This window comes from Primulina eburnea, chromosome 17 (genome assembly GCF_022965805.1).
Source record: "Primulina eburnea isolate SZY01 chromosome 17, ASM2296580v1, whole genome shotgun sequence".
Lineage (NCBI taxonomy): Eukaryota > Viridiplantae > Streptophyta > Magnoliopsida > Lamiales > Gesneriaceae > Primulina > Primulina eburnea.
In genome coordinates, this window is record NC_133117.1 from 1590358 (window position 1) to 1650570 (window position 60213).

General features: G+C 34.1%; 11 protein-coding genes and 1 non-coding gene across 22 annotated transcripts; 6 read left to right on the forward strand and 6 right to left on the reverse strand.

The window, feature by feature from the left end:
* The first annotated feature begins 1023 nt into the window (after positions 1-1023).
* Positions 1024-2665, forward strand: LOC140818273 (zeatin O-glucosyltransferase-like). Its single transcript, XM_073178193.1, has one exon. It carries the CDS (start codon positions 1052-1054, stop codon positions 2459-2461), a length of 1410 nt encoding a protein of 469 aa, XP_073034294.1. The 5' UTR covers positions 1024-1051; the 3' UTR covers positions 2462-2665.
* A 1563-nt stretch (positions 2666-4228) lies between these two features.
* On the reverse strand, positions 4229-7204 carry LOC140818407 (uncharacterized). 3 transcript variants are annotated; one of them, XM_073178344.1, is made up of 5 exons: positions 7025-7204; positions 6188-6230; positions 6005-6096; positions 5808-5923; positions 4229-4518 (listed from the first exon to the last, which is right to left on the reverse strand). In XM_073178344.1, exons 1-4 carry the CDS (start codon positions 7091-7093, stop codon positions 5813-5815), a joined length of 315 nt encoding a protein of 104 aa, XP_073034445.1. In that variant the 5' UTR covers positions 7094-7204; the 3' UTR covers positions 4229-4518; positions 5808-5812. The 3 variants fall into 3 exon arrangements, with proteins under 3 accessions (XP_073034445.1, XP_073034446.1, XP_073034444.1); XM_073178345.1 differs by lacking the exon at positions 4229-4518 and adding an exon at positions 4583-4780; XM_073178343.1 differs by lacking the exon at positions 4229-4518 and having other exon boundaries at positions 5686-5923; positions 7025-7203.
* Positions 7205-16677: 9473 nt separating this feature from the next.
* LOC140818651 (glucan endo-1,3-beta-glucosidase, basic isoform-like) lies at positions 16678-18007 on the reverse strand. The gene is made up of 2 exons (XM_073178689.1): positions 17882-18007; positions 16678-17801 (listed from the first exon to the last, which is right to left on the reverse strand). The coding sequence occupies exons 1-2, from the start codon at positions 17949-17951 to the stop codon at positions 16855-16857; spliced, it is 1017 nt and encodes a 338-aa protein (XP_073034790.1). The 5' UTR covers positions 17952-18007; the 3' UTR covers positions 16678-16854.
* A 5654-nt stretch (positions 18008-23661) lies between these two features.
* Positions 23662-26562, forward strand: LOC140818770 (uncharacterized). The gene is made up of 3 exons (XM_073178817.1): positions 23662-23840; positions 24112-24197; positions 25287-26562. The coding sequence occupies exons 2-3, from the start codon at positions 24131-24133 to the stop codon at positions 25859-25861; spliced, it is 642 nt and encodes a 213-aa protein (XP_073034918.1). The 5' UTR covers positions 23662-23840; positions 24112-24130; the 3' UTR covers positions 25862-26562.
* Positions 26563-29686: 3124 nt separating this feature from the next.
* On the forward strand, positions 29687-32347 carry LOC140818612 (zinc finger CCCH domain-containing protein 39-like). Of its 6 annotated transcripts, none has more exons than XM_073178635.1 (4): positions 29772-29801; positions 29966-30054; positions 30575-31326; positions 31909-32347. In XM_073178635.1, exons 3-4 carry the CDS (start codon positions 30633-30635, stop codon positions 32145-32147), a joined length of 933 nt encoding a protein of 310 aa, XP_073034736.1. In that variant the 5' UTR covers positions 29772-29801; positions 29966-30054; positions 30575-30632; the 3' UTR covers positions 32148-32347. The 6 variants fall into 6 exon arrangements, with proteins under 6 accessions (XP_073034734.1, XP_073034732.1, XP_073034733.1 ...); XM_073178634.1 differs by having other exon boundaries at positions 29786-29801; positions 29966-30060; XM_073178633.1 differs by lacking the exon at positions 29966-30054 and having other exon boundaries at positions 29687-29801.
* Positions 32348-34227: 1880 nt separating this feature from the next.
* Positions 34228-35444, forward strand: LOC140818613 (protein GAST1-like). 2 transcript variants are annotated; one of them, XM_073178637.1, is made up of 5 exons: positions 34228-34443; positions 34527-34592; positions 34706-34739; positions 35084-35313; positions 35350-35444. In XM_073178637.1, the coding sequence occupies exons 1-4, from the start codon at positions 34372-34374 to the stop codon at positions 35263-35265; spliced, it is 354 nt and encodes a 117-aa protein (XP_073034738.1). In that variant the 5' UTR covers positions 34228-34371; the 3' UTR covers positions 35266-35313; positions 35350-35444. The 2 variants fall into 2 exon arrangements, with proteins under 2 accessions (XP_073034738.1, XP_073034737.1); XM_073178636.1 differs by having other exon boundaries at positions 35084-35444.
* A 590-nt stretch (positions 35445-36034) lies between these two features.
* Positions 36035-39731, forward strand: LOC140818698 (pentatricopeptide repeat-containing protein At4g19191, mitochondrial-like). The gene is given in 3 exon segments (XM_073178743.1): positions 36035-36050; positions 37274-38836; positions 38839-39731. Coding segments are annotated over 3 exon segments (2250 nt in total). The 3' UTR covers positions 39510-39731.
* Positions 36891-37090, reverse strand: LOC140818924 (small nucleolar RNA U3). The gene has a single exon (XR_012115152.1). It is a non-coding gene; the product is annotated as a small nucleolar RNA U3 (small nucleolar RNA).
* A 121-nt stretch (positions 39732-39852) lies between the features above and the next one.
* Positions 39853-44783, reverse strand: LOC140818287 (L-galactono-1,4-lactone dehydrogenase, mitochondrial-like). 3 transcript variants are annotated; one of them, XM_073178210.1, is made up of 6 exons: positions 44053-44783; positions 43231-43481; positions 41968-42147; positions 41338-41752; positions 40781-40921; positions 39853-40477 (listed from the first exon to the last, which is right to left on the reverse strand). In XM_073178210.1, the coding sequence occupies exons 1-6, from the start codon at positions 44695-44697 to the stop codon at positions 40316-40318; spliced, it is 1794 nt and encodes a 597-aa protein (XP_073034311.1). In that variant the 5' UTR covers positions 44698-44783; the 3' UTR covers positions 39853-40315. The 3 variants fall into 3 exon arrangements, with proteins under 3 accessions (XP_073034311.1, XP_073034310.1, XP_073034312.1); XM_073178209.1 differs by having other exon boundaries at positions 41962-42147; XM_073178211.1 differs by lacking the exon at positions 41968-42147.
* A 1727-nt stretch (positions 44784-46510) lies between these two features.
* On the forward strand, positions 46511-48418 carry LOC140818414 (lycopene beta cyclase, chloroplastic/chromoplastic-like). The gene has a single exon (XM_073178355.1). It carries the CDS (start codon positions 46737-46739, stop codon positions 48249-48251), a length of 1515 nt encoding a protein of 504 aa, XP_073034456.1. The 5' UTR covers positions 46511-46736; the 3' UTR covers positions 48252-48418.
* Positions 48419-53000: 4582 nt separating this feature from the next.
* LOC140818753 (DNA-directed RNA polymerase V subunit 5A) lies at positions 53001-55393 on the reverse strand. Its single transcript, XM_073178802.1, has 4 exons — positions 55098-55393; positions 54340-54516; positions 53818-53931; positions 53001-53393 (listed from the first exon to the last, which is right to left on the reverse strand). Exons 1-4 carry the CDS (start codon positions 55344-55346, stop codon positions 53268-53270), a joined length of 666 nt encoding a protein of 221 aa, XP_073034903.1. The 5' UTR covers positions 55347-55393; the 3' UTR covers positions 53001-53267.
* Positions 55394-56523: 1130 nt separating this feature from the next.
* On the reverse strand, positions 56524-58102 carry LOC140818286 (uncharacterized protein At5g39865-like). Its single transcript, XM_073178208.1, has one exon. It carries the CDS (start codon positions 57808-57810, stop codon positions 56674-56676), a length of 1137 nt encoding a protein of 378 aa, XP_073034309.1. The 5' UTR covers positions 57811-58102; the 3' UTR covers positions 56524-56673.
* Between the last annotated feature and the right edge of the window lie 2111 nt (positions 58103-60213).

Sequence of the window (60213 nt, forward strand, 5' to 3'; positions counted from 1 at the left end):
TAGCATAAAAAGTAATACTTTTCCATGGATGATCCAAATAAGTGATCCGTCTCACAAATACGACCCGTGAGACCGTCTCACACAAGTTTTTGCCATTACTTATTTACACATTTAGTAATACAAAGTCGAATGAATTTCAAATGACATCATTATTGTGCGAACTTGAAATTCATCATAATTAACATGAAGTATTATATAAACAAGAGTGTTATGATTTGAAATTTATGGTCTTACTAGTTACTTCTTTAAATAATAAAAATATATTTGAAATCCATAAATCCAAGTATAAATTTATAATAATTATGGTGGATTTCAAATACACTCAATATAAATTTCATTTAAAATTCATTTATCGAATGAACGTTACAGGAAATTACATTCGCATGCCAATATTGTGTTATGCAATACATACTAGATTCTTATCTATTATAAAGCATTGTTTATTTAAAAAACATGTTAAAAGACAACAATTTTCATTAAAACTGTTGTTAAAAAATATATGACAACGATGTGCATTGTTGAAAGCCCTATTTCTTGTAGTGAGTGAATTATGCATGAAATTTTTTTGATTTTTGTAATTCATATATGTCTTTTACTATTTTAATAATTAAGTTATTAAATTTCAGTTTTAACATGTTATCTTTATATACATCTTTACGTCTCTTTTCATTTTCATGTATTGAATAGAACTTTTCAAAAATGTGTATTTTTCGCCTATATATATATATAAAGATGAATACATAATCTCAGATGAATACAAAAATATGTAATAAAGAGATATTTTCATTGAATAGCACTTTTCATGTAAAGATGTATTCACTGAATAGCAATTTTCTCTATAAAAATCTAATTGTTGGTAATATAATAATATTGACGGAATAATATGTACTTGTCGCCTATATATATATGTATGTATGTATATATATGTATGTATGTATATATATGTATATATGTATATATATGTATATATATGTATATATGTAATCTATTTCAAAAAAAAAAATGTATATATGTAATCGACACTTCAGCACTACTCATTGCATCACCTCTCATGGATTCGAAGGGCGGCTCGAGCGATGCAGAAGTGGTGGTTCTCATGGTTCCCTTCCCCTCCCAAGGCCATCTCAACCAGCTCCTCCACCTCTCCTGCCTCATCTCAGCCCAGGGAGTGGCGGTGCACTACGTCAGCACGGCCACACACAGCCGCCAGGCACGGCGACGCGTGCAGGGATGGGACCATGTGACCATTTCAAACATAGTCTTCCATGAATACACATCACTTTCTTTCCAATCCCCGCCACCTGATCCCCACGCACCAATCAAATTTCCCTCACACCTCCAGCCCCTGTTCGAGGCTTCTTTGCTTCTTCGGAAACCTGTCGAAGAGCTTTTACGCAAACTTTCAGCAACAAGTCGACGCGTTGTGATTATTCATGACTCCATGATGGGATCCGTGATTCAAGATTTTGTCAACCTTCCGAATGCTGAGTCCTACACCTTTCACAGTGTTTCAGCTTTTTCCATCTTTTTCTTCTTGTGGGAGAAAAAGGGAAGACCCTTTTCGATAGATTCAGAAATCCTGGAAATTTTGCCATCTCTGGAAGGTTGTTTCACTACTGAATTCGTAAGATTCATGGGGAAACAACACCAATACAAGAAATTTAATTCAGGCGAGATTTACAACACTTCCAGGGTTATTGAAAATCACTTTTTTGAATTATTAACTAAATCTGAAATCAGTAAAAAGAGACAGTGGGCTCTAGGGCCATTTAATCCAGTAATAATCAATGCAGCAGAATCAAATTCTCGCCACAAATGCTTAAAATGGCTCGACATGCAGGCCCCAAGATCAGCTATCTTTGTTTCTTTCGGTACAACCATTTCATTGTCAAATGAAGAGATCAGAGAACTCGCTATAGGATTAGAGAAAAGCGAGGTGAAATTCTTGTGGGTTCTGAGAGATGCAGATCGAGGAGATGTTTTTACAGGTACTGGAGAAGAGGACAAAAGACCAACTGAGCAGTTGCCAAAAGGGTTTGAAGAGAGAAATCAAGAAAATGGAATCATTGTGAGAGACTGGGCCCCGCAACTGGAGATCTTGGGACACTTCGCGACTGGTGGATTTTTGAGTCACTGTGGCTGGAATTCTTGCATGGAAAGCATTTCAATGGGGGTTCCGATCGCCGCATGGCCCGTGCACTCGGATCAACCGAGAAATGCGGTTTTAATCACCAAAATCCTTAAAATTGGCGTAACTGTGAAAGAGTGGGGGCCTGGAAATGAGTCGGTGAGATCTTGTGAAGTGGAGAGAGCTTTAAGGAAAATGATGGTTTCTGAAGAAGGAGAAGAGGTGAGGAAGAGAGCGGAGGAGTTTGGTGGCGCCGTCAGGAGTTCCGTCACACAAGGCGGCGCGGCCCAGCTGGAGTTTGAGTCATTCATTTCTCATATTAACAGATATTGATTACATGTATTAATTTAGTTTTTATCCATTTCTATTTTTATATTTAAATTTGAGTTTATTTAAATTTTATTGTCTAATTAAAAACTCAAATTTTACAATTAGAGAGAGACAAAAATTGGTGTGAAACGGTCTCACGAGTCGTATTTGTGAGACGGATCTCTTATTTGAGTCATCCATGAAATAATATTACTTTTTATGCTAAGAGTATTACTTTTTATTGTGAATATTGGTAGGGTTGACCCGTTTAACATATTAAGATCCGTGAGACGGTATCACATTAGATTTATTTTTAGAGAGAATTAGAAGATACTGAAAACTGTGGGGAAATTTTTGAAAAAATACATATATACAAGTGAATTATCTATTTCTTAGTATTTATGGTTAAATATTATGCTTATTTCAAGTGAAGAACAATAGAAATCATCAACTTCTTAGAGGAATATCTTATTTTTCCAAATTACTCCTTCTAATTATTTATTTTTTTATTTTTCAAATAACATTTATTTCGATTTATTTCAAACTAAAATTTCTCATATTCTCAAATGAACTTGATTAATTAAATTGTCAAAGGTAATATATATAAATTTTATTTATTTGACAAAAATAACATTTCAATTTACAGTTTCATCGTACTTTCATAGGCAAAACCAAACTGACCCAATCGCTCTACCGACAAAATTACGAGTACTGTATCTGGGAATCTGGGACATGCCGGTTTATTTATTGCAATGCAATTTCTTTTAATGATATATAATAGAAAAGTGAATATCATGTGAGACCGTCACACGAATCTTAATCTGTGAGAGGAGTCAACCATACTCATATTCACGATAAAAAATAGTATTCTTAGCATAAAAAATAATAATTTTTCATGGATGGCCCAAATAAGATATCCGTCTCACAAATATGATCCGTGAGACCATCTCACATAAGTATTACCATAATAGAATATACACACACATATATATATATATAATTTAAATACAAAATAGAATGAATTTCATACGATATTTAATTTAAAATGAATAAAAATAACATTCATAATTATGCCCGAAAAAAATAACATCCTCATTTAATAAGTATTAAATAAAAATCGTTGGAACAGGTCATTTATTTAACGAATATGATATATTGAAAACGAATAGAAAAAATAATAATAAACACATATAAAAACTAAACTATTTATTTAAAATGAATAAAAAAAATAACATTCTTAATTATGCCCGACAATCCCACATTCCTTAATATAGCAATGTCCTTTCCATGCGTGGGTACAATCAATTTTCACCATCGAAAATCTAACTATGTAAAGTTTAATAATTATTGCAATATATTTCAAAAGCCATTTTTAGATTGTTTAATTTATTTCGCATACGAGGTATGGCCTAATTCATTAATAAATTTCCATTATATTGAAAAAAAGTATTTAAACATATTTCAAGATTACATAATTATTCCACTTTAAAAAATAGATATATTTTAGAATTTAATATTCATAAATCAATCACGTGCTATCGAGTGTGGGCTCAAACTTTATGCCATAGCGAGTTTATCCGGAGTGATGATGTATTTGCTTTTTTAGAGAAAAAATAAAATGATTAAATTTACATGTATAACATTAAATTTATCACATAATTTTTAGTAAATAATATACAAATTTAATTTTTTTATAGTAAAATAAATAATACAAAAAGAATAAAAATGAATATGGGAAGCAGGAGAAGTTTCAATCAAGGGACAATTTATTATTATATTCATTAGTTGTGTGGGCACTGATGCTCCCAACCACGTTTATTTTACCTGTTCCATATTTATGGTGCATTGAATAAAATGGGTCAAGATATCACATGAAAAAGGAATCCACAAAGTTTCCCACTGAGAAATCTTTACAACCTCGAAAACGTTTTTAATGTTGGAGTAACACCAATTTTCCAGGAATTTATCGTGTGTGTGTGTCGATTGCTTTGGCAGCAAATCACCGAAAGAGAAAAATGTTCACGATTAGAGGCTCACAGTCGAGTTCAGATCCAAAAACACGTCGATATCTTGCGCTGCAACTGGTAAAAAAATGCAAGGGAGTGGAAATTATATGATGGGTCGAGTTCGTTACATTGGATAAAGATGAAGGATGTCTCTAAACACTTGACAAACGTTGTAGTAAAAAATGCAAGGGAGTGAAAACTGTATGATGCAATTGATCTCCGAACAAACTTAATATGGCCAAAGGTCATGACAGGCTACAAAACCAAGGGTCGTCCTAGGTCGAATCCCTGAGTGTGATCCGGACTCAAGAGTTGTGAACTGACAATGTGCACCCATCTATATGTAAAATGAGTTCAGTGTAACAAATCACAAAAACGAGACTATGGCATACATCCATTACTGGTCACTAAATATATATAGCTCTTAAGAAGGACCTAAACATATCTCAAATTTGAGTATTCTGATAAATCAAACTGTTGCATCCATGGAATCAAGATGAATTCACGGGTCAAACATAAAGAAAGGAAGGGGGCGCGGGCGTTGTGGTACTTCTTGAGCCTGTCTTCGTGGGACAAAAGAATGGACACTTCTATTTTCAATACAATAATATTAAGTTCAAAGATTTATCAGCATACAAGCATCAAAATGTAGCACTCTACGAACGAAGTACAAGTCGGTCTCCTTTTTAGTGCAAAATATTTCAAAAACAAAAATAACAATTGAATATAAGTAGCACGGACAAGGGATTTCATCGTCAGTGAGCATTCACTGATTCAGACAACAAGATGATGCATCATTAACAAGATTCCTGCTACTTATACAGCCAAAACCAATTTGTATAGTTGGGGTACTACTACTCATAAATCATAAGAAAGTGAGATTGATAAAGAGCATTTATCATGTGTCATTTTCTTGAAATATAAGTAAAAGTCTCCGATATAGAATATCACGTAGAGAAGTTTGATACATGGAATCAAATATAAAAAAAAACTAGTATGCATTTTTGGCAGAAAATATGGAAAGTTGAGTTATAGGGATGAGATGGTCTGCTAGGTTGATGGCCTCAAAAGAAAAAAAGCTCTCAAAATCAACATATTAGGAGGTACTCCAGTGGTTTACTTTACGGACTTGTTAATTTTTGGAGAGGGTTGGGTTTCGTTCTATAAATTTTCATCCTATTTTTACCCGGAAAACAGGTTGAACAGAATAAAGATTATAGGACCAAGCAACTAATTTTATATAAAAAGTTTATGGCTCATGATAACGTGTGAGTAAAATGTTTAATACCATACACTAGTTCAAATGTTGTGCTTCAAAATAGATGAGCAAACACTATCAAAACAATATTGTCATAGACATTTACCATGCTCACTTTAAAGCCAATTTGCTATCAGCATCTTCCAATGCTCGAACAAGATGGATGATTCGATATCGCAACTTTTCATTTTCTGCCCTTAGCTGCATCACCACTTGCATAGTCTGATACAGAAAAATTCAACCTCAGATATTGATTTCCAAGATTCTAAAATTAAAGAAAAAATAAGACATGAAGAAACATGCCTCTTGTTTCTCCACAACATGCTCAGGTTTTGAATCTCCTGGCTTTGACTGAAGTTCATCCACTGACTTGAGCAGTTCCTTCTCTCCAGAGTCTATAGAGCACCATGTTTGAAAGGTGAGGAAGAATTAGAAACCTTGTATCCGAGCATAATCGGAAAAAATAACATACATTTTGAAACAGACCTTTATTTCCAGCAAGAGCAGCTTCAAGTCTCGCCAACCGTTCCTTAATTACAAAAAAAAAAAAAAAAAAAGGAAAAGAGAGGTATTAAATTTTTATGGTGGTGAACAATAATGAACTCCCAGATAATTATCATCTCCTGGACGGTTTCCACTTCAACATTTGAAAAAAATTATGAATCCCTATTGACATATTTGGTTATAATCACACATGCTCATTGAAACCGTAATTCATAATAATGATAGCTTGCAGCTTTTGAACCTAGAGCAATGGTAATCACTAATCATGCTTCAGCTTAAGGTCAGCTATATACGTTTGTATGTTCAAATGAAAGGATCCAGATGGTCTCCAAGAATACAAATTTGGACATCTTTAAAAACAATTTTTTTTAATTCTATACTTTATGGACGTATGCTATTATTAGATCATAATCACAAATTTTAATACGGTAATCGTTCTCCATTAATCAAATTGAGTACTTCTCACCGAAGTATCCTCAATTTCAATATTCCACCAAAGTAATCAAATTTTCTTGTCAAAAAAATTCAAATTCAGGACATTTGAGCTGCACCTTGGAGAGATTAAATCTTGTTATACAGAAAGACGAACAATGCTAATTAAATTACATTTGATATTTGAATATTTTTCCATGGGCCACCATTCTCGTCCCCCAACTCGTCAAACATAAAAGCTAAATGACATACATACTACACAAAGAAAAAGCAGAAAAAATCAGTACATCTTTGAAATTAATTGAAGCACTTAGAATTAATTAGATGGCAGAAAACAAAAAGGGAACCAAATAATTATTATCTGAGAGAGTTCGATAGATGTAAAACCTCTGCTTCGGAAGCTCTCTGATAAAAGGGTTTCAGCGTAGCTTCGAGATCGTTCGATTCCGCCGCCATCTATGCTTCCAGCGACCCAATGCTTCCAGTCCCGCCGAGCCGCACAAAAATGGGAGTGTAGGATCTCGACAAGTGCTGCTGCCAACTGATATCGCACAACTAACTTGAAAATCGCGTAAGACTATTTTGCGATTTTATATTTGCAATAATTAATACTCTAATCGAGCCCATATGTGATTATTATTATTATTAATTGGGTTAAATAGTATTTAATCGGTATTTAAATTATCGAACACATTTTCATATATTTTAAAACTGAATTCGAGCACAATATGGAGTTCTAGTACATTTATTCAATTTGTAAAAGACGTTAAAAATTGTTGAGCTTATTCATGCTCATATCTCGGCGAATAAAGTTGTTCACGATATTGCTCATTTTGCTTTTTCTTACTCCTCATCTTTTGTTTGGGTGAATGGTGGATTCTCGTTATGGTTGGGTAGGCTTGTAATAGATGATTTTAATCAATAAAATTATGAGTTATTACCGTAAAAAAAAAAGACGTTAAATTTTAAAGAAGCTGGAAATTTGTAGCCGAAGTTCAGACATATGCTTGATTCTATCCACTCGAATCCCTGTAATGGAAACTATCCTTGCCAACAATTAAGAATAGGCAATCACATCCGAAATTCAAAGAATATCAGGCGGTGAAATCCCGACAACTCACCTTCTTGAGTAGAGTCCAGAGAATGCCCTCCATGCACGGGGGAAAAGCGAGCGAACCCAAATAGCTGAAGTACTTTCTGCCACCAAACTTGATCCCCATGGATCAAAAACCCCCAAGCTCAGCCCTTCCACGGTAACAGATTTAAAGTTTTTAACAAACTATAGGAGATATCATTAGTACAAATGTGTGCATTCTGTCGGTAGAGACATGCAATAAATGCTAGGTACATTATTGACTAAATAATCAAAGAACAATTTGAATACGTTTGTTAGGCAGCTGATTTTCAGACGAAGGATTCACTTTGTAATGGTGCATCTATAAATAGATGCATCATTCTGCATTTCATTGCATCCCATTCTCAATCCCTTCTTCGAGTTTTCATCTTATAAGCATTTGAGTGCTTAGTTCTATAATATTTGTGAGGTGTTTGTTCTTCTGTATTAAGAGAGTGTGTGTTCTCTTTGGAAACACAGTGAGTGAGTTGTACACCACAAAATATTATAGTGGAAATTCTTTTCATCTTGCCCGTGGTTTTTACCCTAATAATTTTTAGGGTTTTCCACGTAAATCTCGGTGTCCAGTTTATTCTTTATTTTCGGCTTTTATTATCTCAAATTCCGCACGTGGGACCAACAAGTGGTATCTGAGCCTTGGTTTAAAATTTCCTAAAATTCTGAGTATGCTCTGTGGTTGCAGCTTAGACTGATCTTCCACATCAGAAAAGATTTTTTGAGATTTTTTATTTAAGGCGGGATTATTTTGTCTGGTCTACTAAAATTGTTGTAGACATAATGGCGGGAAGGTACGAGATAGCAAAGTTCAACGGAAGCAATTTTATGCTGTGGAAAATAAAGATACAAGCAGTTTTAAAAAAGGAGAATTGCTTGGCGGCTATTGGAGACAGACCGGTGGAGATTACAGATGATGGAAAGTGGAACGAGATGAATGACAACGCTGTTGCCAATTTACACTTGGCTATAGCAGAAGAATTTTTGTCAAGTATCTCTGAGATAAAAACAGCCAAAGTTATCTGGGATACTCTGACAAAGATGTACGAGGTCAAGTCGCTACACAACATGATTTTTCTAAAGAGAAGGCTTTATACTCTTCGGATGGCGGAATCTTCATCAATGACCGACCATATCAATACACTAAATACTCTATTTGCCCAACTCACTTCCATGGGGCATAAAATAGGAGAAAATGAACGTGCGGAGCTTCTACTTCAAAGTCTACCAGATTCATACGATCAACTTATCATCAACATTACCAACAATATTCTTATGGGCTTTCTAAGATTCGACGATGTCCTAACTGCGGTTCTCGGAGAAGAAAGTCGGCGCAAGAATAAGGAAGACAGGTTGGTAACTTCGAAGCAGGCAGAGGCTTTGCCGATGATAAGAGTAAGATTCATGGACCGTGACTCCAGTGGGAGCCAAAGACGAGGTAGATCAAAGTCAGAAGTAAGAAGAAAAATATTTACTGCTTCAAATGTGGCGGTAAAGGGCACTTCAAGAGAGAGTGTACGAGTATCGATAAAATTTCTCAAGGAAATGTGGCCAGTACTTCAGGCAGTGGTGAAATATTATTCAGCGAAGCAGCAACTGTTGCAGAAGGCATGCATAAATTTTGTGACACATGGATTATGGATTCAGGAGCGACGTGGCACATGACGTCTCGGAGAGAATGGTTTGACCATTATAAACCAGTCTCAGGAGGATCTGTATTCATGGGAAATGATCATGCCTTGGAAATCGCTGGGGTCGGTACTGTCAAAATTAAAATGTTTGATGGCACCATTCACACCATACAGGAGGTACGACATGTGAAAGGACTGACAAAAAATCTTTTGTCCTTGGGACAATTGGATGACATCGGGTGCAAAACTCGGATCGAGAACGGGATCATGAAAATTGTGAAGGGCACGCTTGTGGTTATGAAGGCGGAAAAGGTTGCTGCAAATCTGTATATACTTTTGGGGGAAACACACAAAGAGGCGGAACTAGCTGTTGCATCAATTGGTTCTGGAGAAGAATTAACAGTGTTATGGCATAGAAAGCTCGGGTATATGTTAGAACGGGGGTTGAAAATTCTCTCAGGACGGAAGCTGCTGCCGGGACTTACAAAAGTGTCACTACCCTTTTGTGAGCACTGTGTTACCAGTAAACAACACAGATTAAAGTTTGGCACTTCTACTGCCAGGAGCAAAAGCATATTGGAGCTGATTCATTCGGATGTTTGGCAAGCACCGGTTGTATCCCTAGGAGGAGCGAGATACTTTGTCTCGTTCATTGATGATTTCTCTAGGAGATGTTGGGTGTATCCAATCAAGAAGAAATCAGATGTTTTTCAAGTCTTCAAAGATTTCAAAGCGCGGGTTGAACTTGATTCTGAAAAGAAAATCAAGTGTCTGAGGACTGACAACGGAGGAGAATATACCAGTGACGAGTTTGATGCATATTGTCAATATGAGGGCATCAAGAGACAGTTCACGACGGCTTACACACCTCAACAGAATGGAGTGGCGGAGCGGATGAACAAGACCTTGTTGGACAGAACAAGAGCTATGTTGAGGACTGCGGGTCTAGAAAAATGATTTTGGGCGGAAGCAGTCAAAACCGTTTGTTATATTATCAATCGTTCTCCTTCAGTGGCGATTGATCTGAAGACTCCGATGGAGATGTGGACTGGGAAGCCGACAGATTATTCTCATTTGCATACATTTGGAAGTCCGGTGTACGTTCTGTACAATGAGCAAGAAAGATCGAAGTTGGATTCAAAATCCAGAAAATGTATCTTCTTGGGTTATGCTGATGGAGTAAATGGGTTTCGCTTGTGGGATCCTACTGTTCACAAGCTTGTCATCAGCAGGGATGTTATCTTCGAGGAAGATAAAGTAAAGGGAGACAAAGGCACACTGAATTCAAAAACTACTATATTTCAGGTGGAGAATAAGACAGACGAAGGTCAAGTTTCTTGTGAAGCAGTACCAGAGCACGAAGAACAAGAACATGTTGAGTCTGAGGTTTCCAATGTGAGGCAGTCAACTCGAGACAGAAGACCACCAGGTTGGCTTTCAGATTATGTCACTGAAAGCAACATTGCATATTGTCTATTATCAGAGGATGGTGAGCCATTGAGTTTCCACGAGGCTACTCAAAGCTCGGATGTATCCTTGTGGAAGATAGCAATGCAAGAAGAGTTGGAGGCATTAGACAGAAATAAAACTTGGGATCTTGTTACACTACCACGAGGAAGGAAAGCCATTGGAAACAGATGGGTCTATAAGATCAAGCGTGATGGCAATAACCAAGTGGAGCGGTATCGTGCTAGATTGGTGGTAAAAGGATATGCTCAGAAAGAAGGCATTGACTTCAATGAGATATTTTCTCCTGTGGTTCGGCTTACAACAGTCAGAGTAATATTGGCATTATGTGCGGTGTTTGACCTACATCTAGAACAGCTAGATGTGAAAACGGCGTTTCTTCATGGAGATCTTGAAGAAGAAATCTATATGCTCCAGCCAGAAGGTTTTGCGGAAAAAGGCAAAGAGAACTTGGTTTGCAGGTTGAACAAATCTCTGTACGGTCTCAAACAGGCGCCGAGGTGTTGGTACAAGAGATTTGATTCCTATATCATGAGCCTTGGATACAACAGACTGAGTGCAGACCCTTGTACATATTTCAAGAGGTCTGGTGATGATTATATCATTTTGCTGTTGTATGTGGATGACATGTTGGTAGCAGGCCCCAACAAATATCAGGTCCAAGGATTGAAGGCACAGTTGGCTAGGGAATTTGATATGAAGGACTTAGGACCAGCAAACAAGATTCTAGGGATGCAAGTTCACCGAGATAGAAGTAACAGAAAGATTTGGCTTTCACAGAGAAATTGTTTGAAGAAAGTCTTGCAACGCTTCAACATGCAAGATAGTAAGCCAATATCGACCCATCTTCCTGTTAACTTCAAGTTATCCTCCGAGATGTGTCCTAGCAGTGAAGCAGAGAGGATGGAGATGTCTCGAGTACCATATGCATCAGCAGTGGGAAGTTTGATGTTCGCCATGATATGTACAAGACCGGACATTGCTCAAGCAGTGGGAGCAGTTAGTCGGTATATGGCGAATCCTGGACGAGAGCATTGGAGCACTGTTAAGAGGATCCTTAGATACATTAAGGGTACCTCAAATGCTGCATTATGTTATGGAAGATCAGATTTTACACTCAGGGGCTATGTCGATTCAGATTATGCAGGTGTTCCTGATAAGAGGAAATCTACTACTGGTTATGTGTTTACGCTTGCAGGAGGAGCAGTAAGCTGGGTTTCAAAACTGCAGACAGTTGTGGCGTTATCTACAACAGAGGCAGAATACATGGTAGCTACTGAAGCTTGCAAGGAGGCAATATAGATTAAAAGGTTGTTGGAGGAGATCGGGCACAAACAAGAGAATGTTCCTTTGTTTTGTGACAGTCAGAGTGCCTTGCATATCGCAAGGAATCCAGCCTTTCATTCCAGAACGAAACACATTGGAGTTCAATTTCACTTTGTGCTGGAAGTAGTAGAAGAACGAAGCGTGGATATGCAGAAGATCCATACGAAGGAAAACATAGCTGATTTTCTGACCAAGCCAGTGAACATTGAAAAGTTTGAGTGGTGTAGATTCTCAAGTGGTCTAGCAGAAACGTAAACAGCAGGGGATGACAAGATTGAAAGGATGTGTGGAGATATGTTTGATTCTCAATCAAATCTCCAAGTGGGAGAAATGTCGGTAGAGACATGCAATAAATGCTAGGTACATTATTGACTAAATAATCAAAGAACAATTTGAATACGTTTGTTAGGCAGCTGATTTTCAGACGAAGGATTCACATTGTAATGGTGCATCTATAAATAGATGCATCATTCTGCATTTCATTGCATCCCATTCTCAATCCCTTCTTCGAGTTTTCTCTAGTTCTATAATATTTGTGAGGTGTTTGTTCTCCTGTATTAAGAGAGTGTGTGTTCTCTTTGGAAACACAGTGAGTGAGTTGTACACCACAAAATATTATAGTGGAAATTCTTTTCATCTTGCCCGTGGTTTTTACCCTAATAATTTTTAGGGGTTTTCCACGTAAATCTCGGTGTCCAGTTTATTCTTTATTTTCGGCTTTTATTATCTCAAATTCCGCACGTGGGACCAACACATTCTGCATCACACATTTTAGAACCAAACATGTGTTGTCGTACTAAAAGTTGCCAATGATGCGACTTAAATGGAGGCGTTCAAACACTACGTTTCGATCTTGGTTAAAGAGGAGTGGACAACAAGGATATATATTATTAATTATTAATTACGTCCTAAAGACATGTTATTGATAGTGTCTCGTAAATGAAAGCACTCACCTTTTCGAGGAATGTATCATGACGTCCCAGTGTGTATAGAATACCGGCGACAGCGATATCTCCCCGGGAGTTGTTATGGACCAAATGCATCTCCATGTCAAGGCTGCAAATCATGTCTAAGTGAGCAGCAAATCATTAATAAATATATAACACACAGAACAATTTTCACTAGTATAAAATAACCTGATTCCATTCACAGTGTGTTCGTAAGGAGTATTCCAATAAACTTGCAGTAATCTGTACTCAACATCATTTATTTTAATACCTCCAGCGTTTCCTTTCCATATCACCTGATAATCAAGGTCCAAGGAACTCTTAAGTTTTAAGCATTTTCATTTTTCCCTCAAATTTATCTTCTTAATATTTATGTTTTTGATCTATATATGCTAGTTACCGAGATATCGTGCCCGCGGTTTCTGAGCACGGCTGGAGCTGGCCTGTAGTTTCGTCTCAAACTCCCAAGTCTAGGCAATACTGTCACTCTGTCTTCAAGAAGATCGATCGGAGACTGAAGTTTTCCGGTTTCACAGAGTTCCAATGTTTTATGCAGTAATTTGTACTCAACATCATTCCCCCTTCTCTGGCATACTTTTTGCAGTTCAATGCCATGGAATTTTCTACTTGATTCTGAATATCGGTCTGTATGAACTTATTTATGATCCTTTAATTGATCAAACTAATTTGATTTTAGTGCAAAATTTGATTTTAGTACAAAAAATTTGATTTTTGCACTATAATTAGTCTATTTTTTGCTGGATTACTAACATGTTCGACGTTAAGTCATCAATCCTGCAGAAATTAAACTTATCGCACTAAAATCAAATTTGGAATAATTACAGAATCAAAAACCTATGTATGTACTGCACCTTATGAGACGATCTTTGGAATTTTTCCTTGCTTTAGTATCAAGCACCCTCAGATTTCACTACAAAAAAGAAATGTGTTAAAGTCAGTTTTTAAAACCGACCGTTTTAACAAAACCGTAGCTATTTAAAAATTTGCGACGATTTTATAAAAACCGTTTAGGTTTTCCTTAAAAAACTATTTTTTTTCTTTTTTAAAAGTGCATTCTATAGTTATCATTGGTCGCTAGAGTCGATGAAATATAGCTCTATTCCGGCGTTTCCTTCCTACGGCATGCCCTAGAAGTAGCTTTCGGTATTGAATAAGATGTCGAAATACCAAAATGTTTAATCAGCGCAGCTAGCACCAAAGTTCAAAATTTAGGATGATGTCTCGGATATGAGACTCAATTGTAACAAAATTATTCCTCGGTTTTTTTTTAAAAAAAAAATATGAAGCTAAAAATGTACAATAAATTTTGATAAAAAAATAAAATAAAAAGAGAATACAATATTTTCAGCCATTCTGTAGCAAGCGATTCATATGACTGTCGTCGTGACTCCATCACAAATTCCCGAGTTTCTATTGTAGCGGAGAAGCTCGTTACGTTGATATTAAATGAATATCAACTAAGAGTCGACCATTTGTTTATTCTGAGTTATTAATAAATATTAGATAAAAAATTAATTACCACTAAAAAATGAATATATATTTAAAATAAAAATAATCTAATATGATGACAAATCATGTAATCGGAAAATAAATTTAATTTAAAAAATTTGATAAACGTCCTTAAATACATAGTTTGTATTTGAATTTTTTTGGTTGATATCACTATCATATATAAAATATTAAGACTCTTATGATTTGTAACTCAAGGTACAACTACGTACAATTGACTAAGACTAAAATGAGTTTTTTCCGAAAGAAATCATACATGAGATAAAGATTGTACTTCATGTTATTCTATGCAACAATTACATTTTTATTATGGCAAAAAAGTGCCCTCATGACTTGAGGATTGGTTTAATCCTTTCTAATATTGGATGTTTTACACTATCATGCATCCGCGAATCTGTAATTTTTTTAAAAAATTATCATATTGACAAATGCATAAATGTTTAAATTGATTACGAATAAGAAAAGAAAATTTCTTACTTCTCGGTCATAAAAAACACATTCCAAACTAAATGCATCGTTTCGGATATTTCCATATGCAATAGGCCGAAGCAACAAACCAATCTAAGTTTAAGCGCTCATTGTATCTTGGAAAGATTCAACTCACGGATCGTGCTGAACAATGGAGCCATTTCAGAATTCTAATTTGGTATGCATATGCAGAAAAATACTGAGAGCAAACAATATTCTGATTTGATTTCAAATATCTATTTAAACTCGGTTGGGCTGGTTATACAATGCCATTTATTATTATTATTTATAGATAGAGATTAGTTAAATATATTTCCATTTGTAATTTTTAATTTATTGATAAATATATATACCAGTTTAACCGTATTTATAATGAATAATATAACTTGAAAACAATGCAGAATTAGTTTAATTTATTGTTATACAATGCAGAATTAGTTTAACCAGATTAGTTTAATTTACTGTTATACAATGCAGAAAAATTTCGCTTACAAAGATAAAATGAATAATATAACTTGAAAACAATAATATAAAAGTAGAATTATATAATTATTATGAATAGGCTAACTTTACAAAAAAAAAAAAGCTACTACCAATTAACATATTAAATTTTAATTTATTAGTATTTTTAGTTTTTCGAAATCATTATTTTGATCTAATTACATTATATTGGATATAAAATTAACTACACAAAATATATTTAATAAAATTATGGGAAAACAACTTATTCGTTTCATGCACTAATTTGTCTCATTATGGTTGAGTTCATTAACTCGACAAAATTTAGTCTTTGTACACTAATTTTTTATTAGAATATTTTGATCCAATTGATATCATGGCGCCGAGAAACTCAATAATTTTCATTGTCATGTTAACATTTTCTAACGTCAGGTCAGTATTCATCAACAATCCGGCAAAGTGGTACTAAAAGCAAAAATAAATAAATAAAATCAATCAATTAAAGTTATTGCACCTAAACTAAAATTTGAATACTTAATGGACAAAAACTGAAAATGAAATAAGTTAGTAGACTAAAAAATATATCTTTAATATAACTTTTGGATTTGACAAAAACTTGTGTGAGACGGTATTACGAGTTATATTTTGTGAGATGAATCTCTTATTTGGGTCATCTATGAAAATGTATTACTTTTTATGTAAAAATATTACTTTTTATCGTAAATATCGGTAGAGTTGACCTGTCTAACAGATAAAAATTCGTGAGACCGTTTTTTTTTTCTTTGCATGGGCTTAGCTCAGTTGGTCAGCAACAGTAAATCTTGGAGCAATGACCAGAGATCGAGTCTCGCAAGCGACAGTGTGGGAGTTTAATTCCCTCCAATGAGGGAGAGCTCCTTGTGCGCGGCGTAGCATAAGATCTAGCTGCTGCTGGTTTGGCTGAGTCACCATGATTTACCTCCTCTCATATTTCTGTCGAGCCGGGAGTGAGGGGCGTCTAAGGTGAGCGATTTCACCTTTTTGGAGCAACTATTTGAATTTTTTTTTTCCTTTATGTAACCGTAGGCTGTAATTTAATTACCAACGAGTCTTGGCAAAGAAGAACAAATCATAACATGCATTAACTCATTCATCTTCGCTTCAATCAATATCCATTACATATATTTCCACAAGACTTTATTTTCTTGGGATACATTATAGCTAGCTCAAAAATTATTATTAACGGTGACCCAAAATCAAAATTCATGCTTCCTAGCTAAGCTAGTCAAAGGAGAGGTGATACTTGGGCTGTTTGTTGAGCAGAAACATCCCCCAGTGCTTCTCAGTTTCAGGTTCCTTCTGATTCTCATCAATCAGATCGAAGATGTAAGTTTCCAGAGGCTTTCCAGGCTTTCTTGGAGTCCCATTCTTCACCATCTTGAGTAAATTTGAGTTATAAGATTTTGCATTGTCGATTGTTGTTGCTGTCCCACCCGCCGAGGGCCACCCCGTCTCGGAAACGACGACTTCCACGTCCGGCGCACCGGCATTTTGCAACGCCGCATGAACAGCATCCACCATAGCACTGAACAGGTTCTGGTACTGATACGGCCCATCTTCCACAACAGCCGCAGGAGATGTGAATATCGCATAGTCCAGACGAATGTCGGATGGATCACTTATATATGCAAAGTAAGGATACACATTCACAAGAAAAGGGCTCTGAGTTTTCGAAAGAAACGCGACGATCGGATCGATGAACGATGGGGCCTTGAAAATTCCTTGCGAAGGTGGGTACGATGCTCCAAGCACACCCAGGCTTAAAGCAGTCGAAACCTTAACCTTTTGCCCTAAACCAGCAGCGGTCAGAGCATCGTATACGTTTTGCATTGCCGGGGCAAGAGATGGTGCAATGCTGGATCCCCCGCCGTCTGGGCCGATCTCATTCCCGACAGCAATGTATCTGAAGTTCACTGTTGGGTATTCGAGGACATTGTTTTGGACCCAAGATTTTGCTAGATTAGGGTCGTTGGCGATGCCTATGATATCCTCATTTGCGAGTCCTACTATTACCGAAACGTTGCTTCCTCCGAGGGCTTGGAGGACTTGTGGATTGGGATTGTAGATTCGAATTCGTTGAATGTTGTGTTGCTTGCAGAGGGCAATGACTTCCGCTGGGGATGGTAGATTGCTTCCAAGAAATCCATAACAAGCTCCCATTTGAGCATCTGTAATCAGAACATGTCATTAGATTTAGAGCCAAATTAAAAGAGACAGAAATTAAAGAAGATAGATAAATTAAAGGGACCTGTTGTGTCTAAATAGAATGCAGAAAGCACTGCAATAAACGTCAGATGGAAGAAAACTGAGTCGGCCATTTTATTTCAATTAGAAGAGTATCAATGGTGCATTTTTGCAAGCACAAGTCGTCTCCTTTTATAATGAGAAATTTGGTTTGCTGGTCACATTTAATGCAGGTTTTTGTAATATAGAAATATTTATCATTACTTGCTTTTCTTCTCGATGTTTGGTATGTGTGTTGGTATTTAGCACTGGGGAACCTATGCACAATTGGCGAGTTTGCAGACAGATTTCCATGTTTTTAACCAAAATCTTTTAAAATTGCATGCTGCCGCTGGCCAATGGGGGGAAATGACATTTTAAGTCCAGTAACTTTGCGAGTTTTTCATTTTTTATTGGTCAATTAACGGTACGGTCTTTAATCCAATAACATTTATTTTTTTCAATTTTAATTTGATTTTTTTTTTTGTCAAAGTGTGTCATGGCGATTGACGTGCCAGCCATGTCCGTCTCCTCATCATCAACTCCCGTTGACACATCATCCCTATGATGAAAAATGATTAAAATTAAAAATACAAATTATTATATTACGATTGTAAATTGACTAATAGCATGGAAAAATCAAAATCAAAATTGATTGATATTTTTTAAATGTCGATAAAAATCGATTTTGTTTTAATAGTAGTATCTAATTAGTTATTTATTCTTATGAAAAAATTAATATTTACAAGTTTTTTGATTGATATTTTTTTAAAGCAACAAAAATTTGTATTATAGCAGACTAGCTCGTACATGAGAAATTTGAATAGTAATAAAGCAAATAGCAAATTTAATTCAAAAAACATTTGTTTTGGGATTTTTTTTTTTAGAAGATGCTCTTTGAAACACACAAAAAAAAAAAAAAAAAAAAAAAAAAAAAAAAAAATCTAAATTAAATTTTTTTGTGCCGACGTGCCAATCGTGAATTGGTGGAGTGGACGACTGGTACTAAGTAATTAACCACGTGGAGAAAATTATATTTGTGATATCGTAACTTATGTATTTTTCAATTTTGATTATCTTATAAATTAATTCGTCATTTTTATAATATTAACTCGCATTTTTTTTCCATTTTTTTTTTCTAAAACCACCGACGGGAAAGTCTTATTTGACAACCAAACACTGACACTAATAAATTTGGCATTCTGGATTTTAGAGGGGACGTGGTATAAATCTAATGTGCACCTACATACAACTAAAAAGTTTAAAATGTACGAAATTATTTTGTAAAATATTTAAAATTTATCCGGCATTATTTAATAACAGGATCTTTCATTTGTAAATTACTTTGAGTAAGTCTCTTGTGAGACGGTCTCACAAATCTTTATCTGTGAGACGAGTCAACCCTATCGATATTAACAATAAAAAGTAATACTCTTAAGCTATGTTTGGTGTATAGGATAGGATAACTAATTAGATTGACGACAAAACTTAAGGTAAAGATATAACGTGTACTCGTGTAGTGATGAAGAATGTTTTGTTTGGTAAGATTTTAATGAGCATGATAAATGTTACATTTTTTGTGGTTGAGAGAAAAATATCCTGAACTAACATTGATGAAAATTTGGTATATAAAATGATATTTGTAGCAATGTTTTCAAAATCATGTGTTCAGCTATTAATAAATAAATATTTATAAAATTTTAAATTATAGATTATGTATTTATCTTATAATTTATTTTTTAATAAAAATTAATATGATTTTGTATTTTATCTCATTTTTTTCTCTATTTTTTTAAGCACAGAAAATGATATGTGGATTTCTAATTATTTTTTTCTCTATTTTTTAAATTTTATTTAGTTTCATCGTGAAATTATTTATGTGATGTGTGTGCATATAAAAAAAATATAAACCATCAATTGTGGGTAAAATGATAATTTACTTTATATTTTAGGAATTGGATTATCAATCCTCCCAAAACAATGCGAAGTCTTTTCACTCAAATAAGTTTTTTTAATCTTGACATTCTTGATTAATTTGATCAATAAAAAAATGAAACAAACATGGGTTTAACAATCTATCCTTTGCTTATCACCCATACCAAACATATCCTTGGCATGAAAAGTAACATTTTTTCGGGTGAGTCTATGCTCCTCCTGGAGCATTACTCCCCCTCCCTAAAATTGGGATACGTGTCTTATTTTATTCTATTTTTTTTTTATATTTGTTTTTCATTTTCTCCTCATTTTATTAATTTTGTTTTTTTAAAAATCTAAATTTATTATTCACTCTTACTTCTAATCATATTTTTTTAATCATTTTTTGATCATTAATATGATTATATATATTAATTTAAAATTTTCAAAATCTAAATGCTAGAATTTAAATATTCCAAGAAATTGGTCGTATATTTTTATTTTTAATTATTTAAACTAAATTGAAAACAATTATTACTAAAAAGATATATTTAAAAGAAATAAAATAAAATTATGAATTGTTTTAAATAATTTTAAAAATTAATATTAATTTTTACTCCTTTAAAATAAGATGATAAGTTTAAAAGTAATAAGAATATTTTAGGAGTGATAGTTTTTTTTTGGATGAAGTTAGAGTAATTTTAGACCCCACATAATTAATTATTTTCTGATGGACTCAAAAATTAGTTTTTGTTCCAAATAAAAATGTTTTAAATAAAATAAATTTTGTTTTAAAAATGAAAGTAAAACATATATAAACACAAAAACTTACATAAATTTTCGCTCAAAAAAATTAAAGAGAATTGAAATTAAATAAATTTGCATTTTTGTGTATTAACGAATACAAATATATTATCACTATTAATTTTAAAATATCTGATTTTAAAAATCTGAATTTTAATAAACAAATTATAAAATTTGAAAGAAACTATGGCTATTTTTTTGGATGGTTATAACTCATAAAATTAATGATGAGTTAGAATTTTTTTTCCCTAGTAATTGTAAATTTTTTGTAATTTTTAAAGTTTATTATGATATTTAAAATAAAAAAAAAAAAAGACACGTGTCAATTTTAGGGAATTTTTAGGGAATGGGGAGTAATGCTCCCGGAGGAGCATAGACTCACCCCATTTTTTCATGGATGACCAAATAAGAGATCTGTCTCATAAAATACGACACGTGAGACCGTCTCACGTAAATTCTTACCGATTACTTTTTGTCAAACTTTAATTGTTTTAACAATGACTTACGTTGCTGCTGGTAAGTTATTGCCAAGAGTGCTTTGCATAGAGAAAGGACTCTTAAATACCTAAATCTAAAATCAAAATTCATCATTATTTAAAATTTAAAATTCACTTTAAGCCAAGATATTTTTTTCAGCCAAAACCAAACAATTATTGTTATGAAAACATTAATGGTTCGTTTTGACAACTACTTTATAAAACATTTTCGTAAAAGTATTTTTAATTTTTTACGAAATGTTTTGTTTTAAGTATAAATATGAGTTTTGACAATTATTTTATAAAAACGATTTTATAATTAAAAATGTATTTGGACAACTATTTTAGATAAAAAGAAATTTAAGTTTCTTTTTTCCCTTGTTTGTGATTGAATTTTTTTTTCTATGTGTTTGAGATTAATATTATCTCATTTAAAATATTGAAAGCAAAAAACATAATTTATAAGTTCATTAAAATGTACAAAGTTTAAAGCATAAAAATCTCATTTAAAATGTTGAAAGCTAAAAGACATTATTTATAACAATAAAATTTCAACGACTTGATCTCGATATATTTGACGACATTTGAATTGCTAAAGCAACTCAACACTTCTTCCATTGAAAAATGACAATATTTGATGTATCAATTTCTTCCAATTTGATTTTTCCCATTACTTTCATTTCTGTCTTCTTGCTTAACATGTAAATCTTCATTTGCAAACTCGTGAATAATATCATCTTCCAATTGAACTTATTTAATAAAGACTTCTTTCAATAACATTTTGTAAAGAAGAATGAATGTGATTGAAATATTCTTTCTGTAATTCTTTGAGCACAACCTCGACCAGTAAAGTTTTGTATGTGATAGTGAAAGCAACCAAATGGAGCCATAAATCCTGGCATATTTTTGTCTGCGTGACGACCCTGAAAATACAATATATATACATATATATATATATATATATATATATATATATATATATATATATATATATATATTTATATAGTTTTGCCCCATCGGTCGGTCCCATCCCGCTATACACAATAACTGAGTTGGGTTGATAAATTCTCGACTCCGTCTTGACGGATTGTGGTTACTAGCTCTTTAATAGCCCGTTTTCACATGTATACAAACAATAATACCTTCTCAATTATAGAGAAACATACACCTAACAAATAACAATAATATCTATCATTTTATTTTGTAATATGAATTGATGTTTCGGATTTTAAAAAAAAAAATGTATTGATGCACGGGGATGAGCGGCCCGCCGTGCGTTGTAATTTAGATCACATAAATAAATATATATCCGATGCTTACAAATTCAAATCTGCTTAAAATAAAATTTCTCGTGTGTTTTTTATTTTTAAAATATAAAAAAAATTGACTAAATAAATTAATTTTTTGAAAAAAAATTAGGCACATTTTTTACTATAAAATTAGGAATTTTAAATATTTGAAATAATGTGTAGAGAAAAGGCATATATTGCCATGATAGTTAGATACACATACACCATTCGTATGAGCAAATCCATAAATTACATTAATCAGTTATATTATTTCTTCATTATTGTTGTTTTTGGGGTTGTTGTTGTCCTTGTTATTATAATGCATGAGTGTCTTATAGTTTGAAATTTGGTGTCATGACGTGTTTTTTAAGAGAAAAGTATGAATCTTCATAATTCTATACAAATATTTGATATTTAGTAAATATCAAAAACTTGTGTGAGACGGTCTCACCTGTCGTATTTTGTGTGACAGATCTCTTATTTGGATCATCCATGAAAAAATATTACTTTTTATGCTAAGAGTATTACTTTTTATTGTGAATATCGGTAGGGTTGACATGTCTCACAGATAAAGATTCGTGAGACCGTCTCACAGGAGACCTACTCTTTGTAAATTCGCTAAAATACATAACCATGTCGTTGGAACATATCATACCTGAAACGGATGTGTGAGTTTGTCAAATCCTATTTGGGACGGATGGTATTCTGATCAGTTTGTCTAATGTTTGATAAGTAAACCATGTTCGTCAACCAAATTTATTCGGTTTTCGTAAGCTAATCATTAGGTCCAAGTTTCAATCTTAACATGGTATCAGAGCCCGGGTTCCACCGTTATGTGTTGGACTGCCTATAATTAGGTCACCCTTTTTGTCCATAATTGGGTCATTTGTAGACTCCACGCTCCAGATGTTTATTCATGGACGTGAGAGGGGTGTGTTAATTGTCCAACATCGGTTGGATAAATAACTTGAAAATTGTATATATTGGCTTGGACAATCCTCCTCTTTGGAGCTAGCTTTTAGGGAGCGAAGCGAGCCTCTTTATCAAGGGAAGAAGTTTAGGACTTGTCGAACTTAAGTTTGTGAACCTAAAAAGATGACAACATGGCTCAGTGAACCATCTCTTGGATGCGTTGTTTTCCTTGCGACATGTTTGATTTTCATAAATCATAATCAATAACACTGTAGAGTGAAAAACTCAATTTTGTTTTGTCAAAAAAAAAAACAATAATTTAATGAATAATAATATTATTGGATTTTATTGAATATAGAGAACCACAAGTATCGTTGATATAATAAAGAAACAAACGTCGCACACATGTTTTGGAGGCCGCTGATTCAACGGTTTCCAAAATTTTCGTTTTGTCGTATGACTCTCTCTACGCACCCACTTCGATTGATGCACACTCCTTCACTGATGACGCCATTTCGAGCTCTTCTCTGACAGATTTTGACTGCCCTCTTTCTTCGATTTGTTTCCCTTCAGAGAAACAAACACAAATGTATGTTCACTCTCTTCGTCTCCTTCTTGTTCTTCGCGTTTCTTCTTTCTTTTTTTCTTACGGTTTTTCTTGGAATAATCACGGTTGCCAGAGGTGAAAACTGAGGGTTGTACGTGGCGCGAAATCTGAGGTGCCCGTCTTTCTTGGTCTTGATTTTGGTACTGAATTTTGCCCTGTTCATGAATTGATTTCGTGGGTGTTTTCTTTTTCTTTCTTTGTTTGGCTATTCTTGGCTGCCGAACTTGAATTTTCTTGGTTTTTGGTTTTTCAGAGGTTTGGAGTTTGCGATCATGGATGGTCGGAGGAGGCCGAAATGGGATGATTGTAAAAGATCACAGAAGAAAAAGTCGTCCCGCTGTACGATGTTCACGGTTTTTTCATTATTAATTTGTTTTATTTTGATTTGCTATCATGATTCTGCATTTGAATTTTGAAGGATTTATTGAATATATGTGTAGGTGTAAATCTTTGTAAACTAAAACATTTTGATAGAACCTTGTCATTGAGAATGCAAGGAAATGGAAAATATGACAAGCAATGCAACTAAATTTAGTCAAATAGCGGCGACACAATCAGTTTTGGGAGTAAAGTGTTGATGATAACTAATGTCTCCAACTTGGTTCACCTTTTGTTCCTTGTGTGAGCTTTTGTCTATAGGATGTTTTGAAGTTACATGTTTATTCTTTAAGTTTTCTGTGGTTTGTTTATAATACTCTGTTTTGTCCCATGAAGTTTATTGGTTTCACTCTGAAAGATTATTTTTTGGGCTGCTTTTTATGCCAATGATTTTTTTATAAATTCTTTTGAATGCATGCTAGTTTTATTCGATCTTGCCTCGTTGTGTTTGGGCAGTTCTGTTGACGTATGTCATACTAAAATTTTGAAATTGCAAGTTGCCGGTATCTTTGTGGTGCAGGGACTGATCCTTTCTTTGAACTGATTTAGTACATGCTACTCCAACATGTTTATGGTTCCTATCTGATACTATTTTGCATATTGTTAATGATAAGAGAAATTTAGAAGGTAAATCATTTGAATTTAGTCACTTACATATCATGGTTGTTACGTTTGATGAGTTGGAGCCGGGATAAACTAGAAGCCCACAAGCTTTTTCGTTTGATTAGTTAAGATTCGTTTTGTCCTTATTCTACCCTTATGAAGATCTAAAAATCATGGTATTTGGTAATGTTTTTCTATGTTTGCCGGCTAGTTAATACAGTTAACATTGTCGTATTCGCATCCTGGTAACGAATTCTTGTTAAGATATTTAATTAACTCTTCTGGTCCTTTTTTAATTCTATGTTTCTAAATTGGTGATCAATTTACTGCATTTAAATGATCATTTGATTGATCTTGATTTATTTTATTCAGTCTCTACTTGTCATTATTGAGAGGATAAAAGAACTTTCTACCGTTTTTTTGCCTGATAACATTACTTTTCTCCAGTTTGTTGGCAGCCGGCCGTGCCTTCATGGGAGAAAGAATTTTGCAAAGTGGTTGGTTCTCTGGATTGGGATACACTATTACAGATGAAGAAGTTTACGCACCTCTATGATAATGTGATTAATTGGAATGACTCTGCAGGAGAAGAGGCATTTTTCAATGCTAAGAAACGATTCTGGGCCACAAAAAATGGACTTCCATGTGACATATCATTACCTGATCCCGATGCTTACATTGACAGAATTGATTGGGATATCAATATTGATCCTGAACCATTGCCGGACCTTGATGTGGTCCCCAATGAAGTGGAAAATCATGACCCTGTCATAATATTTGGCGACGCTCTTATTGCAGACCAAGCATTCTCGTCTAGCGGCTGGGGTGATATCGAAGAGAACGTAAACGTGCCGGCTAATTATTCATATGGTAATCACGGTGATCCATGGGAGCAAAATTGGGGAAATTCATATAGCAATGAGCCTGTATTTGAATGGCCGTGCTATACCATTGATGGGTGGTGCTTAAGGAATGGAAGTGATTCTCGACATATGCTGTGTGGCAGTGGTTGGAATAACTGATGGGGTTGAGGTTATGTTGATCATTACAATTATGGAGTGGGGTCTGAAATTTTTCAGGAAACTAGACCCGTCCGAAAATATTATGAAGAAGGGCCTGAAATTTTCCAAGAAAATAGAGTTGAGCAAGACCACAAAAGTACATAAATTCCGAGGGATCTTCATCTTCGTGTGGACCTGTCTGTCACCATGCCGGAGCAATCTCAAGGTTGACCAACATGGAATCAGGAGAAATGCCTCCTGAATATAGAACAGAAAGGTCATTATTTTATTCATTTTGATTTTTTAGACACCCTTCAGTAAGATACATAATGGTGCAAAACTTAGTAACATTTTCAGCATCTGGAGTTTCAAGTGTTTACATAGCCTGTCTTCATCCAAAATATTGGAAACTTGTATTTGGTTTTGCGACTACATATCAGTCCTCGCTTTCATTGTTCACCGCAGACATGATCACGACCCACTGAGTTGTTCGCAAATGCGATTTTCGGGGACGTTTTTTGCTATGGCCGTAGAATCGGTTGTAATTATTATCATTGCTATGAACATTGTGACTATTTGGTGAGAACATAAAACCTGAGCAACAAAATGTACTGAACTTCATTGAATTGTCGACCAATAATGCCGGGATTTGATAACTTCCAAAGAGTGTCAATTAGCTTCTACTTGTACTGTTGCTGTCGATTCTTGTGGTGTCTCAATCACTCACTTGTTATCAGCAGTATTTGACTTCACCCTTGGTTGTATTCAGCAATTACCAGCCCCGTGGTGGACCAATTGGTAGGATCTTGGTCGCGATTTCCTTTTTATTATTTTTATTGTTTTGTGAATGACCAATCCTTTTTATACCAAAAAATAGGTTTTTGTTTTTATCACGATGAACCCGCGGCTAGGGGTGGTTCGGTATGGTATATCAAAAAAATGCACTCGTGTCATATATCGTATCAGAATATCGATATCTCGGTATACTGAAATTCGGTATAATATAAATAGCATAACGTCAATATACAAAAAAATTACATGATTCAGAAACTTTAGACTAAATTGTATTCACGTAAAATAATTTTTTACTTAAGAGTATTATATATATATTTTTATTTAAAAATATTGTTTCGATATATAATGTAAATTTCAAAATTTATATTGATATCGTATCGAAAATTTCGATATTTTTATCATATCGTACATAAATTTACCAAATTTCAGTATTTTAATTTTCGATATGGTAATTTTGGAATACCAACTACTTTTTGTGCGCACTAAATAACCTGCAAACATGCTAGTTTGGTAAATGCATCGAGCAAACTTTGTAAAAGAGACTCGTCCAATAGAATATTGGTAAGAAGAATTAAACTAGTGATTATTAATCAAACTCTCATTTACTTTATCAATTATGGTTCCCATGAGGGATATTTTAGAAGGTTTTAGCTGATCTATTAAGTTGTTAACAAAGTCTTTAGGCTCTCGAGATTTATTTGGTGTAGTAGTAACCTTAAATATTATACTATAAGCAAAAACTTGTGTGAGACGGTCTCACATGTATTATTTGTGAGACGGGTCTTTTATTTGGGTCACACATGAAAAAGTATCACTTTTTTATATTAAGAGTATTACTTTTTATTGTGAATATAGGTAGGGTCGATCCCGTCTAACAGATTATGATCCGTGAAACGGTCTTACATGAGACTCACTCTATACAATAAAATCTATCTCTAGAATTTTAAGTTTTGATATAATCTCTATATTTTAAATAAAAATTATTCTTCACATAAGATACTGATTTATGGCTTATACTAATTCTGATGGTTATGGGTTTCTCTCGAAAAATGTATTAGTATTTTTTAAAAATAAACTAGATAATTTTGTTGATCTAAATCAGATTTTATAACAAAAGTAGACCAAAGAGTAAAACAACCTACATGACCAAACATAGATTCAACGTCTCTTGTTGATGTGTGAGCTGTCTGATTCGCTGATTATTTTTTTAAAAAAAGTATATAATATTGTAATATTGTATATCCAGAGCTATATAAAACATCAACAACCAAAATAACATCAGACTCGACTATGATTTTTGATAAATGTTGATCTTTAATCCAACTTAGCTCTATCTTTTATGATTTAATATTCATAAAATTAAAAATAATATTAGCTTTATGATTTAGTTAAATTATAATATTTTATTCGAATATCTTAGTTTAGTTGAGGTGTCATAAAACTACTCTCAAATGTCAAATGTATGACTTTTGTTTTGTGAACCATTGTCATCCTAAAAATTACAGCTAGACAGTATTATTTAATTTTTATTTTAAATATGTCCGACGAGATTGATTTGAAATTTATGAATTTTGATAAATATTATTATTTACAATGAAATAATAGATTAAATATTAAATTCCCACATTGTTTATTTACACAATTAATATAAAGTGGAGTGAATTTCATATTATAAAATTATTAGGTGAATTTAAAATTGATCTTTATTAACATAAATACTGTATAAATACGTAAGAGGTAGATCTAAAGTTATGGTCTTACTTATTTAAAAAAAATTATATATTTCAATACATTTGAAAATCAATGGATTTGAAATCCATCAATTCAAGCGTAATTTTAATTTATTTTCTAAAATCTCTATATAATCTTATTTTTTTTTAAAAAAAAGATCTATATATGGTTTATCATTCAAATTTTTTACTATTTCAACAATAATGTAAGATTATTATATTTAATTAATAGTATTATATTTTATTAATTTAAGCATTTTATTAGAAGATAAATGCTGAAACTATATATGTTTCCCGAAGCTATAAAAAAAATTCATCTTTTCTTACATAGTATTCTACCATTTCATATAAATCGTAATATAAAATAATTTATATTATATATATATATATAAGTGATAAACTCTTATATTAATTAATTTGATTATAAAATATATTGTTTTTTTCTAAAATATTCTTTACCAATATATATATATATATATATATATATATATATATATATATATATATATATATATATTATATTATCTTCGTCTTCAAACTCGGCCCGGAGATAATAATAAGCATCATTATTATTTTGTAAACAATAAGAATTAATGATAAAATAATAGTAATACCAATAAAAATACTCATGGATTTACTGGTATTTGAAGCGAGGATGTGAACGTGGATTTAATCACCGTAGTCGGAGATAAGGATTTTTCGATTAGCTAGAAGCGATGATGAAAGACGATGAGGAGGATGTCTTTAACTCGCCCCAATATCATCCCTACTGATTATGAAACTGAAGTTCTTAAAATAATTTTTTTATTTTATATCTGCATCACATTTTCCAATTATAAAAAATATCATAAAAACTCAATTTTTTATTTGATAAAAATATATTATAAATTAATAATTTATTCATAGCTAACATTTTTTAGCCACTTTATATTTTTAAAAATTTATAAATATATTTATTTATATTTCTATATCTTAAATTTGCAAATATGAATTACTATATCACCTAATAAAAATATAAAAAAATTATTAATTTTTAAATAACAAAAATTATCATATTTATTAAAATATTTCAATCAACTTAAAAAAGTGTGTAGTATTGGGATTATTTCATGCTAGCATAAGGGTAGTACCCTAATGCTAGATCCAAGGGCCCAAAATTGATTTGGATATGTGGGGTCCATAAATTTATGTAGACCCCACATGTCCAAATCAAAATTAAACACTTAGATGTGATGTGAGAGTACTACCCTTATGCTAGCATCTCATCATGATCACTAATTCTTTATTGATGGGATGCGAACCCGGTTTACTCATCAGAATCGCTTATAATTAGCCGAGTTTTCTTGGGGTTTTAGCCGTTTTGGGGTTTTAGGTTTTCAAAAATCAATCATCAATCTAGGGTTTCGTTAAGGCGGCGCGTCATTTAATCTGTTCGGGTAAATAATTCATATTGGCCATTGTTTAAAAATTGATTAAAGATCGGTATAGAATCTCTTTTATGTCATACAATAACTATCATTTTTCTTATCAATATTGCACGTCTGATTTCAAAAAGAGGAATTTATTCTCTGAATTTTGATTTGATCCTCCTCAATTTCAGGTCTGTCAACTCTCCATTCTATGATTTGTTTCTGAATGATTGCATGCGAATGGTTCGACCTAAATGCATTATTTGAATGATTTGATCGAGTACGGGTTTGAGAATTCTCGATTTTGTTTCTTTTTTATTTTAAATGTTGCGGCTCGATGTAATTTTTAATTTTTTTATTCAATTGATGGTAACTGTTTATTCCAATTTTTAGTCTCCGATTTCTGGTCTGAATGTCTACAGTTTCTAGATTGGCCAATGCAATATTTGGTGTTTTGCATAGAATTGGCATCATTTTGTTTGCCCACGAATCAGATAGTTTTATTTTTTCCAGAAATCATTCGTTAAGGGTTGGATTTGGAATAATTTCGATAGTATTTTTTTTTACAAAACAGAACTAAATTTCATTAATTTTTGTGTTTTTGATGATTTATTATTTTTCATTTTTCAGCAGTTCTTTTATGGGCATGCTGTCTTTTATTTCACTTTTTGAGTTTTGCTTGCGCTTCTGTGGTGTTAATCTTAATGTTGTTGTGAATGACTTGGCATAAACCTTAATGTTGTTGTGAATGACTTGGCATAAACGCTTCTAACCTTGCGTCTTTGTTCCTCTTCGGCCAGGAACTACGAGAAGCTGTTTGGAACTCGGATTTTGTTGAAATGTTTGTTGAGAAACTGAATGAGTTTTCCGGATCCTATGATGTCACATTCATTTATGCTGTCACCTTTTACTTGTGATGCCAGAGGATTTTGGCCTCCATATTTTGCGGAAAATATGCAACCACCGTTTAAGAGAGTAAGAAACTCTGAAAACCAGCCGCCAGTTAATCAGACAAATGGTACCGGAAGTAATGGTACCAGCCATATATTTTACAAGACACGAATCTGTGCTAAATTCATGGATGGCATGTGCCGCAATGGCGAGCATTGCACTTTTGCTCATGGTACTGAGGATTTACGTGCGCCCCCTCCAAATTGGCAAGAGCTTATTCGAGAAAAAGATAGGGGTGCTGGGAGTAATTGGAATGATGATCAAAGAATGATTAATAGGACGAAAATCTGCAAGAGATATTGCAACGGAGGTGAGTGCCCATATGGGGAGAAGTGTATCTTCCTCCACGAACGGGCTCCTTCAAACTTTGATAACGAAGTGCCTTGGCAGAGGGAGAGTTCTGTTATAAGCATAGGAACTAGAAGGGATGCCTTGTGGAGCAGCAGCGATTTCAATCAACCTGATACGAATAAGCAGGTTACTGGGGGCTTGGATAATTGCCGAGTAAGAACGAGTCTTTGGAAAACCAAGATATGCGGTAAATGGGAGATTGGTCAGTGTCCATATGGAGAAAGATGCTATTATGCTCATGGCCAATCAGGTATAACTGATACACATTATGATCGTTCAATTTAAAGCCATTTTTGCCATGACCATTTTTTATGTCTTCGGTTGATTTGAGAAATTATATATCGGTCTTGTGCACATTCATTCAGTTTGGGTTAATTGAACCTTCTAGACACACATGGCTTCGCTGTGAGTAACATTCAGCATAGTGGATCTCTCACCTCAAAACAACAAAGTCTAGTTTTTTGTCTACTCAACCTCGATTATTTGGTTAATGCCTTAGTAATATACTTACCTTTGCTGTTTCCATTCAAATTACAACATTTATTTTTTGTAAAAGAGAAAAAATCGGCTTCCTGTTTTCTAGTTTAATATATTTTGTGGTTGTTTCCAAGCTTTATTGATCTTTACTTATTATTACTTTTAAATGCATGTTGCAATGTTACGTGATTTTGAGACTATGAGTAGGTACTTTTGACAGGTGTCTTTTGTATTTGATCTACAGAACATTAGCTACCATTTTTGTGCATTATTTGTTGTATACCATTCTTTATTTTTTTCCATTTCGGACGAAAATTTGTATGATGATAGACAAGTACTGTTTCTACTTTGACAGATTTGAAGGTTTCTGGTTCACGTGTAGAGACAGAACAAATAACGAACTCTGGCTCCATCCAAGCCAAATCTATGGCTGCACCTGGGAATCCGGTGGTTTGTTCTCCCCTAGGGAAAGCTGGAGAAGATAAGAAGTCGTCGAAATGGAAACTGTCCAAGAAAATTAATCGAATTTACGCTGACTGGATTGATGATCTATCGCCACCACGCTGCTCACCGAACAAAAAGGATGATATATGAACTTTGGGATTATCATTCTTTTCAGTTACTAACATCCCCAAACTAGTATCGCTGATAGGTTATTATCTCAAATCTGTGTTTGTTACTGTGTATTGGGCATCTCAGTGGTGATGGCATTATTCATTTGTTGTAGAAAATCTAACAAGGAAGTCATTTTTTTTCCTCATAATATGCAATTCACGATTTGTTTCTTAGCCGGAGAGCATTTATTGGATACAAAAGCTTTTGGGGGCGAAAACATAGTAAATTGAAAGAAATGACCAACAAAAAAACTTGATGCAGAATAAATGTATACCCGATCAAAATACATGGATGCCACTTCTGTCTATTCTTGGACACTTGTCCATTACACGACGAGTTTCTCAAAATGTACAGCTAAAAAAGACGACCAAAAGAAGATCAAGTAACATGGGTTTCGATCACGAGAATTGGATATATGGGAACTTTAAGACACTTTTGTCCTGTGGTTCATCAATGAATTTTGCCTCACAAATAAGCGATGATCCAACAGTTCGCGTGGCTGCACGTATATATTGATGGGGACTTGTGAATTCATATGCATGTGTTGATGGACTCTTCTATCACTTTCACGTTTAGGAATCACATGTGAATCCCAGGTTGGATCATGTTTAGACGTTGATTTTGTTTCTATAAAAATGATTATGATAAAAAAAAATTATTATTAAAATAACTTATCTATCAAATACTGCCTATCACAGTCGATTTTAATAATTTTTATGTCTGAGTCTAACTTTTAAAAAATACCTCTAAATTAAATTGTTCGTTCATATTCTATTAATTCCATAACAACTTTTTCGGGTTAAATCGATACATTGGAGACAATATAAAAATCAAACAATACACAATAGTCAAAATATTTCTATTATAATTAAATAATATAATATCAAACATTCTAAAATGATAACCAGAAAACAATTCATCTCACAGTTTTAAACCTAAAATTATTAATTCACTATGTTTAATCATGTTTAGTAATATATTTTCTAATTGATAACATAATCAATCAATTCAAACTTTCTTATGACATAGTTGATCGGAGAAAAGTAACGATGAATTTTAACTTTGAAAAACTTCGTTCCCCATTTGTTATTGTAACTGGAATAGTCAACAAGATTTTATAAGTAAATGTGAGCATTTGGAAAACATTCATCCTCTTTATTAAGGTATTTATTACATCAATCGCAGATTTTACTTCTCTAATTAACGAGCACTTCAAGATGTCAAATCTAAAAATAAATCATCATCATCAATATCAAATCGACCCTTATGAGTAAGAGATTAAGTTTTATATTGTGTCAATATAAAATAAATTTAGGTAATAAAAAATTTTTTTTTTTGTCCATACTCGACACAGGGAAAATAAATTTTTATAGAAAAAAATTTATCAAGAGACTCAAGATTAATAAATTTCATAAATAAATTTTTTAAGAGAGTCATGAATAATAATTTTAAAAAATATTGGACTCAAAATAAAAAATATGTAAAGAAAAAACCGACGAATAATAAATTTATATTTGATCAATTTACACAACTATATAATATGAATTTTTTCCCAAAATTATAGATTTCTAAAAAAAAAGGGTAGGTCTCATGTGACACCGTCTCACAGATCCTAATCTGTGAGACGAGTCAACCCTACCGATATTCACAATAAAAAATAATATTTTAGCATAAAAAATAATAATTTTTCATACATACGTCTCACAAATACGACCCGTGAGACCGTCTCACACAAGTTTTTGCAAAAAAAAAGACCCGAGTCGCATGACTCTCGAGCCTCTCGATAGAAACGGCTCTACTGCCCGACTCAAACTTTTTCATAATCTATAATTAATCATTTATATAATTAATATCAATTTATCCGATCTGAAACTAATTTCCGATTTATCATGCACACACCATGCACTTTGATATATATACATAGCTAACCCAGGAGTTTTCCCAACTAAACTCCAAACGAAACTAGCCAGTCCTTCTACAGATGAAGACAAAGGGTTTGCCCAACATCGTCACGGGTTCAATTATTGCACCATCTTTCCATGCAAAAAACCACAATATATCTACACCACGTATACATTGGAATCCAGCTATTTAAATACCGTAGATCTCCCGATATTTTTCTTGATCCCTAAGCTAAGTTGAATACATCCCGTTTCCAGTCATATTTGGTTTTTTCATCGAAGAATTATCTGAAGACAACAGAATGTTTGAGAATCAAAGCAACTTGCTGGTCTGTTTCTTGCTCAGCTTTCTTCTGCTTTATGTCGAAACCCGTGTGAGTATACTGAAAAAATGTCAGAAATAATTGATAATTTTTAATATTATTTTCCGACATTGTTTTTTTAAAAAAATTTGCAGGCAATGACGACGGTGGACTACTCTCCAGCTCCTCAGCCACAACCAGCAGGCATCGTCAATCCTACGGTGAGATTAATTAATCATTATTTAGTATATTAAAAAGCCAATATAATATATAATCCGTCATTTAATTAATCAAATATTAATTAATCAGCACTAAAATTTGTGTTAATTATCAGTACGGCACAACTCCTGGCAGCCTCCATCCTCAAGGTACGTAAAAACATGTATTTCTTGCTACTGAATTGTCCTAAAATATTGCCTGAAATTAACTAGCTATCTCATATAAATTGTAGAGTTTCGACTTAATTTCGATTAAGATCGTTAAATGTAGTATTAAAACAAACCAAGTTTAAAAAAAATTCAAGATCATCGTACAAAAACTCGAGCTGATCGAGACTATATGAATTATCGGCAATCGTCTCACACCTCCTAGCTACATGTTCAAAAAAACCTTTAGCATGTAGATAATTCCAACATACGATGGACTCGACTCGACTCATGATCATCTTAATTTTCCACGATATTTTTTTTTATACATATTAAACGATGGACAGAATGCGAAGGTCGGTGCGAGATTAGATGCTCGAAAACAGCATTCAAGAAGCCATGCATGTTCTTCTGCCAGAAATGCTGTGGGAAGTGCCTGTGTGTGCCTGCTGGTACTTATGGAAATAAGCAGTTCTGCCCTTGCTACAATAACTGGAAGACCAAGAGAGGAGGCCCCAAGTGTCCTTAAATAAATACATATATATATATATAAGTATATTTTTTTAATAATATTTAAGTTATGAATCCTGTTTAATTATCTTCTATATTTAAGTCTTGGTAATTTGAATATGTTTATTATGATCTTGTAGTACTCCTAGTTTAGTATATTTTGACTCTGATGGGTTCAAAGCTTTATATTGTGGTTAATTGAAGTTTAAGCGGAATTAACTAATATAATTTTAATTATCTGACCACGAAAAAAACAGATAAATTTTGTATTTTGAGACAATTAAATGAGTCCAAAGTTTTTTTTTTTTTCAAGAAGAAGAATTAACTTCAAATTGTTTAAAAACTTATATAAAATTAGCTCGTCGAGAGCGCTCAATTTCTGTCAAACATGTCACGTTTAATATCAACAGAGAAGTTGTTTTAATTAAAATTCATTACATTTTCCATACAAAAAAAAAAAAAAAAACATTGTAATTCTTGATTTTTCTAGTTCATCGTTCAAGTAGCTCTGTCAAAATAAGTTAAAACTGATCTTATCAGCCCGTCCCACCACATAAAATAGGTAAATTTGGTTGGTAAAATCTCGACGAACCAAAATGTGGACCATCTCGTACTATATAATAGCGAGTTGATCAGGTGGGTTGTGAGTTATAAATTCAACACATAATTGATAAAGCTCGCTGGTTCATCATGTTTTCTCACATAAAATAAGTGAGTTTGATTGATAAATCCGACCCGACAAAGTGTGGACTGACCCACTCTCGTCCACCTAGGGATGACAAATGACAATGGGTCGAGGCGGAGGTAGGTTTGTCATCCCCAACACAATATTTCATCCACACTCTCATACCCGCCCTAATCCCCGTTTTTTCGGGTTCGGGGTCTCCAAACCCGAAACTTCAGGGATCAACTTCTCATCCCCGTCTCCATCTCCGTTTCAAAAATATTAATATGACAAGATGATAACGAATTCGTAGATTACCAAAACTTATTATTTTCTACTAATATTAATATCAATATCAATATTAATAATAATAAGATTATTAATATTTTAAAAAATAATATTATTATTATATTATAAATATTAATAATACTATAATTTTATTATTGATATTATTTTCGGGGCGGGTTCGGAGATTTCGAGGATGAGGATAGTAATCTTATACCCGTCCGAATTACATCGGCCCCGAACCTGAACCTAAACCCGAAAAAATCGGAGATCCCCATCCTCATTTCGAATTTTCCCCACAAGACCTTAAACCCGTGAGAAAAGTTATCATCCTTACATCCACCTAATATCAGGTTGTGGTGGGTTATAGGTCGCCCTCCCCCACCGGCTATGTTTTAACAGTACTAAGTCCAAGTATACTTTCTAAAGAAAACTAGCATTGAGAAATAAAGATTTTGGTTCCTAAAGTATATAGACCGTGTACTAAATTTTTTGTTCCTAAAAATTGATAACCTAAATAAATACCAATAAAAAAATCATTTTTTAAAAAAAAAGACTTTTAAATATCAATTGGTTTAATTTTTTTAATAATTTTCGATATGTTCACCTTATAGTCAATGCAAAATTTAAAAGATAATTTGTCCACCAAAAACATTTAAAGTAAAAAACGAAAAAGTGGAAGACAAAAATATTTCGGTCTGTCAGACAACTGCGTGACCATCACAGCCGGTCCGCACCTGCCGAGAATAATCCTCTCCCGACCCGGTGGCGGTGCTGTTAATCACGCTCTGGTAACGCAGCCACATTTCATCCACCAGACTTGATTTCATGTCTCCTTCAGAACTCAAGGACACAGAGGTTCGAACCTATGGATTTCAGTTTATTTTTAAGTTGCGATGTGGGACGACGTCTGGTTTTGTCTAGAGGGGAGTTCTCTATCGTTTTGCATCTATAGATTTTTTTAGAGCTACTTGGTTCCTATAATGATTGGCAGCATTTCTTGGAATCGAACAGTTTTTGGTTCTGAATGTCGATGATTTTATTGTATATTGGTCCTTGATTTCATCGAGCTGACTAGGGAAAAATTTACTCTTGCTCAAAATCTTCAACATTCCGTCTCTTCGTTTCCGTGGATTTAATCCTTTTTATCACCTCCGGAATCACTTATTGTCCTCAAATCATGCCCACAAATCGTTTTCGCTTTTATCCAAAACCCATTACTTGAAGATTCATAAATTTTATGATTTTGCACACCCTTTTTCTTCTTCTGCCGTTGCGGCTCTGAATTCTTGTAGGAGCGTTCAATATCTGCGGCAAATCCATGCTTCTGTTGTGGTCTCCAATGGGCATGAGCTGCTTTCTGCAGTTGCTTCAAAGTTGATATCTCTGGACACGCAATTTAATGATTTTGGTAGTTCTGTTACTGTATCACTGATTAAGTCTCTGAGAGAAGCTGGCACTTTTTTATGGAATTCTCTGATGCAAGATTATGTGAATTCAGGTTTCGTTGAATCAGCTTTTCTTGTTTTTAAATTAATGAGAAGCATGGATGTGCCATGTGATGGTTTCACCTTTCCTATATTGATTAAAATTGTTATGTCACTGGATGAAAGTGGTGCCCGTTTTGCGGAAATGATTCATTGTGTGGGGATGCGAATGGGATTTGAATCAGATGTGTATTTCTGCAATACGATGATTGATGCCTATGTGAAGAGTGGATGTTTTATGAAAGCGTTGAAGTTGTTCGACGAAATGCGATACAAGGATTTGGTTTCTTGGACTTCGGTTATTTCAGGGTATGCCTGTAAAGGAAATGTGGTCGGAGCTGTTGCTTTGTTTAATGAAATGAGAAAAGAGGTGGAGCCGAACGTGGTCGCAATGATAGTGATGATGCAAACTTGTTCTAATCTGGTTTTAGGTAGTCAATTTCATGGTTATGTGTTCAAAAGTGGATTCTTGTTGGACCGTTTCTTGAAAAATTCAATCTTGAAAATGTATGCCGATTTTGGCTGTCTGGATGATTCTGAAATTCTTTTCAAAGAAATTGTTAAAAGGGACGTGGTTTCTTGGAATATTATGATTTCTTTGTATTCTTCAAGAGGAGAGACTCTGAGAATGACAGATTGTTTTGCTACAATGCGGGGCGAAGTTGGACCAAGCATTGAAACATTAACCACACTAATTTCAGGGCTTGCAGAATTTGGAAATCATTGTGCAGGTAGACAATTACATTGTCTTGCTTATAAATATGGATTTTGGGATCATATTCTTAGCAGTAGTTTGTTGGACCTGTATGCGAAGTCTGCAGATTTTGAAACCTTATCTCAGTTATTCAGAGATGTCTCTCACAGAAACTCCAACACTTGGGGCACAATGATATCGGTTTTAACTGAAAATGGTTATTTTGATGAAGCCGTAGATCTGTTCCGGCAAATGGTAGTTGCAGGTATTCAGCCCATGACCGAAAATTTGAGAAGCCTTGTTGCTGCGTGTATGCATTTGGGCGCTCTAAGGTTAGGCAAAGTTGTTCACGGTTACTGTGCAAGAAAATATCACCTCGACTATAACGAAGATTCTTTACCCCTCGAGACTTCCATTCTCAACATGTATGTCAAGTGTGGAAACATTTCTTCGGCAAGAATTTTTTTGATAGAACACGCGTGAAAGATCTTGTAACATGGTCATCAATGATAGAGGGTTGTGGAATGCATGGATTAGGACACGAATCATTGGAACTTTTCCATAAGATGAAGAATGAGGGAATCGAACCAAATCGTGTAACTTTCTTGAGTTTATTATCGGCTTGTAGCCACTCGGGCCTCTTGCTTGAAAGCTGTGAAATATTGATTTCCATGAACGGGGCATACGGTATCGAGCCTGATTTAGATCATTATACTTGCCTCGTGGATTTATTAGGTCGATCTGGTAAGACTAAAGAGGCTTTGTCTATTATTCTGAAGCTTCGTATTTTACCAGATAGTAGAATATGGGCAGCACTCCTTGCTGCTGCTAGAGTTCATGAAGATCAAAAAGTTTCTGAATACACCAGTGAAAAGCTTTTCGAGTTGGAAAATCAAAACGTCGGCTATTATACGCTCTTATGTAACGCACGAGCCCGTGTGGGAAAATGGGATGATGTTGAAGAAGTTAGGAATGCATTGAAAGACAAGAATTTGATGAAGCATCCTGGTTGGAGTTGCTTACAAGTGGAAGAAACATCTCATGGCTTTGTTTCAGGAGATAGATGCCATAGTCGATCGGATGAAATATACAGAGTGATTGAATGTTTGTATAAAAATGCAATAGAAGCCTGATGAAGGGAGAGATTGTCTTTTTTTAACTTTACCTGTAGGATCTCAGGTGTCAATTTTGATACAAAAAGTTGTAATCATCACTTCCGTGTATCCCAAATTTTTTAAATCATACAACAATCCAGCGCTCATGTTGGTCGATGGGAACACGATACAGCATTGGTAAAATTATCCGCAGAAATAACAAAATCAGAAAGGAAAACAAACATGTATTCTAATTATTCACCTTTCTTCTCTCTTATTTTTATGTGAAAAATGTTGAAAGGCTTAATGGGCCACACGCAAAGTATATAAATCACACACAAGTATCTCATATATTTTGTTACTAAAATAATATACTACTATATTTGACATAAGAAACTAAATCAATATCGATCTCATCATATATGTTAATTTTACAGTTTACACATCTTACTGATAGTTCTACATCTTTAGTAACCATATGAACCAGTGACGTTACAATACCACTGGGAAAACAGCAAAAACTAAGTATACTTACCACTTGCATGCCACCAGTGAATATATGCAGCACGGAATGAATCCTAATTTTAGGATGACCGACTCTTTAATCCAGTCCATGTAATGTCTATTTCGGCAGCTAGAGAAAATGAGGAAATGCATCTCAGGTACACCAATTCGTGGGTATGAGAAGATTAATGTTGCGTCCTCTTTCTAACAGTGTAATGTTCATACCAACTTTAATTTACGCGTGCCTTTCCAATAACTATCAAAAGGGTAAACCATATTATCAATCTTTGGCCAAGAAAGACTTTAAAGTATAGAATCCACGAACAGATTATTAGTCCTCATCACAAGGCCGTCTCTGTTACAGGAAACAATTTCTCCAGCATATTGTTCGAAAGTATACGGTTGGGATCCAGCTCTCTTCTTGCTTTATTATATGCATCAACGGGGTATTTCTTCCTCAGCCTTGCCTGCATTGCTGCAAGCTCATCTTTGTCTTTCGGTACCTGCAACCGAGATCTTCTTGTTGTAAAAAATGGTATGACAGATGATACTGGTACAACTCAAACTTTTAGATGGTAAAGATGCACAAAAATGATATTTTGATCGTCGTGCCCAAAGACAACAACACAAGATGATAGGACGGTAGGAATACTGCACTCCCACAGATTATGAGAGTTCTTTTAAAAATAATAGCACCGGACATTGGATTTCAATAATAGTTCGAATAAATTTCGGACCAGATTTGACACTCAGAGATTTTAGTTTTAGTTTAAGTTTGTGTGTGAGCATGCGTGTGTGTGGTGTACCTCAATCTTAGCCCAATGCTCATAGGCAGAATACTTGTCCCACAGAGTTGCCTGAGTCAGTTTCCTGTAGTGCAAAAATTCTTCAGTGATTTCTTTCCTCTGACGAGCATCCGTTGTAGGAAGATACATAATTATACCAACCTGTTTTACAGAGTTTAAATCAAACAAGAATCTAAAATTACAATTTATAATTACATTATCAAAAAAGAATAATGAAATTCATAAGAACATTTTATACAGGAAGGCACCTTATCTAATCGTAGATTGAATAAAAATTTTGCAAGGTTGCACCACATAATGCAATTGGATATTAAGGTAAATATTATATTGTCACAGATTAAATTGTGCAACACGGTTTAAATAAGGTTTTCTGCTTTAAGATTTTTAAATCGATTAATGGGCACACCCAAGTAGCAAATATTAAAATTTACACCTCTTCAAAAGATATCACATACTTCAGCGAGTACTTGAAACATAAATATTAAAGCTTTCACGCAGAAATAGAAAGCATTTCAAGCAATAAAGTGAGCAGAGACATGGATATGATTGAGAGGTACCCATGAGAATATGTCGTCCTCCGATGAGCTATAAGCTGGACTCATGAGGCTTTTGCTGGCTGCCGTCCATCTCTGCTCGATTGGTGCAGGGGCGGGTATATTTTCTCTCTCAATAAGCTGCATCAATTGTTCTATGTATTCCAGATCTCTCATGTTTGGTTTTTTAAGGGTTCCAACAGGAAAACAGATTTCAGAAACCCACTGTTGGCCACCACAATCAAAGCCTAGAATTTCGTCACTCCATCCTACTCTATACCCCTCTGACTTCGTCCAATATTCAGCCTCTGCTTGATTGATCTTCATCACATGTTCTTTATTGAAAGGATCCAAGGAAAGTAGCTTATCTCTCAGTTCAGTAAATGAAAGCTCATTGATGTCCACATCATTTTCCTCAAGATTATTGGTCACAACTTTTCTGTAAGATACAAAATAGCCGAGATTATGAAAGCGAGAAATGATCGGCATTTTCACCTTTATCTTTCATATTTTTGTCCTATATGTGAGAAATATAAGAGCGGGCAAGGCACAGAAAAAATGGAAGATGTGAAATTACATTTGCTTGGTATCGTGAATTTAAAGGATTGATTAATAGAATAATGCAAGTACAAGAGGTAAAGAGTTCACGTGTACTTCTTCAGCAACTCACGATAGAGGTCTCTCACATGCTGTACTGCTTCTTCCTGAGTATACTTAGGTTTCTGCTTTGGTGGACCTTTCCATTTTGAAAGAGGGTTACATGTTACAACCACAACAGTGTCGGTGTATGGAATATACAAGAACTTGAGGTGTTTGTTTTCCGAAAGAAGTTTTCTGCAAAAGGAAAATTTTGTCAAACTATAATGTTCATAAAAATCCAGAATTCAAGCATTTTCCAGTTAACAACTAAATATCTGTAGCATTAATCCCAGCGAACAAACTTAGCAACAACTGCATGATATCTGTCGTTTAGAACATCTATTAACTAAACTGTCTGATGAAGCACACATTAGCCTCAGAATTGGTCAGAAGAGAATAGAAAAAAGTGATAATACATTGTGGTGAGGCCCAGTACAAATATCCAATGTGTTCATGCACAGTTGCCATCACCATCAACTACTTATCATTGAGATTTTAAATATCAATATTATTGTATAGTTCGAGACTGTAAATTTTTAAAAATCTAAAAGAATTTTAAAAAATAAAAACCTACAGTTTTGATTTTCAAACACAATTGAAAAATTATGGATATAGGAGAAATTCTGAATTAAATTTGGATATATTTGATTTTCACGTCGGCTTTACATGAGAATCAAACTTGGTGTCATTAGTTCCTCTAGGATATAACGAAATTGCATCGGAAAATCAAAGACATCACAAATTTTGACAAAATTTTGAAAATTTCAGAAGTTCCTTGCCAAAATTTCAAGGATATTACTAAATTTTGGTTGAATTTTGTGCAAAATTAAACGGGAATTTACATTTTGTTTCGCTAGTCACGAAATCCAAACTACATGTTGAAATATTTATAATCCGCGAGAAATTTAAAACCATGGTCATAAATCTGCTATAACGAAGACATTGCAAAGAGATTAACCGTCAAAAAAGAAACGTGTGGTGTTTAAACTTCATCTCCAACTAACTCCAAAAAATTGGATTCAAGGAAGACCATTTCCAGGACTTGCACACAAATATCTGTCAATAAAATTTGATGTGCCTGTCTTTTCATATATTGCAGCAAAATCCAGGACACGGTTAAACAATGGACTACATGATGAAAACTTCATCTGACATCAATAAGATTAAAAAATGCAATTATTCAAGATCAGGCTAAAGTGAATTAAATATTTTTAATTAAAGAGTTGATAGGTTATAGGAATAGATATAATGCACAGCCAAGTTGGGTAAGGGAATTACTTGTGGTTTCTTTTTAAGTCATTCATATTTGACACATAGGTGTGCTCGAGAAGCTCCTGCCTCTCCACACATTGCAGCGTGACTTCAGCAACCACACCAAGCCCTCCTAAACCACAACGAACAAGATAGAAGAGTTCTGGATCTTTCTCTTTTGAAACCTCGATTGTACCCTTCGCAGGAGTAACCAGTTTCATGCTAATAACCTGCTCGTCAATGGGAGGCAGTGTAGCACCTGTTCCATGTGCGCCAACCTGAAGATTATAATTACACATCATGCAGGGGCCTAGAAAGCTCGAAAGTAACACAAAGCAACATATCAGACATGAGCATTGGCAAAAGACATGCGCCAAGGATCCGTGAAAAAATTAAAGGATCCTATAAAATGATATGTTTTCAAATCACTAATTTCGACTTTCCAGTCTTTATCAGTACAAGAATGGAATAAAGAATGTAGTCAAACGATTTGGCTTGAACAGGTGGAGTATGAAATTTAAATGAAAAAGAAAATAAAACAAGCACAGCCACCAAACAAATAACCCTGAGCAAGCATTAATAAGTAAATGAATAAAGAAATCTTTTTTCACCTGCATTTTTGGACTAAATTAGAAGAACCCAAGAAGCAGGCATAATGACAATACGAAAGCTGAGCTACAACATTTTGCGCAACTACGTTCTAAACATTTACAAAATCAAAAATAAAAACGAAATCCACAAAAATGTTAGAAAAAAAAAAGTCCAATGAAGAATCAGCAAACATCCTTGCCAACAAAGTAAAAACATTTATACAGGAGATTTGAGCAGAGGGAAGTCAAAACAATCAACCTGAACAATCCCACCAATCTGCTGCTCCCTGATCGACGCAAAATTCTGCAACGTAAGCCCGTGTTCTTTAATTCCATCCACAAGCTGCTGAACCCTTATTCCAGCCTGCACTCTGACCCTCCTAGTTTTCTTATCCACATCCAAAACACCATCCATCAAAGCTAAGTTCACCATCCCAGCACGCGTTAACCCAATCCCATTTGGCGAAAGACCCGATCCGACAGGCCTAATCTTCTTCTTTTTCTCATTGCAATCTTTGACTATTGATTCGAGCTCTGCCAATGACTCGGGCTGCAGAAAAGTGTGCGTCTGAACCTCATGTGTCCCACTCCAGTTGGACACAGTGTGGAGGTCAGGAGGAAGGGGAGCGTAGCGGAAGAGTTGGGCTTTCTTGTGCTTGGCGTTTTCTGGGAATGGGAAAGAGTAGTACGTGGCGGCGCCGCACCCGATAAGGAGGATGGTGTAGCCGATGTATTTGCGTAGTTCGGAATCAGTGGTGGAGGATGGTGGTGTGGGGACAGAGCAAAATGGGCGAGGGCGAGAAGCTAATGAGCGAGTAGCAGCAGAGGGAGTTTGAAGGCGGTTGTGGATACGGAGGAGCGAATGGACGGAGCGGCGGAATGAATCGGCTCGGAGCCGAAGCATTTTTTGCTTGTATCGAGTTTGTAAGGAGGTGTCGAGAGGAAATCGAACAAGTGAAAACGTTGGAAATGATGAAATTGTCGGATGAAATCTCTTTTTTCACACAGTTTCCTTTTTTTATTTTTTGCTATTGATTAAATATATTTTGAAATTTTATTTTCGAAAAATGTGGGAGAATTTCGATGGATATTTTTTTCAATTTTGACGGATATATCTTTTTATATATACTATATTAATCTATTATATGTAAAAAAAAAAAAAAAAAACTCAACCGTAACCCATATTTGGTTTTTTTCTTCCTTATCTTAAAAATAATATTCTTAATTCATTTTATTCCTGACATTTTTTTGTCGAGTATTAAGCATGATTACATATTCTAACAGAATACATTCATTCAATATATATGACATGTGTTGAATGAATTAATAGCATTATCAGTACTTAATTATTTAAAATCGTCATATCAAAACTTTTGTAAACTTATTTAATAACATAACTTTCCCATTTCGTGTCACACTTCCATTTTTTCTTTTCCCTAAATATTATCATTATCCAGCAAATCATCTTCATAATTTTTCTATTTTTCTTCCATCACAATTCACAACAAATGGTGCCAAGTTCAATTTTTTTTTTCCATGTTGATGTGACCGAGTAAAAATGGGTATGATATGCGTGGACAAATTCACCGGATCGGGTTATGTAAATGATGATGGATGATAACATATCGAGATATATCAAGACTAGAGATCTTGCTCCCGAGAAAACCTGGAGCTGATATGCAAACACGAAGATAACCACGTGAATGAGTGCCAGAAGGATTTCTGACATAGTCACTCCGATGCTAAAGTCAACAGGTGAGTGAAGAAAACCAATGTAACAAAGAGAAAATGATGCGCCAATTGTGTACGAAAATCTAGAGAGTAAATGATAAGGACAACATATATGTGAATCAATGAATCTCTTAATGTTTAAACAAACCTGATATTTATAGAAAGAAAATTAGTGATGACTTTATTTCAGTGCTCATTTACTAATCGTGTCAAGATAGTTTTCATACTCTACGTTCTGTCACCAACTTATCGGACACACCAAACTATCACTTTCGTCTTGTCAATCAATGTGATTCTGACACTATTGATTAACAGTGCACTCGAGTGAGTTGTTACTATCGAGGTAACTCGGGTAGAGAATCCTGAACCATCACCCCGTTTCTGGCAGTCCTGGGAAATAATGTCTCGGGCAGTCATTTTTTTGGCTATTATCGAACCGATCCAAAGCTTACCATGATCTAATCCATGATCCGAGATAATCCAGTACTCAAGACACGTGCCTTTCATGGAGTACGCAATTTTAAAATCAAAATTCATCATTGTTCATCAAACCATCAACGAACGTATGATAAATTTTTAGACTTTTACAACACGAATCGTGGGTGTCCGTCCATGTCACTAATACAATATGTCACATTAGATGATTCGATTGACTAAGTATATCATACTATATTAAATTTACGATCATTTTAGACTCAATGGAAATCATCTTGTTGCTCTACTCTATGAAACAAATATGATGCTCTCTTTATTTTTACAAAACAACACTTTCCCAAAATTTCACAGAAACGCGCTTTTTGAAGTTGTCCGTCCTATAATGGACACAAATGGGCAGTTCGTAAAATAAAACGAAGACGTAGAGATATCGCACAATTCTGCATTGGCTGTGGTTGAGCAGAATCCACCACAAGCTCCATACTTTTCACCTGCGCTGGATTCTGTGAAGTATGCTACCATGTTCTTCCCTTCAGTCATTTGGATTTTCGAGTAAGTAAGTGAATAATGAGATTTTACTCTAGTTTTCCGTTTTATCGGGAGTAGCGTATGGTTTCATAAGAAATGAACGAGTTTTTGTGTGTTGGTGCCGACACGAGATTAGGTTGAAAATCGAGGAAATAATCCAGAGCCCTGTTTGTGTTGTTCAAGAACTGCGGAATCCTTCGTGGTTTTCTTGAAAAATATCGAGCTTTTTATTATATTTAATATTTAAATATGGATACTTTTCTTAAGACTCACAACAAGCTTGACTTTCTTCAACCAATTCATGGGTTCACGGAGAAATTTAGTACCTATACATCTTTGAAACCTCAGAAACTCGAAACTAAGTTTGTTTCCAAGAAATCCAGTGTGAAATTCGGCAAAAAAAATTGTGTGAAAGCCAGTTCTAGTACCCTTTTGGAGCTTGTGCCTGAGACCAAGAAGGAAAATCTTGATTTTGAACTTCCCATGTATGACCCTTCGAAAGGCCTAGTGGTGGATCTGGCAGTTGTAGGTGGAGGTCCAGCAGGACTCGCGGTGGCGCAGCAAGTTTCAGAGGCTGGCCTGTCGGTTTGCTCAATTGATCCTTCTCCCAAAATGATTTGGCCTAATAATTATGGTGTTTGGGTGGATGAATTTGAGGCCATGGATTTGTTGGATTGCCTCGACACAACTTGGTCTGGTGCTGTTGTGTACATTAACAACAAGACACGTAAAGATCTTGATCGGCCATATGGAAGGGTTAACCGGAAACAGCTGAAATCGAAAATGATGCTGAAATGTGTTTTAAACGGTGTTAAATTTCATCAAGCTAAGGTTATCAAAGTAATTCACGAGGAATCCAAATCATTGTTGATATGCAATGATGGTGTTATTATTCAGGCTGCCGTGGTTCTAGATGCGACTGGTTTTTCCCGATCTCTCGTTCAGTATGACAAACCGTACAACCCTGGCTATCAAGTAGCTTATGGAATTTTAGCTGAAGTGGAAGAGCATCCATTTGATATAAATAATATGGTTTTCATGGATTGGCGAGACTCGCATCTCAACAATAATAAAGATTTGAAGGAAAGGAATAGAAATATCCCTACTTTTCTATATGCTATGCCCTTTTCTTCACAAAAAATATTCTTGGAAGAAACATCCCTTGTTGCTCGTCCAGGAGTACCAATGAAGGATATTCAAGAACGCATGGTGGCTCGGTTAAACCATTTAGGTATAAAAGTGACTGGCATTGAAGAAGATGAACATTGTGTAATTCCAATGGGGGGTCCCCTTCCCGTCTTACCTCAGAGAGTAGTGGGCATTGGAGGTACGGCCGGGATGGTGCACCCTTCAACTGGCTACATGGTAGCAAGAACTCTAGCGGCTGCTCCAGTCGTTGCCAATGCCATTGTTCAATATCTCAATTCAGATCGAAACCTTCTTGGTAATGAATTATCTGCAGAGGTTTGGAAAGACTTGTGGCCAATAGATAGGAGACGCCAAAGGGAATTCTTTTGTTTCGGTATGGATATTCTGCTGAAGCTTGATTTGCTTGCCACCAGAAGGTTCTTCAGCGCCTTTTTCGACTTGGAACCACGTTACTGGCACGGATTCTTATCGTCCAGGTTGTTTCTTCCGGAGCTCGCACTCTTTGGTATATCCCTTTTCGCACGTGCCTCGAATTCGTCTAGGTTAGAGATTATGGCCAAGGGCACTGTTCCTCTGGTAAATATGATCAACAACTTGATACAAGATAAAGATTGAAACCTGCTGTATGAATCTTCTTGTTTGTTGTTGACCTTGTTAGCAAATGCATCAACTGCTATTGTCGATATTTTTTCGGTTTGTGCCTGCTTTACTCACTTTTAAGAGAGGGATAAATCTGTATTATAGATTTCAATTTTGTGGATTAAATTAAATTGACTTCTGCATCTGTACTTTTATTAACACATAGCAGGGACAGATGAAGTTGCTTGCTTGGATCATGCTAGCATGAGGGGCATTGCTCTTACTTAGGTTCCAAGGGCCTGTTTCATTTCTGGTCATGTGGTTCACATATTCAGATAGGATCAAGCATAAATACCCATGACTAGGTTTAAATTTTCCGAGCAGCAAAGACTCTAAAGAAAAAATAAACAATCTTATAATTTTATCGTAGCTGTTACTCCATAAAATATTTCAGACATCATTAAATTATCCTATTTATTTATTAAGCGAGTTTGGTGGGGATTTGAGTCAAGTTTTATCCTAACTAGTATTTAACCCGTGTGATATACGGGATGATATTATTAAAAATTAGTGAAAAATGAATAGAAATTAAAATTAAAAAAATAATATAATTATAAAAATAAAAATAAAACTATTTTTTCGTTAACCTTCTTAAATACAGCGTATGTCGATTAATTTTTTTGGTTGATAATCATTATCATATATCAAAATTTTAGATTGTGTTATCCTCAGACAGTGACATAATGCTTATGTTGTTTAGTTTATTAGTGTCGATCATCAACCTTAATACAATTTAATTTCGTCTAATAACTTTTTTAAAAATTATGTAATTTCGTCTAAATCCACATTCACAAACAATTTTGTGACATGACACGTGTTTGACACATTTGAATGATAACAATAATTGTCTCATAAATATCTTTATCCAAATAGATTGTGATTTTATCTACAAAATCACTTCATAATATACACAATAGCCTATTATTTCGAAAAAAAATGAAACATGTGATTATTAGTAAATTATGTATATATCAGAAAAGTTATTTTATTAACATTTACTATTTGTATTTCAAAATAATGTCAATAAATTTTATATGATGTCTTCTAATAAGATACATATTTTCTTGGGAAATTTTGGTAAATAACACTCAACAACATCATATTTAAAAAACTATCACTCACTTTTAAAATGTTCATTCTACCCTCATTTTTAATATTTTCAAATCTTTTTTTTTTCTTCTTTTAACCCTAAACTAATGTTTTCTTCCTTTGGACTACTCATTTGTTCTTCTTCTTTTGCCTATGGTATCTGCTCTAAGCTTTGCCAGAGATCGAAAGAACAGGCTCAGGAGTTCTTCCGCATTTGAAATTATTTAGTTACTTGTTTTACATTTTAGTTATTTGTAAGTGAGTTTTTAATTATTTGTTTTACATTCCATGGATTCCATGGTTTAGTTATTTGTTCCATGGTTAAATTATTTGTTTTACATTCCATAGATTCCATGGTTTAGTTATTTGTTCCATGGATAAGAAATTATGAAATTAAACATAGTGTGAAATAAGCTAAAAATGATTTAGGACGACCGAATGGCGACTGGGAGCGACCGAATGATGATTGAGTGATATAACAAAAACAAAGTAAGCAAATTCGTGTTTTATATCTTATTTACTATATTATGGTACATTTTCATGGATAAGAAATTACGATATTAAACATAATATGAAATAAGGCAAAAATGACCGAGGACGACTGAGAGCGACCGAATGACGACTGAGTTATATAGTAAAAAACAGTGAGCAAATTCATGTTTTATATGCTACTTCATATATTATGATATATTTTTATGAATAAGAGATTATAAAATGAAAAATAGTGTGAAATAAGCTAAAAAGCGATTGAGGGCGACCGAATAACGATGGAGTGATATGGTAAAAACAAAGTGAGCAAATTCGTATTTTATATCCTATTTACTATTTTATGGTATGTTTTCATGTATAAGAAATCACGAAATTAAACATAGTATGAAATAAGGCAAAAATGACTGGTGGTGACCGAATGACGACTGGGAGCGACCGAATGGAGACTGAGTTATATAGTAAAAAATATTGATCAAGTTCATGTTTTATAAGCTACTTAATATATTATGATATATTTTTATGGATAATAGTTTATAAAATGAAAAATAGTGTGAAATAAGCTAAAAAGCGATTGAGGGCGACCGAATGACGATTGAGTGATATGATCTAAACAAAGTGAGCAAATTCGTGTTTTATATCTTATTTACTATATTACGGTACATTTTCATGGATAAAAAATTACGAAATTAAAGATAATGTGAAATAAGACAAAAATGACTGAGGACGACCGAATGGCGACTGAGGTATATAGTAAAAAATAGTGAGCAAGTTCATATTTTATATGCTACTTAATATATTATGATATATTTTTATGGATAAGAGAATCAAATGAAAAATAATGTGAAATAAGCTAAAAAAAATATTTTCTAGTACATCAAGTGGTTCTATTAGATCACATTCAGTCGCTCTCAGTCGTTCTTTGTATTATGACTTTATTTTTATATTTTACACTATCACTCCATTATACTATACTAAAATAGATTAAATAGACCCCAAACGTGAAATTGCTCGTATTTTCTATTATAAGAATCATATATCACTCAGTCGCTCCTTGAATTATTTTACGTCACTTTTATATTTTATACTCACACGATTATAATATACTATAATATATTAAATAGTCCACAAAACATTAATTTGATCACCTTTTATAGATTGAATAGTACAAAATATCTTCGATTCGTTCATACTAAATCATTAATGTTCAATTACATTTAAAAAAAAAACATCCAACCTTTCACTTCAAAACAATATTTTCTAGTACATCAAGTGGTTTTACGAGTACATTTTGTCTTATAATGTCCAACATCATTGCATAAGCTGCATTTCTTTTTTTGTTGTTGTCCAAACTCTCCAATAGATGGTCTTCTTCATTTATTTGGTCTATCCCGTTTTGGCTTCGTTTTGGCTTGAAGTTTGGAGGTAGTATTTCCAAATTAGAAATATAATCGGGAATCTTTCAATCTCTTGAATGAGGCACGGGGTAAATGGTACCCGAGTAGGCTTGACGCCACATATGCACAAGCTAATGCGTGTTTACATGGAAGTTTATCACATTGAAACACACAACAACTGCAAGAGTAGGTGGAGAAATCATTCTTCAACTCTCCATTAAAGTTAATCAAAATCTGGATGATCGTCATTTCTATACAAAATAAGCAATAAAGATGTCATAAAAATTAAATGATTTGACATATAATCGGATGACATAACATATCAAAGTAGATGACTGAAAACAGAATTGAGCGAATGAAAGTAGAATTAGGCAACTGAAACCATAATGTTTGGGCGATTGAACAATTAAGAATGAAATATATGAAAAATTATATTTACGATATATACATTGTAATAAAAACCAGTAAATCAATAAAAAATTGAGATGCCATTAGAACTTACACCTGATTTAAACTCTTTGACAATGTTGAGAAAAATTGAAACTTTTTTAGGAAAACAAATGACTACAATATTCTCTTGCTTAATGTAGAGCAAGAAAAAAAATTGAAGAAAAGACCAATGAGTGAAGGATGAAGAAAAGAAGAATCGTTGTGAGAAGGATGAGAAGAATGGAGGGAACAAGAACCTATTTCATTTCTCCCCTTTCTGTTTTGTTAGCTTCTTTTGTTTTTAATTAATTAATTATTTTTTAAGTGGATGTTATTTATCAAATTTTGAATTCTAAAAGGTTAATATTTAAAATTAAAATTTTCTTAGGGTTAGATTTTAAAGTGCCCCTATTTTCTTTCGAATTGGTTTAATCATTTCCATTACAGGAGATTTTATATTATCATGTATCCGTAAATTTTGTAATATAGATGAAATTATTATATTAATAATATGTAATAATTTAAACTTTGTACAAATAGAAGAATAATATTTTTTTACTTTTTGATCATGAAAGACATATTTCAAACTTAATGTCTTGTTGTTCTCGTTATTTCCATAAGTAGGTAGTTCATAACAACGAATAAATCTAAAGTTAAACGAATATTACATCTTGGAATGATCCAACTCATATATGGTGCTGAAAAGAAGAGTCGTTTCAAAATCCAATTTTGGAGTAGATAAAACAGTACAATAAAGTTTAGTTTCAATTTGAGTAAAAAAAAAAACAAAAAAAAACATATAATATATAAATTACATTTGAATTAATATAATAATTAATTAAATTCAATTTTGAATTAAATAAATTGATATGATCAATACAAACAATAATTGAAGTAATAATTTACTCAATTCACAACGAACATTAAGACATTCTAACAACCGAACAAAACTTATGCTTTCGTTCACTCTTGTACGCCAATACATACTTACGATCCAGATGAAACATGGCTTTTGAATTATTATAGAAGAGTGTGGATCTACTGTGACTATTCCCATTCAAAGAGCAATTAAGACATTCAACAACCGAGCAATGATAAACTCGGCACAATTTTAGCCGAAGACGATAGTAATTTGCTGTCCGAGAGTGACCAATGTTTTTGGAGGCTTTCGATATGGCAATCTTGAATCTCTCTCTGTTTTTTATTTTAAAAAATGCATCAATCACATTGGCATATTCAATAATAGATTGAAACAACATTTGGTTGAAGAACAATAATTCAGTCCTCTAACCTGTGCAGTTGACCATAATGACTCAATTTCCAGTTAGCTCGAATTTCAAAGACGACTAGATGTGTTCTGGGGAGTGGCACTTTACATTCTTTAGAAAACTATATATGAAGCACCCCAACTCTCCAAAAGAAGTATATCAAGCACTAACTGGCCATAGGTACATCATCTTTTCCAATACAAGATAAAGAAAAAACTGAATTTGGAGACTGAAGGACAATCAAGATGAACTTCCCCAAATTCCACAACAGTGGAGTGCACAAAATGGAAAAATCCATATCTGATCGAAATCGGTATGACGGATCACCAAACACAGCGATATGTTACATGTAATTGTGTAATTTCACCGTTGTAAGTAACCTTCACGACCTGCCCTTTCTCCAGCCCATAGTAACGAGCTATTGCATCGTTCTGTGACATTCGTGGAAGCTGAAAATAAAAGGAACAAATGTTAATGGTGAACCAATACATAATTAGAAAAGGAAGACCAGCTGGTTGTGAAATAACAAAGCGCCGTTTTGGTCCAAAAGTACGTTGGACAAATTTTGCAACACGCATGCATCAATAAACATATATCAATTTCAAATCCAAGAGTTATCAATATGTTCTTAGAGATGAGGGACCAAGAATACAAGAGAATTATCATTTTTCACTGCATATCCCTGTTTGTTTTGCAATAAATGTGGGCGGCATAACATACTCATAGATGTGAGTACTCAACAATACATAATAGAGGAAAGTAATCCTGTAACTGTAAGAATATTAACAAATAAACAATCCACTCCATACATATAGAATACATTACAAATCAGTAAGATTGAACCTAACATTATCCAGTACCTTAAATACTAACCTGTTTTTCTTCTATGCTGTACTTCTTTAGCAGACTTTCTTTCTCTTCATCAGTCAGCACTTGATGTTTTGGCTTTAGTTCATGTTTAGTTATGTTGACGAGCAAGTTCAAAATCTAAAAAACATGGCAAAAATCAAAGGAAGTCAGATCTATAAAGGTCGAAGATGCTATACTGCTATTTATGTGAATCAATAGGATTACCACCACAAAATTATCGGAAAAAATGGTCTAAAGCAAAAGAAGTGTGTAAGCAAGAGAAAATGGAAAACAGGACATAGAAAGTACTTTATTAGATCCTTACGGATATTAAGTTTACAAAATTTACAAGTAAACTGCATTGAAGTTCAGGACCACTATATATAAAATAGACAATACATACATGTGAGCATTCAGCTTCCTATTTTGCAAAAAGAAATCAATTGTATCGACATGTCGGCAACAGCAACAGAAAAATTAACTTGTACCCAAACCATATAAATCAAAATCAGGGAAAGCAGACAAAATGCCAACAGCAAAGTTCACCTGGAAAATTTCGACTTTGCATGAAATAAGCTCCACTGCTTTTAAGGCCTGGCTTGTTATTTTATTCTGCACTACCAAGATCAGCCGATTCAACCTGTCTCTGCTAACAATCTCAGCCACAATGGCACGGATGACATTGACTTTAACTATGTTTGGAGCACAAAATAGAACCAGAGTCTGCCATGAAAACACAGCACACCTCAATAGATTCATACAATCGTCCTAAATCCTAATAATCTGTGCAAACTCACAACAGCTTTTTTGGAGAAAATTAACTCATTCAGCAAAAGTAAAACTTAGAATTAGTGACAGAAAGAGACTAGATGAGAAGACAAAAATGATCTGCATAAGAAAAGGCCAAGTTCTCATAGTAATGACCTAGGATTCACAGGTTTGTATACCGCAAGAGCCCATTGTAACTAGTTACAACCTTAGATCCCCATTATTTACTGGGTGCAATATAGCTTAAACAACCAAAACCCCTCCCGAACAAGCATCGCATGCACGTACAAGGGATGGAAGTTAAATATACAGATCGTTTGGGTTTTAACCCCAAGAATCTAAAGAAAGAAAACCAAGAAGAAACTAGATATGCATTGCAGAAGCTTAATTCAAGCTACTAGTAGTCCATTGGTGATTCGAATTTTTTCTTCCTCAAACACATGCGGGAACACAAAGCTCCAGAAATGCCAATATAAGAAAAAGAAAAACCAAAAAGATTAAAAAGCGAGCAAATTTTCTTTTGAAAAAGCAGCAACCTTCAGAGAAGGGTCATCCCGGTGGAGAGCAGAAATCCTCAATGCATCAACATCAGGCGCCTGCCCATGCCTATCCCGAAATTCTTGAAGAGAGAGCTCGATCTCAGAACTGGGCACTGCATACCCACGGTCTCTAAGCATTTCCAGCAGCGTTCTACGCGCCAAATAGTACCTATGGCTCTCGCTGCTGCCATTATCGACGAAGCTGCTGAGGCAATTCCCCAAGTTCTCTTCACAATCGTCATCCATTGCTGCTTACTGAAACTGAATTACGGCCTTTGGACTTCGTAGTGTAACTGGAGGGCCCGAGGTTTCAAATCCAGCCTCCTTATATTTTTTATAAATTTTATTTTCTTTATATTATTATTATTATTATTAATTATTATTTTCATTATTCAAATAAAAACGTAATAATAGTGATAATTGTATACGTATTGATAAAGCATGTGAGATAAATTAATAGCAACGATAATGTAAAAAATTATATTAATTTGTATCCAAATTATTTGATAAAAACTAAAGAAATCTAATAAAATTGAATATAAAAAATTAGAGTAGTTCTTTTGTGAGACGGTCTCATTAATCTTTATTTTTTAGACGGGTTAATACTTAATCCTACTGATATTCACAATAAAAAATAATTTTTTAGCATAAAAGTAATATTTTTTCATGGAAGATCCAAATAAGATATATGTTTCATAAAATACGATCCGTGAGACCGTCGCACACAAATTTTTGTAAAAATTTGAAGCTTAATTTTAATAAAAATAACCGAAATCCAAATAAAGCGATTTTATCGTCCTTTTCAAAAATTGAACTTCTAACATTATCTTACTACATATGATAAAGGCAAAAATTTGTATGAGACGGTCTCACGGGTCATATTTGTGAGACAGATATTTTATTTGGGTAATCCATGAAAAATTATTGTTTTTTATGCTAAGAATACTACTTTTTATTGTGAATATGGGTATGATTGACCCGTCTCACCGATTACTATCCGTGATACGGTCTCACATGAGACTCACTCTATGATAAAAGAGCAGTTATATTATATGAAGTCATTACAGAATTTTTACATTTGTCTAAACATGATCCATCTCTTCGAAGTATTTGCATTATCTTATAATTTTATAATAGTTTTTTTTCTTGATATTTAATTTTATCACATGTTATTTCAATTTCAAAAATTTACAACTTTTCAAATAAAAGTAAAAAAAAATAATCATTTTTTTAGTAGATTTTTGTGTGACGATTTCACAGAGGATTCAATTCTATCCATATTAAACATAAAAATTAATATTTTTTCATCGACGACTTCACAGAATTGACACTTGAAACACTGCTAGGAAAATTCTTTTGTTTTTTTTATGAAACACATATGTTGTGTGTACTAATAACAATTGATTAAATAACCTTGTCACATTAACAGTTGCAACTGATTATTATTGCTCGCCCAAACTCCAATAATACACATTAGAATGAATGGATTAAACTAGTCTCTTACACAGAAGGATAAACAAGAAATTGCATAGAAAACAAACACATCAAGTAAATTCATGTGCTATAGAAGAACTCAAGAGCAACAAAGCGAGCACCGAATCAACCCATTCTCGTTGCACTCGGGGCACCAAATCAATTTCCCTTCTTCCTCGTCGAAAACCTTCCGGCTACCGTAGCAATTCGGGCACGGAACAAACCTCACATCCCCACAAATCTTGCACACGAACCCCAAATCCATAACCGAAAAGCCTTCCAAAATCTTTGCCAACTCCCCTGACTCGTTAAGTTGCTTAATCTCCTCCACACTACCAATGTGCTTTCCCTTGACAAAAACTTGTGGCAAGCTCACTCCCTTCACTCCCAATGCATCCTGCAACTCATTCCTATATGACCGATCCATCGAAATGTCTCTCTCGTCCACACGCACTCGATAACCCCTCAAGATCACCCGAACCATGCAGCAATCCTCATAAGTCTTCCTGATGCCCCTCAAGCTAGTGTAATACAACACAATCCTATCGTCAGAAACTAACGAAGGGCAAGAATCCTTCCTATCTTGAAACACCAAAGGACTGTTCTTTTCACACTCCGAAAACTCGACATTTTTGGGCTTCGGAATGCATTTGTATTTTTGACATCCTTGTTGTCTACCTAGCAATGCCTTGCGATAACTCGACGCCACGTTAGACTCCATTTTGGCGAGTAATGATTCCTCGGATAGATACTTCCACAAAGGCCTAGACATTGGCTGCTCAACAAACTCACTGCAGTCAATCTCTCTTTTACAAGGCTTCTTGGGGGATTCAACCATGTGAAAACTGAACTCATCCTCATCAAGCCCTTTCATAAGCTCCCAAGTGTTGATAACTGAGACTGGGGATAAAGGGTCCTCGGAACCGCCAAGATCGTTGGGCATTTTTGTCTGCACGGTCCCATCATTTTTGAAACTAGAATTCGGCAGCACAAGAGAACCATAGGTGGTGGAGGTGAGGGAGACCAAGTGATTGGAGTCCCCTTTCCTCACAGGTGGATGATAAATCAAGGGGGCGGCAACAGAGAGAGTTCTTGGAACCGGATTAACAAAAGGGTCCGAAAATGAGCTACTAGGAGACAGCAACTGCGGATTACAATGTGAACAAGATGAACATTTTGCCGAGGGATCCCTGTCTTGAGTCACAAAATTAGCAGGACAAGAAGCCGAGCATCCCATGACGACAAGGGTAAAGATTTGGAAAAATATATATCTATATATAAACAAATGGGATCAAGAACATTGATCTTCTTCTCTTGTCTCCAATATTCAGCTCTGTTTTTTACCTTTATCTTTGCATTGTTTAATATGGTGTGAATTCATGGAGGGGCTGTTATTTGTCAGTGCTGGTGGGGTTTTGGTGGGATGGGTTGGAGGGGACAAGTAAATAGGAATTAAATGCAGGTTTAAAGTTGGAAAGGTGCCAACTTTACGAGAGGAAAGTCATGGAGAACGCGGTACTAGCTAGATTGGTGCTGCTGCGCTGGTTTTGGGAAATTTAACGCTTGCTTGAAGAGGTCTCGTGATTTGCTTGTTAACAATCTATGTTCATACGTTAATCTTGGCAAGTTTTGAAAGATCATAACAGGGGACAGAATTTGCTGCGGTTTCCCTGGTTAACCTGATATACAAATTATAATGTTATTCTGAAAATTTATTTAGGGTACGATGAATCAAAAAACAAAAGCAAAACTATGGAAATTTTTTTTAAAAAAAAACTTTTAAAAATGTTCATTGAATTATATTTTAAAAAATGATCATAAATTATTACAAAGATATCACCAAATTACATCAACTCCCGTCAGTCTTTTCACTACTTTTAAACTAAAATTAAAGGTATTTAATGAAGAGTTTCGAATTATTTAAAACCATTCACCATTTTCTTGTTAATTTCCCTTTTAATTTCCTTAATTTATATTTCATTTAATAAATAATCCCTTTATTTCAAGTGTTAATTTATTAAATTGTATTTTATTTTGTCTACTATTTTATAGAACTAATATGTGTTGATATGCCGTTGGTTTATACTTGCTCATATGATAACCAATTTCTAAGTTTGGAGACAAACTATCTGTTCGATATCCAGTTATAACAAACCCCGATTTTTTTTAAAAAAAATTGGCATTTTAAACAAGATAGTGTTTTTTTCATAGTAGAAAAAAAAAGCAAAAACTTGTGTGAAACGGTTCTGTGAAAAAATATTATTTTTTATGCTAAAATTATTATTTTTTATTATGAATATCAATAAAATTGACTTATTTTACAGATAAAGATTCGTGTGATCAACTCAAAAAAGACCTTGTCAAATAAAAGATAGTTATGAAAAGGAAAGATCGATCCTGATATAGGCCCGTTGATTTTTCAGATATGGGCCATAAAAATAACCCAAAGTGCAATTTAGGGGAATTCAATTCTTGTTCAGCGTTGTTTCAATTCACCATGGTTCTTTGATGCAATCTCCGTTTCTCCTCCATTGGTTTAATTCTTCACAACCCTTGATTTCACAGGAAAAACCTATTTATTATTTGCAATTGCTGGATCCTATTTAGCCTATTGTTTGAGTTATCAATTGATTTCACCTGGCAGCAGCTTTTAGGGTTTCCACGGGTAAAAGTTTGCAGTACTTTGGCATGAAGGCTGAAGATTATCATTTTTCTCCGAGTAAGTCCTTTTCTTTTCCAGATTCCTACTTAATAAAGTGAACTTCATGTTTCTGTGTGCTCAAATGTAATCATTTTATGATGCACATTAGTAGTTTGAAGCGTCGTGGTTTATCGTATCGAACATGCTTGAGATTTGATTAAAATCAGTTTTCCATTTGTTTGGATTTCATTTAAATTGTGTTTAAGTGAACTGTCAGTGGACTCTTCTAATCAAATTCCCGGTTTTGGAAGTTCATGCTGGCATTTTCGTCAGCCAGATGCAAAAAATATGGAAAAAGTATCAGCCCCAGCTTTATATATTGTTTTTATGTTCGAGGCTAGAGTTAGCCACTTCATATTGCCATTTTCCTAATGTAGATGCAAAACTTAGAAACATCAAAATGGTATCAGGCCTTGCAACGAAGAAAGATGATTTCAGTTTTCATATGCCGAATAAATAATTGGCATTGATGATTATGTGATATGATTGCTCCAAAGATGTGAGCATCAAAATTTTCTAAGATTTGGAGGACGTGGAACTTAGAACATTACTAAATTCTTTCTAGTTTCTTGATTACCATTTCCTACTCTAATTATTGAGTCGTGATGATGAGTTTGCAGGGGCTTATTATTTCAAAGCAAAAGGCTTGTATAATGAATTACTAGAGGCTAGAACATAATAGCTAGATCCCACCTAGATATACAAGTTGATTAAAGTCTACCAGTTGTCTGAGGACTCTTCAAAGTGTACACTAGTGCCCAGTTTTTCATCTCACATGGTTTAAGTTATGAATGTTGTATCTTACGAATAATAATACACATCCGAGGTTTGAGTTAACTTTAATCTCAGTGATATACTTGTATATATCCATGGATTCACTGGTTATTTATCTGTGCTTTTGGGTTTGCCTTGTGTTCTTGGCAGATGCCTCTACTAGCA

Bases quoted from the DNA above. Each gene is read 5' to 3' on its own strand.
- LOC140818770 (XM_073178817.1), top strand. From the start codon at position 24,131: ATGGATGGTCGGAGGAGGCCGAAATGGGATGATTGTAAAAGATCACAG. The intron at 24,198-25,286 runs GTACGATGTTCA...ACTTTTCTCCAG, and splicing joins GAAGAAAAAGTCGTCCCGCT to TTTGTTGGCAGCCGGCCGTG.
- LOC140818613 (XM_073178636.1), top strand. From the start codon at position 34,372: ATGTTTGAGAATCAAAGCAACTTGCTGGTCTGTTTCTTGCTCAGCTTT. The intron at 34,444-34,526 runs GTGAGTATACTG...AAAAATTTGCAG, and splicing joins TGCTTTATGTCGAAACCCGT to GCAATGACGACGGTGGACTA. The intron at 34,593-34,705 runs GTGAGATTAATT...GTTAATTATCAG, and splicing joins CAGGCATCGTCAATCCTACG to TACGGCACAACTCCTGGCAG.
- LOC140818407 (XM_073178344.1), bottom strand. From the start codon at position 7,093: ATGGCGGCGGAATCGAACGATCTCGAAGCTACGCTGAAACCCTTTTAT. The intron at 6,231-7,024 runs GTTTTACATCTA...TTTGTAATTAAG, and splicing joins AGAGAGCTTCCGAAGCAGAG to GAACGGTTGGCGAGACTTGA. The intron at 5,924-6,004 runs GCATGTTTCTTC...TTTCTGTATCAG, and splicing joins ATGTTGTGGAGAAACAAGAG to ACTATGCAAGTGGTGATGCA.
- LOC140818612 (XM_073178633.1), top strand. From the start codon at position 30,633: ATGAGTTTTCCGGATCCTATGATGTCACATTCATTTATGCTGTCACCT. The intron at 31,327-31,908 runs GTATAACTGATA...CTACTTTGACAG, and splicing joins TTATGCTCATGGCCAATCAG to ATTTGAAGGTTTCTGGTTCA.
- LOC140818286 (XM_073178208.1), bottom strand. From the start codon at position 57,810: ATGGGATGCTCGGCTTCTTGTCCTGCTAATTTTGTGACTCAAGACAGG.
- LOC140818287 (XM_073178209.1), bottom strand. From the start codon at position 44,697: ATGCTTCGGCTCCGAGCCGATTCATTCCGCCGCTCCGTCCATTCGCTC. The intron at 40,922-41,337 runs GTACCTCTCAAT...TCTGTAAAACAG, and splicing joins AGGACGACATATTCTCATGG to GTTGGTATAATTATGTATCT. The intron at 40,478-40,780 runs GTACACCACACA...TCTCGGTTGCAG, and splicing joins AGCATTGGGCTAAGATTGAG to GTACCGAAAGACAAAGATGA.
- LOC140818651 (XM_073178689.1), bottom strand. From the start codon at position 17,951: ATGGCCGACTCAGTTTTCTTCCATCTGACGTTTATTGCAGTGCTTTCT. The intron at 17,802-17,881 runs GTCCCTTTAATT...TTCTGATTACAG, and splicing joins ATTCTATTTAGACACAACAG to ATGCTCAAATGGGAGCTTGT.
- LOC140818414 (XM_073178355.1), top strand. From the start codon at position 46,737: ATGGATACTTTTCTTAAGACTCACAACAAGCTTGACTTTCTTCAACCA.
- LOC140818753 (XM_073178802.1), bottom strand. From the start codon at position 55,346: ATGGATGACGATTGTGAAGAGAACTTGGGGAATTGCCTCAGCAGCTTC. The intron at 54,517-55,097 runs GTTGCTGCTTTT...TTTTCATGGCAG, and splicing joins GGGATGACCCTTCTCTGAAG to ACTCTGGTTCTATTTTGTGC. The intron at 53,932-54,339 runs GTGAACTTTGCT...CATGTTTTTTAG, and splicing joins GCAAAGTCGAAATTTTCCAG to ATTTTGAACTTGCTCGTCAA.
- LOC140818273 (XM_073178193.1), top strand. From the start codon at position 1,052: ATGGATTCGAAGGGCGGCTCGAGCGATGCAGAAGTGGTGGTTCTCATG.